The sequence below is a fragment of the Malania oleifera genome, chromosome 6 (genome assembly GCF_029873635.1).
Source record: "Malania oleifera isolate guangnan ecotype guangnan chromosome 6, ASM2987363v1, whole genome shotgun sequence".
NCBI lineage: Eukaryota > Viridiplantae > Streptophyta > Magnoliopsida > Santalales > Ximeniaceae > Malania > Malania oleifera.
In genome coordinates this window covers 37393971-37466059 of record NC_080422.1, presented here as the reverse complement: position 1 = coordinate 37466059, position 72089 = coordinate 37393971, and the positions used below count along the sequence as shown (strand labels likewise).

At 34.4% G+C, this 72089-nt stretch overlaps 1 protein-coding gene across 1 annotated transcript; it reads left to right on the top strand.

Moving 5' to 3' along the window:
- The first annotated feature begins 20385 nt into the window (after positions 1-20385).
- Positions 20386-37541, top strand: LOC131157055 (uncharacterized). The gene is made up of 2 exons (XM_058110911.1): positions 20386-20558; positions 36931-37541. Exon 2 carries the CDS (start codon positions 36961-36963, stop codon positions 37270-37272), a length of 312 nt encoding a protein of 103 aa, XP_057966894.1. The 5' UTR covers positions 20386-20558; positions 36931-36960; the 3' UTR covers positions 37273-37541.
- Positions 37542-72089: the final 34548 nt, after the last annotated feature.

Below are 72089 nucleotides of genomic sequence, written 5' to 3'. Positions count from 1 at the left end.
TTGACCTGGTAGAAGTTCGGTCGACCAAACATGTCAATTTTGGTATTTTTCGGTCCTTTTCATTTTAAAATGTTTTTCCTATTCATATGATGATTAACTTAGATTTTAATAGGGCACATTTTTATGAAGTATAGGGAGTCCTAAGTGCAGTCTAGGTCTTTTGAGCATATACCCTAAAAAATCTAACGTCGGTCGACCTTCGGTGATCCCTAAGGTTCTGTGGCTCCCTATGGTCAATTTAAGGCCTATCTAAGCATACAAGTACATATCATGCAGATGCATGCATTATTACAAACTAAGATATAAAAATTAAATGCATTTACAAAATAAAATGAACGTCTTCGTCTTTTGCTCTTCAGTCTTTATGGAATACGTTGAAAAATATGATCTTTATGTTCCTCTAGACTTCCATGTACTTTACCTCATGTGTGTACTGAATCATGAACCTATTGTAAAAACACTAAATGCACACATGAGATACTTGTGCTTTATCAGCATAAAAACAGTGATTGGACTCAAAAAGTCAATACCATACCAGAGTTCTACTGAATCTGTCATATGTGTACAATCGTCCATAAATGGACCCAAAAAGTAACCTAGGGTCATAACCCAAAAACCAATTTGACCCTAACTCGACTACTTACCCTTCTGACAGGGTAGCTCGGTCAACCTCTACTACTGCGGGCTTTATCCGCCCTTCTACTTGAATTTCCTGAAATGTTTGTAATGTTGGGGTGAGACACCTCTCAGTAAAGGAGATAAACTAACATCATGTGGCAACATGAGTATTCTTGTGATAAATATAAATAGTAGATAAATCATATCTGGTAAAAACCGTTTGTATGATTTCTGAATAAACATAATTAATCGTAACATAACATATCATACTGTATTTCTAAATCATGTAAATCATCTTATATAAGTGTACAACACTTGAAATAATACCCAGGATTGATAGCTAGCTGATGTCATGTCTTACCCCCCACATGACAAGGTTGTGCGACCCGTAGGTGGGACCTAGAAATTGTTGGCCGACCAAGCTAAGTCAACATAAGTTTTTAAGTACGATGGGCTTGCCCCACCTGGCCCAAACTACCAGTGGGACACTTGCACTACCATGAAGCCATATCAATTGCCATCTCCCACACTCTATCTAAGATGTGTAGTAGCACTAACATAAACATAATCTTGAACATATAGCTACGGTACCGTACTTTGTGAAACTAAACTAAACCATCCGGGTTCTGATAACATATAATACATTTCATAATTCTGATACATAATTGTATCATATTTCATAGAAATATCTGACATGATTATATTTTCATGAATTCTAACATAACGTGCATATTTACGGCATTTATGCCAACATAAATCACGGCATCTACGCGACATATCATAACATGTAAATCACGGCATCTGCGCTGGCATATCATATTGTATAAATCATCGCATCTGCGCCGACATATCATATCATATAAATCACGACATCTGTGCCGGCATATAACATAATATAATATATTGAATCTTCATATTTCTGCACTGTTAACGTATTATCTAAAAATCATAATTCCTGTACTGTATTTATAATTTTTCTAAAAACTGTTATAACAAGCTTAGTTTGGGAAATCATAATATTTCGGTATTACATAATTTACATGGAAAATCATACTCATGCTACACAAATGTGAATATTATTTTGAATATAAAATCTGAACTAAAACCATGTTTTCTGCTAATATGTATAAAATCCATTTCCTTATTCAACAACAGTATTCCCAAACACAATATTATATCATACGTAATTTCTGAAAGTAAATGTTGTATAATAATAAATAATTTCATGAAAATGCTGACTTAATTTATCCTCTTACCTGACTTACTGAGAAGCCCACAATCTAACCCAAAACTATGCTTGTAATATTCCCAGCTCAACACCCTAAAATTTACATTTTTCCCAACATAACTTCAGTATTATTCCATCTACTACATTTTACTCTGTCTAGAAATACCAAATACCTTATAAAACTTAAAATACCCAACTTACCTAGATTTTGGGATGGTGCCCAAGTTGGCTTAACCAACGATCTACTCTAGGAGACTTGTAGAGAATCTTCCCAGGAGTAACGTGGCGGCTTCTGATCATCGAACCAGCGAAGAACGAAACTGAAAATCTAGAGAGAAGGTGGAAGAGACAAATTCTAGTGAGAGAGAGAGAGAGAGTGAGAGAGAGAGAGAAGAGAGAGAGAGAGAGTTTTGCATGAAAATTTCTCGCTGAAAACCCGAGGTTGGTATATTTATACACCTGGATTTGTTGACGATACACATCACCTCATCGACGAGTCCAAGAAGGGAGTTCGTTGATGAGCTCATAACATTCGTCGATGAACTTCAGGCCTGAAATCACCACTCTTGGTATACTTTTGTCGATGAGACACGTGGCATACGACAAACCAGTGAGGGAGTTCATCGACGAAACCAGACGGTTCGTCAACAAACCAGAGGGTTCGTCGACAAACCCTGCTTTGTCCCCTTTTTGAATTTCTTTTCCTTCCACCTATTTTCTCTCTCTTTATTATTCAATGGCTATAAATTTCGGGTCTCTACATCCCCAAATTAATCAAATAAATTCCCAGAAAAAATTCTCATTTAGCTCTTCCTAGGTTCCGAATACTTCAAATAACCCATTAAACCCTAAAATACTTCACTTACCCTGATTTTGGGATGGTGCCCAAGAACTCCAAACCAACAATCCGCTTTGGCTAAGTTGTAGAGAATCTCCCCACGAACCTCGTGACGGTTCCTGATTGTCAAAACGGGCTTTAACGAAGTCGAAATCAAAGAAAGAGAGAAGGAAAATCGTAGGGTAGAGAGAGAGAGAGAGAGAATGAGAGGAGAGAGAGATTTACGGTGAAAATGAGGGTTTTCCTATTTATAGGTCGGCGTTCATTGACGAGTTAAAGTGATTCGTCGACGAGCCCACAAAGGCAGTTCATCGACGAGGAGGCTGGTTCGTTAACGAACCTGAAGTTCCTTGAAATTATCTGACTCTCGGTATCTTCTCATTGACGAGATACGTGTACTTCATCAACAAGACCTAGAGGGACATTCGTCGACGAAGACCATTGGTTCGTCAACGAACCCCTGTTGATCCTTTTTTTTCCTTTTTCTTTCTCTTTCATTTCTTTTCTTTTATTCTTTTCTTTAATTAAATTTTTTGGGTCTCTACAATTATCAAACACACAAAAGTGCGTTTACAGTTAAGGATGAATTTCATTTCAAAAGCATTCATCATATGTTCATCCTCCATAATAAAACTTAGCGTGCAAGAGGTTTTTAAACATTTAACATATAAGCATGATATTTTGCATTTCATTCAGCATATGATAGCCATTAGGGCTATACTCAAATAATCATGCAATAGCTACTCTGTTGGGGTTCAATAAGAAGATAACACAACTCAAAATACTCAATGAGTGTGTGACAAGTAAAGACATTCCCAATGTCGTGCAAATTCCCTAGTTTGTGGACCATCATCATAATATGTGATTTTGAATTTAAACCATATGATGATTAACCATTTAGGTCCTGAGTGAAGTTTAGTATCCAAAAAGGTTAGACCAAATGGTGTCCATGAACCTAGACTTTCCTAAGAGCATAGAATGTGTATATGATGTAGAGCATCCTAGGAAAAATTCAAAGAGTTTTAGCACTACAATGATTATACATAAGACTTCTAAGGATGTTCATTTATGTTCTAGAAAGCTTATGTAATGTTGTGTGCGTTGGTAGGCGTCCTTGTTTGTTGACCTTATTTGTAACGACCCAAAAAATAATGGTATTTAAATATTAAGAGAGAGCGAAATGGAAACACAAACATAAGGAGGCAGTCGTTCGTCGACGACATTGCACATTGGAGATAATAACCCAGAATTCTTACATAGGGCCTCGTCGACGAACACAGGGAATTCGTCGACGAGTGCACAAGGGGACCTCGTCGACGAAGCTATGACTCGTCGACGAGAAGATACGAAGAAGGGTTTTTGGGAAAGACTGAAATTCATCGACGAGGGAGGAAGTTCGTCGATGAAATTATTGAAGAACTTGTTGACGAGGTGACGTGTCTTGTCGACGAATCTGGTTCTATAAATAGTGAAAATTTGGATTTTTGATGAAAAATTAGCGCAAAAAATTCCTTCTCTCTCTCTAAAACGTTTTCCACCCCTTCTCTCTTCGATTCCGGGCCCGTTTTACGCCGAATCGACGATCTGAAGCCACCACGACGCTCCTGGTAAAGTTCTCTGCAAGTCTCCTGGAGCTAATCGTTGGTGGAGTTGGTTTGGATTTCGTCCCAATCTTAGGGTAAGACATTTTATTCAGTATTTTCCTTTCCCTCAATTATAAGAAATACAATACACGAAGAAATACTAATGTTTTGTTATGAGGGATTTGATTTTCAGGGTGTTGAGTGGAGAACTCTGCGGGTATAGGGCCAGAATTTAGTTGGTGCTTTTCAGAGCTAAGGTAAGGGAAATATGCTATGCTAGGAATTTTTATAATGTTATCAAAGATTTTACACATATGTGCATACTAGTTTATTATCTAGTTTTACATCATATGAGTTATAAATACTCGTGTGGCCTGAGTAGATATTTATGTGATGAAATACTTATATAGTTTTTACAGTATATCATATTATACCGATTACACAGATATAGACAGTATATTACAAATATTTTATCCAGAACAGTATACTACAGTTTTACTCAGATCAGTATGTTATAGTTTTATACAGATTAGTATATCACAGATATTTATCCAAATTAGTATATTACAGCTTTACTCATATCAGTATATATTATAGCTTTATATAGAATAGTATATACAGTGTTTATAGTATGCCATGTTTCCTATTACCATAACATATAGAGTATACAGACAGAGTATATAGACAGAGTATACAGATAGATATACAAAGATAGCATCAAGATGCTACGAATACAGTATACAGAGATTACAGTATTTACAGTACAGAAAGATAGCGTTATGGTAATTTTGGAAACATGATGAAAATAGTAAAAGAGTATATATATAGTATCAAATCCCTGAGGAAAGAATACAGACAAATACAGATAAATAATACAGAGCACGGTACTGTTGCTATATACAGATGTGGGTACCGTCGACCGTGTTCGGAGAGTATGCAGCTCCCTACTTTAGTGGGTGGAGGGGGCCGGTTTGACGAGGTAGTAGCCAGTCCCGAGCCTAGGAGTTGATGCAGTTTGGCTGGACTGAGGTAGTGTAGAGTATATTGACTTATCTGGAGGGCCGACCAGATTATGTCCCGCCTACGGGCCGCACAACCCTGTCATGAGGGGTTAAATCATGACATACAGAGTTCTAGGGATAAAACATAGTTATGTATATGTATACAGCTTTACAGTATAGAATGAGTATAGTATGATATTAGCAGTATGAAAAGTAGAAAACACAGATGATATAGTTTTATTTTAAATTGTGAAAAGAAAGATATGCTTTATAGATTTATTATTGTATTACAATTCAATTGTTATTTAGAAAGTATTCTTAACTTAGTTGTCACACACTAGTAATAGCATATTTTCACTTACCGAGCGTCGACTCACCCTATGACTTTAACATTTTTCAGGTAAGCCAGCTGAACGAGCAGATCAGGCTCGTGGATAGAGGGTATATTGATTACCCTGGTTTAGAGGGTAAGTTTGTATAGGGTTTTGTATTTTGGGACAGGTATTTTGGAGAGAGATGTATTATATAGTTATGGTATAGAAGTTCAGATTTTTGGTATTGTATGATGTGTATGGATGTATGGATTACATTTTCGCTACATAGGTATAATTTTATATTCAGATTCACCCTAGTGCCTTTTGAGGCTCGAGTTCCATAGCAGGGGGTATCAGAACAGTTAATATATAAATGACAAATACTCTTGGTATTTGATGTCTGTCAAGTTTGTGTGCAGACTTATATTAGCAGGATCATTTGATGACACGTGAAGACTTGAAAACTAAAGACCCAGAAGATTTATTTTGTGTTGTAATTCATATCATGTTTAATTTGGGTCTATAATAGTAAAGTAGGATTGATCTGTAATAATTGATGTGCATCATTCATGTAAGAACTTATAAGCTCAATACCATAGACAGACCTTAGGGATCACCCTTAGGTCGACTGACGCTGGATTTTTGGGACCATTTCAAAATGACCTTAGATGGACCTTAGGTTGCCACACTTAAGTGCACAAAGCCCTAACATAGTTCTCATATTATTAGGGAAAAATTAGTGCAAAGAAAATGACCTTAGGTAAAAATCAAAAGGCATTCGGGTGACCGAACCTAGCAGTTCAAACTGCCTCGGTTGACCGAACCGTGGACAGGTCAAAATGTTGACCTAAGTTCAGCAAACCAAACCAAAATGTACACACCGTCCACGGGCGACTGAACCGCTGAGGTGATCGTTATCACCAACTCAGCCAACCGAATATTCACGTTCAAAATAGCCCCGGGAAACCGAACACTTGAGTTCGGTTAACCGAATTATAGACCAGCCGATCGAATCACGGACCTTTTGGAAATTTCCTCAATTCAGCAAACCGAACATACACCCAGGCACCTGAACATCCAAAAGTGACTTTTTCTACTGAGTCTGTTCGGGCGACCGAACCGTGGTTCAACCACCCGAAAACTCTCGGGTTGTTTATTTTTTATCGAAGTTAATATTGGTTAAATGAGGTTATTTTTTCTAAATGACTTTTAAACAATTCTAATAATGCCCTATGAGTCCTTAATGGTTATAATTTCCACCTTGTCTATATATAGTGTTTCATTTGCGAAGATTAAGGAGAGATTAAGAAATTGATTATCTCAAAAACTCTCTGAAATTTTCCAAGCCTATATTATTCATACTACTTCAAAATACTCTCCTACTCCACATTCCTTAATCATTCAAGCCTAGTAAGAGTATTTAGATTGTTTGTGCTTCATTCTAAAAAGCACACAACTCTTATTTGAAATATTGCTTGATTTTTATCTTGAGAGTAAGGCTAGAGAATTTCCCATTGATTTGAATAAATAAATCTTGTGTGGGAAAACTCATGGGCTTTGGGTTCTTTGCATTATTATTGCGAGATACCTTAAGCATTATTTTTGGTGTGCAAAAATATTTTACAAAGCTTGATTTCAAACAACTCTTGTGCTTGTCATATTTGAGAAAACCCTTCTAAGTTTGTTTGAATATTATTGCTAACATCTTTGAAACATTAATCTGATATTGAGATTTGATATACTTGGTTTTCAAAGAATAGCTTGTTTGAACACTCTTGTGCATATTTGAGGTTACACATTACACTGAGTGTTGCTTGCACATATACACCCTTGAGCTTACAATTCCTACATTATTGGTGTGCATTGATTATATTGTGTGTAGTGATACATATCTGCTTGTGTAAGAAGCATTTCCGTGTACGTAAGTTTTTATACATTTGTCGTATTCCAGGTGTGAGCCTAAAGAGGGAGACTAGTCCTGTGGAATAGTCTCGGATTGGCTTAGACCCGGTAAGGAAAGCTAGGTGCACCATCCTGGTAAGGTGTAGGTTGAGTTCAGTCCCGCTAATTGACCTGGTTATAACCAGTGCCGCTCCACCCGTTAAGTGAGTATTAGTGGAATCCTTAGTCTTGCGAGTTAGAGGCGAGAGCGTAGGTACAGTTGGGCGAACCCTGATAACATATCGTGTGTGCACTTTACTTTTCTGTAATTTATTTTCTATGCGTGTATGTTATTTTATAAATGTTGCGCATGATTTAATTTCCGTACATTTTATTTATTTGTGCATTTGGGTTTATGAGTATATAGACAGACCCTAGGTTGAATATTACTGCTGCTAACTTGAACATACCAAGGAAGAAATTTTAAATACCCAATTCATCCCCCCTCTTGGGAATACACCAAGGCTAACAATGTTTTCAATCTAGCATATAACATTTTGGATTCAACATGCAACAAATACTTATTCAATTATTTTGCATGAAATTTCCATAATATTCATTAAAGTCCAAACATCATGCAATAATTTTCAAAACATAATCATTTATCATGCAAAGGCTTACATTTACTATTAAATTCATCATGCAAATGATCTTTTTATCATGCAACAGTTATAATCGTTCAATAACGACAATGTGCATGAAACAATGTAAGTGACCACTTAAAATAAAAACACTAAGCTGAATATGGTCACTATTTTAATAATACATAAGACTTGTACAACCATTTAGAATTTAACAAAAATAAGTCTTATGGAATTATGATTTCAGTTTACTATATGGCATATATGTTTATATATGATCACTCAAAACAACATGCAAAACCTAGTCAACTACCAGCATGCATTTCAGAAATCTGCATCAGCCATGCAGATGGCGTTCCAGTTCAATTCAGCATGCAATTTAGTATAACTTAAACAAGTCATGCCAAAATATGAATCATCCATCAAATATAATTAAACTTTAAGCGAAGAATGGATAGTGAGCGTTCAGTTCAATTTAGCTTGCAGTTCTCCTAAATTTACTTCCAACATGCAAACTAGTACAATCAATTAATTCAGTACAGCCCAAACCTGTTCATGCATAGAAAGACAATTAACTATTCATCAAACATATTTAAACTTTTAACAAGTAATGGAAAGTAGCATTCAACTCACACAAAAACTGTGATGACCCAAAAATATATATATGATTAAAGTACAATAATAATAAAATAATAAAAATAGTCATTAAGTTAATATCAATACAGAAGTGTTTTTCTGTAGGATCCTTGATTCCATGTTTGATGCCTAAGAAAGACCTTGTCTTAGCGAGTGCTCAGAGACCATTGCGGCTCAGTCGCTCCCTGGAGGTCGGCCTGGTCAAAATGGAATTTCATAGGATAAACAGGATAGACACTATTTGTACACGTAAATAAGTATATATACATAAAATAGTGTTTTGACAGACATAATTTGTCGAAATACATAATAAGATAATAATAATATAGGTATCATATGTGGGGCCCACAAGACTATGTGGGGTCCACATGAGTCCCGGAACCACAAGACACTGTTTATATACATAAATAAGTACATAAAATAATGTTTTAACTGATATAATTTGTAGAAATATATGATAAAATAATAATAATATAGGTATCCTATAAGGGGCCCACAAGACTGTATGGGGCCCACATGAGTCCCGAAACCGTATGTAGGTTTACACGAGTCTCGAAACTATTTAGGATGCATAAAATCGTATAAGAATTATTCGAGTTACGTAGGATCCATTCGGGTCTCGAAGTTGTGTGGGCCCCACACAAGACCATGTGGGGCCCACATGAGTTTTCAAAATTCAATTAAATTCTTGTTCAAAAATAAATAATAAAATAAATAAATACTAAAAATAGTTTAAAAGTAATAACAATGATAATAATGATTAAGAAAAATAATAAAATAATAAAATAATTAATTAACTAATTGATTAATTAATTAGGTAAGTAATTAATTAAGAATTTATTTAATGGGAATGGTGGCAAGCACTCCCACATGGCCTCCATCCCCATCCCATACTCAACCCATACCCTGCCCATCCTTTGCCCATTCTTTAATTTTTAAAATTTTAATTTCACCCATCTCCCCACACTTTTACAAATTCCATTTCTTCCCCAAAATTTTCCTATAAATAGGGAGCTCTCAACCTTCATTTTTCACAACAATTTTCCAAGGAAGAGAAGGATTAGTGAGTGAAAGAATTTGTGGTGGAGAGAGAATTTTTTGAATAAATTCTCAATCACCCACTTTTTCCGATCTCATTTCTTAAAGATAATTATTGTGTTCGTAGCACACGGTAAAAGAAGAAGGTAAGTAAATTTTGATTATGTTAGTTTCTTTTTATTTTAAATTCATACCCGAGCTTATTTTGTACGTAAATTTTAATTATGTCAATTAGTTCCACAAAATTTTCATGAGTTTATTTTCACCGCATATTTAATTATACCAGTTCTATCTTTAATATACTTGCATCTATTTTTGGGTTAAGAAATGTTCCAATCCCCTCGGGTAAATTTTCAGCATTTCTTTCTATTCAAAAATAAAATTATATATATATTTTTAACACAAAAATTGTGGTGGCATGAGTTTATTTCTACGTTTACATTTTTTTATGTAAATATGAGTAAAGATGAGATTTTCCACGATATTATTTTAAATTGCATAAATGATAATAAGATGATTTTCAAACCCCTTATGGCAACGAAAGTTCAAAGTTACAGATGCTCGGTACCCGCAGCTTAAGTTTTATACGGATCAGAGTGCACCCACACTGTTTACAGAGTGGTTATTTATGTTAGTGGATTTCTCCTGAGTGCACACCTGGTTTAAGGTCCAGGACTTAATAAGGAAAATCTCACTTAAAAGTTTACGTACGTTGATTTAGTTTGGTCGGCCAACCAGCTAAGTCCAGTCCTTCGGACCGCACAAAACCCAGTCATGGGGGTAAACATGACTTACGGCACACAGGCCTAAGGGTGGTTTTTACAATATATGTTTATACATATTTAATTACGTGTACAAAGTTACTGATAATTTGAAGGAAAAGTGTAAGTTTACGTGAAAAGGATCATTTGGTGCTTATATGACGATCTAAGGAAAACGTATAAGGAAAAGTATATGTATGTTTATCATTAAATATTTTTACAGTTTTAAAGTTAAAAGTTTAATTTAGCAGTTATAGTATATGATTTAAAAATTTACTGTTGAAATTGATGACAAAAGTTTTATGCAGAAATTGTTAAATTTATGTTTATTCTAAAAGCAAATCTTGAAGTTATAGTATTCATTATTATTTTACGAAATTCTTTAAAAACTCATTTTGGCCACACACTAATAATAATCTTATTTACTTACTGAGCGTCGTCTCACCCCAATCATATTTTATTTCAGATAACTCTGAAGGACATGTCAGAAATCAGGCTTAACAAGCATGCGGGTGGGGATTAGAAAAATAAAGATTGATTAGAAATATTAGTATGGTTTCAGATATTTATGTTTGTGTAATTTTTCTTCTTTTGAAATAAATGATTGTAATATGGAATATTAGTGCTCTGGTTTAATAAAAATTTAGTTTATTTTGCTTCCGCTGTAATGAGTAGTAAAAAGTTAATATCCTAGACCCCTCGGGGTCGGGGTGTTACAAAAACATGCAATATAAATGAAGAGTAAGATATGTCTAAAATAAGCACGATTCAATAAAGTGTTTATTGGATGAAATTTAAAGAGCTCAATATAAATTTTATGTTATAAATTATCCATCCATAATATAAACATTTAGCAACGATGGATATTTAGAGTTCGGTGCAGATAACACAAAGGCATAAAATATAACCATAGTAAAATGGTGTTTTGACTAATAAGCACATTCCCATAAGTGTTAAACAAATTAAATTTTGAAATTGTTACTCCCCCTCAGTTAATGCAGCTTAATCATTTACAATCATTAAGTTCTTAATTTTCATCTTTTTATGCTTCAAATACTTAGCCAAGGCTTTAAATTTTCAATAGATTAACTTTGGCTTTGAAACTTAGGCTTATCGGACTATTTTACATAGGCCGGTCAACTGGGGACATAGGTTTGGTCGACTGGGGAGCATACATAAAGCTTTATTTAGGCAAACAGAGGATGTTGGTCGACTGGTGTTGATGTACCGGTTGACTGGGGCTCTAAATTGAACTAGCCCAGAAGGATCCGGTCGACTAGACAATACGGTCCGGTCGACTGGGCTTCACTAAATTTGAAATTTAAGCCCCTTTTCAACCCCATTTTGCATTTAACCCCTTAGCCAAAGATACTATATATTGTATTAATTTCATTTGGCTTTCTTAAACTAGATTTAACTAAAAATTTCTACCCAGGGGATGAGTTTATGAATTTCCTCAAATTTGATTAAGCATTGAGGCTCCATGATGAGATTAGGGTCATATGATATATATTTTTATGATAACTTCCCTAAAGCTTAAACATGTATGATGGACAATATATGCTATATTTAAAATATTTAAACTTAAGAATATATATATAGCATTAAGAATTAATCAACTAATAAAACATCTTTGTCCATTTAAGGTAGATTTACTTAAACATGCTATAGCCAATATACTCATGCATTAGCCAATCATAATGATAAATACACATTAAGCGAATAGATTGGATATTATCACTTGAAATCTTATATTGGCTCGCTTATTTATAATTCTTAATATGCTAACAGAGTTTACTAAGATTTGAACCTTTTTAGTATAAACCATTATCTAAGCATTTAAATATTAAACTCCTTTTATAATAAATACTAACATCTCATGAATATAAAGAATTTCATTTTTAAGCTCCTCATAAGATAACATGCTATTATTATCGGATTCATCATATGATTCGCAAATAGATTTAACACAAGATATACAACATATGAATCATTACATGAATCATCCAACAAAGTAGAAGGAGAAAGAGATATATCTTTTCATTTTACTTCTTAATCGTTTAAGCTCGAAATCCTTGGAGTGGCGTTCTCCTCTCTCTTGGTTTTTCATACCTCTTATTGTTCCTAAATATCTTTAGTACTATTACAAGACATAATCTTTGTAAAAGCATTAGTATTTAAGGCACAATATAACGTATGCATGACACTAAAATTTATATGCATTAAATCTATGTCATGCTTATTCAAACCATTTTCATGTTTGGGAAACTCAACATTTTAAATCATTTTAATTGGGATAAAATTTCCTTTGAGAAATGCTTTCCAAAACCTCAAATCAATTGATTTTGCAAAAATTGTCTTTTTCAATTTTCAAACGGTAAAATCTACACAATTAAATTAGTGGAGGATTTGCAAATGATTGACCCTCTCAAAATAAGGATAGACTGAACTGAGCCATTGCAATCTTTATGTAAACACAGTTAAGATTATTGCAACAAGGCTCTGATACTAATTGAGGGCAACGGTGTGATCCCAAAAGGGGGGGGGGTGTATTGGGTTTTAAAAACTTTTGCTAAAATAAACCTCACCGATTCACCGAATCAATATCCCAATAAACATATAAATGTGTGTATGAAAAAAAATTATAGTAATGAATGCAAACATACACGTGCAGAAATTAAAGTGCGAAAAATTTATACGAGAGAGAGAGAGAGAGAGAGAGAGAGAGAGAGAGAGAGAGAGAGAGAGAGAGAGAGAGAGAGAGAGCGACATAAGGATTTTAACGAGGTTCGGCCACTCTTGCCATGTCCTCGCCTTGGGCAAATCCCCCAAGGATTTCACTAAACCTGCTCACTTAATCGAGTGGAGCAAAGCCATTTACAAATCTCCTTACAAGGTGGAGTCCTCCTCTTCAAGTGATATCACACGCCTGACACACTCCTTACACGATGGAGCCTTCGTCTTTAAATGATACCCCACATCTGGTACACTCCTTTAAATAGGGTGGAGCCCCCCTCTTTGTGCAATGTACCCTCCCCCAAACCACTCCTTTAAAAGGGTGGAGCCACCCTCTCAAAGTGATGTACCCTCACTTGGCCCACGATTCAAACCCGAACAGGGAAGGGTTGTTTCGAAAAACAATTTCGTACAATTTTAAATGTTTCTTAAAACAAGTAGATTTGTACACATTTAAAACCTAAATGCACTCTCAAATGATTTGTAAAATGAAGCTCTGTAGAGTATGGTTTTCCTCTCAAAATATTTTTCAAGTAGAACAATGAGAGCATGGAAAATGATTTTCTCTTTAAAACAATAACCTTTAAAAATAATTAAGACGCCTTCAAAGCAAATATATATATGATTGAATATATACTTAAGGCTTTTCTCAAGTAGCTTTTCAAGCAAGTGTATATGAATTAATACGTGCTCAAAGCTTACTTGAATACCCTAAAATATTCTCCAAAAATATTTTTGAAATAAAAGAATGGGAGAAGCTAGGGTTTTTCAAAATGATTGACCTTTGTAAATAAAATTGAGAAGCCTCTCAAGCAAGTATATATAGATGAATATATGCTCAAGGTTCTCTTAAATAACTCACAAATATTTTTTCTCCAAAAAGAATTTTCAAGAAGAAAGAAAGGAGAAATTTGATCCTTGGATAACATTTGAAAAACAAGGCAATCAAGCAATACACACACACACACACACACACACACACACACACACACACATATATATATATATATATATATGAAGGATGATATATGCTTAAGCCTTTTCAAACAAAACCCCAAAAAGTTTTTCTCCAAAAATAATATTTAGGAAGAGGAGGAGAAAAAAAAAATTAAAGCATAAAGGGGTATAAAAATGTGGGAGAATCAATAAATATTTGACTAAACTTCCCAAATGATTATCCAACCTTCTCCAAGTGTTTTGGGTCCATATTTATAGGCAAAAACAAAATTTAGCCGTTAACTGACCGTTGGACATTAGAATATTATTTTAATTTTAATTTTCTAACCGTTAGATGCCCAGAATTTTGAAATCCTGAGAGGTTCGGTCGACTAGTCCTAGGGCGATTTCCATTTTACTGAGTTTCGATTTGTCAGGCTCAAGATCCGGTCGACTGGGCTTAAGGCCGGTCGATTGGGCATTCAACGTTCAAATTGGCATCGGTCAGGTGGGCCTTCTAATTCTAGCATTTTCGCATGCTCTAGTCAACTGTGCTTAAAAGACCTAGAGTGGTCAGTCGGCTGGGCCATGTAAATTACATTTTTGGCCTTCTACACACACCGGTCGACTGACCTCAAAAGGCTTTTAAAGTGTCGGTTGGCTGGGTTTGCAATCTTGGCCATTTTATTTTGGCCAGTCGACTGGGGCTTATAAGGCTTTCAAGAGCCGGTCGACTGGCCCATTTAAGATTGCCCATTATGCACATGCCGGTCGAGTGTAGCTTAACAGCCAGTCGACCAAGACCTTTGAAAAACTAAAGTTTTGCCTTTATTTAGGTTCAAAACCCCTTCAAACCTTTTATATGTTTATTATTTTACGTAAAAAACTAAGGTGTAGTCCAAAGAGGGGGGTGAATTGGGTTATTAAAATTTTCTTTTAATTCTTTTTAAGAATCTTAACCTCTTATTACTTTAGCAATCACACAACAAAAACTTAATTGAATAATCAATCCAAAAACCACTATTCAGTCAATCAAAGAACCAATCAACCACAAAATATCAAATCAAGATATGATATGTAACTCTTTGGCAATTTTCAACTATTGCAAGAACTCAAGATATTTGTTTGTAGCCCTTTGTATATGAATAAATTTTGCTTGCTCTCTCAACTAAGATTTTCACAAATGATTAAACAGCGTACTTCCTTTTGGGTTTCCGCAAAAGTTTAATCAAACATACTTTCTTAAGTTAAGAGTCTTCTTAATCTTGGTTTTTGATTTTCAGTAACCAGCACTTGTTTTTTCTTTTTTTTTTTTAAGATTTTTATTTTAAAAAATATTTTCTTTTGGGACCTTTATAATTTATAACTTTGAAAATTATATTTCAATGTCTTTTTAAAAAATGGTTTCTAGGATTTTAATTGTCCCTAAAGAGCTTCAATGCATTTATATTGATTTTTATTTGAAGTACTTACATAGAACTTCCTTAAGACTCTAAATCTTTCAATTCTTGAAGTCTTCATGTATGTCCTTGCTTTGAGTCTATCTTGTCTTGAGCTTCAACATTCTTTGAGCTTCCATGATATTTGTCAAACTTTGAGCTTTGTAACACTTTGATCTGAGCTTTACTTGAATCACTTGTTTGTATGTTTTCATTATACTCTTGTGATTACTTGATCTTGAGCTTTACTTAAACTTAAACTTGAGCTTTAAATACCTGTTACTTGAAGATTAATACTCACAACTCAAACATGTTAGGCCTACAATCTCCCCCTTTTATGAGTAAGCCTTAAAAAGACTCTCCCTTACAATTAAGCATCAACTTAACAATATTTGCAATATTAATATCAATTTCAATATTAATTTCAATATCATGCTTAATTGTTTTTTTACCCAAAACTTCTCCTCCTTTTGACATCAACGATAAGTAATTAGGTGAACTAACCATATCTAAGAAAATAACAAGTTAGTGGCGACTCCATCGAACCATCAATATTATTATCATCCTTTGCCATTCCAAATCCTTTTTCTAGGACGTTGTGGTAATAATATCTATTTTAACATTCTCTTCTCTCGATTAAGAGGTGATTGCTATTTCTCATCAACGACATATGATGAAATGATCCCACATGTAAAGGGGATGAAGTAGGAGAGTGCGCACACAACCCCAAGTTTATCATCAGCGTCGTCATCAACGAGTACTTCTTATGCCACGACACCTGTGGCAACACCTTCTTGAATATCACTAGGGTGTTGGCGAGCAGGAAGCTCACCAATATTGATAGTGGCCCACAATCTTCAATCTTGCTCGATGGGCTTGTTGAGCATGTTGAGGCGGTGCAGTGGGGAGCTCGGGAGTAGGAAGTGGGGATAGAGGAACAGGCTCTTGCAATAAGTGATATATGGATTTTGATCCCAACTTCCTCCTTGTGTTCTATTTTTGGATTTTTTTTTTCAAAGGGGACTTGAAAAGTTGAAGTGTAGGAAATTGTTGTTTGAAATATGTGGGTTAGTGTGGATGAGGATCTATACTAGAAATGGATTTGAGAAATGTATGTGTGTGAAACACTCATATCTTATTTTGGATGCAATGTATCTCGACAGTTTCACTATATTTCTTCTTAGAGTTTAACTTTGCCTATGTATGGTTGTTCCAAGTGTATTGTCTACCACACAAAATTTTGATTTTGTGTTATATGAGTTATGTTTTATAGAAAATTTATAAAATAAATAATATTTTGAAATTATCACATAGAATTAAATTTTAATATAATTTTTGCTACCAAGAAAAATATTTGAATTAAAAAAATCTATAATTGTCAATCTATATTTATGCTAACATGTTAAATCATGATGGTGTTTTTGTATGAGAATATAAACATTAAATCCTAATTTCTCATAATTCTCTATTTTAGAAAAATGTATCTAATAAATTTTTTTTAATAAATTATTTAATAATTAATTAATTAGTATTAGTGACAATAAAAAAAAAATACTATTGACAATTATGGAAACTATCAATTCAATTATTCTTATGCCATGTTTGATTTATGAAATGGGATAGGTTAGGGATGGAATGACGTAGGAATGCAGGGTAATTTTGAATGGAGAAAATGAAGAAATCAAATGATAAATTCGATTCCATTTCTTGTGATTCCATTCAATTCCTAATTGCCAAACATATAGTTAGAGGTTACAGAAAATTTTAATTCAATTATTAATAATGTTTTTTTATTTAAAGGTTACAAAAAGTTTTAATTCTATTACTATTATTGGCTGATTAAATCATAATTTTTTGATTGGTTGATTTCTAATGTTTTTAATTCTTAGTGGTTAACCCTTTGACTAAAATATTGTCAACTAAATAATTCTTAATAGCACTAACAATAGCAAGAAGCTTAATCTCTGTTTTACATCATATTTCACTCTCATAACTCAAATTTATTTAATATTATTAGCTATTATATTTTTTATGTACAATATTTTGCGTAATTAATATAATTTCAAAGAATCTAGGAAAAATGTATTTTTTTTATTGATCCTATAATTTATAATTTTTTTAAAAATAATAATTTTAATTTGTACTATCTGACTATTAAGTTAAAAATGGTATTAAACAAATTTGAATGCAATAAGTTATCCTTAAATTCATTTTGACTTTATTTTGAATGAAAATAATTACTAATCACAAGATTCTGCAATGCATTTGTCAAATTAGGAAACTAAAATAATGTTGACCCTAAGGTATTAATAAGAATGATAAAAATAAAATTTATGGATATTATACAAAGATTTAAATTTGTTTCCAAGTATAAAATTTCTCAACTCCGCCTGTGATGCACTTAATATCCTAATTTTTTCACACACAATGAAAATGTTTTAAAATTTATATATGATGTTAAGAACATAAATTTTTTTATATCATTAAAATATTTTCTAAGCATGTTGATGGTCTTTACATACATTATAGTATTAAATATTCTCAATTTTTTTTTTGTAATTTTTTGTTAATTTTGATAGAAATAAATTTATTAAATTTACACAAAATTACTCTACAAAAAATAATTATCTCTTAAAACATGTAAAACAACAATACTCTTGGATAACAAACTTTATGATTTAAGCATGAAAATATCGTTTTAAAAACTCAAGGTTCATGATTGCATTTATAACTTTATTATACAAAGTTATTATGCAAAGCATGACAATTTAAAATTATCATTCAAAGTATTCTACTAAGAAAATTTAAATTTATATTAAAAATATTATGTAAGAGTATATTATTTTTTAAGGATTTAATTATGAAACATTTTATTTTAAAATCCCAATGAAATATAAAAGGGCTTTAATCACAAGACTCACGAGTCCACGAGCATGCTTCATGGTAGAGATATTTTAAGAATTTAGGTTTAAACTTATTTATTTTACTTTCTTGTTTTTAGAAAAGATGTGTTAGGACCAGAGGAGCCTACGGGTGGACTTAATACATATGGGTGAGCACCAACTTGACCAAAAAACTTAAGCCTATTAGATCTTGGGTCCAACCATGTATACAAACACCTATCATCCACTCTAATTTTCCAATGTGGAACAAGCTCACAAGTAAAATTCTCAACAATCTCTCCCTCACTTGTGAGTTCCAGCTGCTCCCCCTTGAACGGAAACAGTCTCCCTTTTGGGACAATTTTCTAACAGTTGTTCAAGTGGGTCTTACCACTGGCGCCTTACGTGCGTCGGATTGTATTCCACGTGCCTCCAAACCAATCCTACCTCCCATGTCTCTACCCTATTCGAATCTATCCGCATCCTAAATGATCCTTATTGGCCTCAGCCACACACTTGGTCCTCCAATTGTTAGCACGTCAGGTGAATTAGCTTCACATCTCGACTTTTTTACGATGTCGCTTATCTAGAGTTATGAACCATTGGCTCTGATACCACTTGTTAGAACCAGAGGAAACTATGGGTAAACTTGATACACATGAGTGAACACCAACTTGACCCAAAAGTTTAAGCCTATTCGGTCTTGGACCCAACCATATATATAAGTACCCATCATCTATTCTAATTTTCCAATGTGGGACAAACTCACAAGTAGAATTTTCAACAAGATGAGAAATGATAGAGATGTTAAATGATTTTACCTAAAAATAAAGTCGTAATATATTTAAAACGATGGATATTTCGTTAATATAATTTTATATATTTATTCTTATTTTGATGTGTTATTATTTGCAATTTTTTTTTTGTTTTAAAATGTCTATAATTGGCTGTAAGCATTTCATATTTTATAAAGTTCAAAAACATCTTACATTCAAAATGTGTAATACAAATTGGAATTGAAAATTGGTAAAATTGCTAAAATTGAAAAATACACGAAATTTGATACAAATTTAACACAAACAGTGAAATTTACAAAATAATTCAGCAATTAAGTATTCAAATGGACATGAAATTGAATGAAAGTCCTAACCTAAAAAATTTAAGGTTCTAGGGATGACTCCTAATCACCGAATATGCTTCAAAATCACCAAATTTAGAGTGCAACAAAATAATTTGCACTTCCGACTAACAACAATTTTAATTAAGATTTGTAAATGTAACATGAAATTGGGAAAGAAATTAGGGTTTCAAATGAATGCAAAGTGGGGGAAAAATAATACCTAGCTTAAATGATAATCTCCCAATCTCCCTAAACATTCATAACGTCGCTTCGTGTTCACTAGCTATCTGACTCACCAAGGTCATCTGCTATGCTCTTGCTACTCGCTCGTGCTTTGCTCTTCCCCTTCTCTTTGCGCATCTAGATGTAGGAGGAGAACAAACATAAGTCAGACAAAACTTTCTAATTCATCTATCGAGATCCTATTAAAACTTATCAAACCAACTATCAAATTTTAATTGCCTGATCATCAAATTCATCCCATATACGCAGACGGAAATCATTCAAAACTCGTTGGACTATCAACGAGATTTTATAAAATGTTACTAGACCATCTAACGAAATTTAATTAAAACTCATGGGATGATGCAACAGATTTATCTATACATCAATTTAGGAAAGATAATTAGTCAGAATATTTTTAAATAATTTATAATAAATAATATTAATTTTGGCAAAAACTTCTATCCTATTTCACCCTATTGTATATTTAATTTATTGTGTGAATGTGATTGTGGCGTGGACGATCCTGGCGGCACGAGAGAGAGAGAGAGAGATGGATATATATTAATTTTATAGTGACATAAATCTAAAAGAGACACAGAAAGCGAAGCTTTAACGCAGTTTGCCCTCTTTCATCCCGTATCTTTGATCTTGATCGTTGGTGACCTTCCATTTTCTTCAACTGTAAGTCTCTGGTTCTTCTCTGTTCCTGTTTTCTAATTTAATGTTGTGTTCTTTGGCTTAACTTTGACGATTTTCTTTAGATCTCAGCTGTTAGGCTTGCTTTTACGAATTGAACATCCGTTGTTTCCTTTCTGAGAAAATGCAGGAAGAATTGGGACTTTAATTCTGAAAATTTTTCATTTAATGAGATTCAGGAACTCGAAAGCCTTTCACGTAATTGGCTTAAATTAGTAATTTAACTTCGTATTAATTTTTTGCGTTTCTTTGAATGCATCTATCTTTTGTTTTCCTGCGGAAAACGTTGATTCTTATGCATTTTCTGGTATAATTCTTTTTTGATTGTGACGGTTTTGTGTATCTGGATTGACGGGCATTAGAATGCGATTCTGGTAGAATCTGCTGATAATGGTGGGTGTGGACGTCGTGATTGGTTAGGGATATTTTCTTGTAGATCTTAAATGAAAATAAAAATTATGAACATTGGGGGATTTTTTTTTTTTTTCCTTTTGTAATAAAGAAAATGTATTAAAAAAAATGGAAAGGATAAAGAATATAAAGGAAGGGACATATCTATGTCGCTGTTGATGGTTTTTGGCACGTGATGGTAGATATTTTGATGCTAAGACTTCGATAACTTATATGAATGCCAGTATTTTCCAGATATGGATCTTAATTATTCAGGCTGTTGTGTTCATCTGCACATCAATAACTTTTGATGGTAAGCTTCCGCACTGGCAGATGAATCTCAGCTTGCTATGTTGTAAAGCTATTGCCCATGCCACACTTATGAGTTACGTAGTTCCCATTCCAGCTTTGCAATTAACAGTCATTGATTGCTGAATCTAAGCATGTTTTTCCTTGGGGAGGAAGAGGGTTGGGATCTTTATGACAATGGATTGAAAACTATAATTTTTGCTAATTTTGCTGAAGTGGTATCAGAATTCATGTCAAAGCATCTTACCACAATGGATTCAAAGCTATAATTTTTCCTAATTAAGCTCAAGCGGCATATGGGAGTTTGTGGTGGAATTAATGATCGTTTAAGATGCTTTCTCAATTATTCAGGGTTTCATGTAAAGTGTGCACATATAGAGCTACACGAATCATGATTTAGTTTTGAGCGTATGGGCTTGTTGCCTCTATCCAAGTTTTTAAATTTTTATCCATGTTTGCTCATGGAGTAGTGGAAGAGTTGTCGCATTTTTCTGCATTCATTTTGGTATTGTGAAGACTACTTAAAGTCATTGTACTTTTTTTAAAGCTTTCAAAACCTTCTTGGGCTTAGAGTGGGCAGATTCATTTTGTGAACATGTTATTAGAAAATTTTCTTTCATACCCTTACTTGAATCTAAAATGTCAACAAAGGAAAGTTAAATTTGTGATGTTGTTCCAAAAAAAAAAAAAAAATGTTCCTCCATATTATTGTATAAAGATAGCTTTATAAGGTTTCCTCTTTGGAGCCATTTTCTCTTGGACAGGGCTATGCTCAATATTGAATAATCCATTCCAGTTTTCCATACTTTTCTTTTTAAGGATTTTCTTTGAATTACGTTATCTATAGGAATATTTCGAAGGATTTTTTATTATCAAGTTTAAGGTGAAACAAATTTTAGATTAAATACGAACCATGTTATCCATAAGTAAGGATTCCAAATTCTATTATTCTTTTTGTTTTTTTCTTTTTTCTGGGTCTGATTTTGTGCTTTCATCATATCTTGTTCGGAAAAATCAATAGCACTAGTAGATTTTGATACCTTGGATCTATCATGCAAGTTGAAGGAGAAATTGAAGAAGATTTAATGCATAAAGTTAAAGTAGATTGGATAAAATGAAGAATTGCTTTGAGTGTGCTGCGTGATTGTAGAATACCCTTAAAATTAAAAATTGAAATTTTATAGAACAGTTGTAAGACTAGTTATGCTATATGGATCAAAATTTTGGGTGACTAAGAGACACATATTGCTGTAAGTTATGCTAGAAGATAAGATAAGGGAAGGACGACTTAGATGGTTTAGACACTTGCAACATAGGCACGTAGTGTGCCAATGAGGAAGAGTGAGTTAGTTACTGTGAGGGGCAGTAAAAGGGATAAGGGTAGACCTAAATTAACTTGGAATGAGATAGTAAGGATTTAATAACCCTGAATTTGTTGAAGGAAATTGTCCATGATTGCATAAATTGGCGGAAAATGATTCATGTAGTTGACCCCACCTTGCGGGGACTAAAGGCTTGGTTTGTTTGTTGTTGTATCAAATCTTTTTCAGAGATTAATATGGGGACAATTAAGAGGATCTTTGACAGGATTATCTTCCTTCTGAATAGTCTCTTCCTTGTCCGTTTCATCTTTCTTGGCCCAAAAGTAGCCATGTTGTAAACCACCTGTTTCACTCTACTGGCTTAATATCTTGGAATTTCAAGTTATTAGAAATTTAAATCATGGGGACATCCACGATGTTTCCTTCTTCTGTATAAAGGCCTGCCCCCACTTCATGATGAATAAAAACCTTTTGCAGTGCCAGCCACGTAGGTGACTGGGCCAGGTCGAATGAGAGACTTATTGGGAAGAACTAAGGGCTCTGCTCAGTTCACCTGGTTCTGCCACTGCAGGGTTCAATCACACCTTGCAGATTGAATTTTTTTCGATGTTTGGAAAGTAATGGCTCTTTGCCTTGTAAATACTTTTCTTTCTTTCTTTCTAAGAACTGCATTTTTTTCATCCAATCAAGTTGTTTGGGAATGATCAACTTCCATAAAAGTGAAAGTGTTGGCTTGGTCAGCCATTTGCATGAAGATGAAAACCAATATGAAGTTAGAATGCCTAGTAAAGCTACTATCTTGAGTGGGTTGATTCTTGGGAAAAATTAGTGGTGAATTGGTTGGCCATCATCATCAAGAACGGCTGTGCTCTATAGGCATGCATGATCTTTGGTCCTTTTATTTGTCTTTTTGAAATTTATATAACAACTGAGGTTCCATGTGCTATTTTGCGTTCTCTTGTCCTTGTTGTTTTACTGGAAGCAGAAACGAATAAAAGGTAATGCTTTTTTATCACCGGTGTGTGCGTGTCTGTGTGTGCTTTCTAAGTTACAGTAAATTGGAAATTTTGGGATAAACTGAATATCATTTGCAAAATTGTCTTCATTTATTCTTATCATTGATGTTGGATTTTTTATACATTCTTTTAGTTGGGTGCAAAAAAGATGTAGGGATACACAATCTGTTCCACAACTTCATTCCAATGGGTTGGTGAGGTTTGATTTCCTTTGTGATACAATACAAGTATATATTATTTTTTGTGTCTTTTGGAGTGCAGAGGGACTATTCTTTTTCCACAAATTTACTCCATTGTTTTTACCCCACTGGTTTTGTAGGCCACTGATTTCCTATGCATGACTAGGAGATTGTCATTTGTAGGATTGAGGTTTGTGGTGGCTGCTTCATGCCAGGAGCAGTTATTCTCCTTTTTTTGGGATTGGGTCTAGTGTGCGACCAAGAAAAGTTATTGTCCTATTGATCTTTCATTCCTACGAAGGTTGTAGCCCAGACATGAGGACATCTATCCAAAGAACAAAATTTGCTTGTCTTTGGTCTATAAAAAATAATTTTTTTCCTGAGACTGAGGTCCAGAGAAAAAAATTGTAGCTAGGCTGAGGAGTTGGATAACCTCTGAGGTCATAAAACAGCTACAGGTTTATATGTGAGTTTGGAATGAGTTTTTTGTGCCTCAAGCATTTAAACAATGTCTAGATAATTGTATGCTTCATGAGTGATTATTCTTTTGCTGTTGCTGCACTAGACAATTTCCTACATAATATAATTTGGTTGTTAGCAATTAGGGCCATTTGCATTACTAATTTCATGGTTTTTGCTTGTGTGATGTAATTTTGTTGTCTATGAAACTGATGCAAAAGTTGTTGTCTGTGAAGTGTTAAACATCTGTTTTGTTGAAGGAATTTTTGGGGTATCAAACAGGAAATGGATGTTAACATGTAAGAGACTGATTATACATATGAAACATGGAATATAAGGGCCTGTTTGGTTAAGTATTTGGATACAATTTTTTGTTCTTAGAACAAGGGAGAAATACAAAAAGGGGTTTGATTAGTCATTATTTCAATTTTTTTTTAGGATGGTATCTTGAAAACACCCCCTTTTAGGACTCTATAAAATATGTTTTTGAGAATCTGGATAAAACCCAAAACGCTGAACCATTTCTCGTCCCATCTCTCACATGTTCTACCATCGGATCACCCACCGCCACCAACCACCACCACACTCCACTGCGCATTACCACCACGCACTTTCAGTTCATACACTTGCTAATCTTGAGTGCTGCATCTAGAATTTGCCTTCTTCTGCTCTTTGATTAAAATCATTTTATGTCTTGGACATGTTGTTAGGTCTTATCATATCCATTTTGCAAATCTAATCTAGCTGCTCCTTTTTTTCTAGAGTTGACATGCTTGCTAGTCTCAAGCACTGCATCTAGAGTTTGCCTTCTTGGAATAAAAGCATTTTATGTCTTGGACACTAGCTTCTCGATGCCTCTTTCAGCCTTGTTGCTAAAACATTCATAATCAATTTATCAATACTCGCAATCAAACTGATATAATCAATTCGGTTTCAGTCTTTGAAAATGTAAATTTTTGGTTTCGGTTTCCAAAATATAACCAAACCGAAAAACTGATTTAAATTTAAATTATATATATTAATATAATTACTTAATTAGTATGTTAATAGGTGATTGGTCCATTTAATATTTAGAAATCAAATTGCCCAATAGATTCTCAACAACCTTTGTGAAAAGCAATTGTTGGATATTTAGAAAATCGGTTAAAAACCGAAAAAACCGTAACCGAACTGCAGAATGTTCGGTACTCCAGAGGATAATAAATTCAGTTCGGTTTTAGTTTCGATTTGGGAGTACTAAAAACCGCAAGGTTCGGTTCGGTTTCGGTTTGGCCCATAATTGAACGGTAATAAACTGATTATTCCCCTAGTGTCACTAGCTGAGTATTCACACCTTGTGAAGGGTCGTGCAACATTAGTTAAAGCACTCTTGCTTAATTAGTCAGCAAAGATTACTGCAGTGTACCAACATTCACAACAGTTGAATGAAATGTAAGCGGAAGTACTAAGCAATTCATAAGAGTTAATGGCAAGCAAACTATGAACATTGAAGCAATGTGTGGTTACAAAAGCTAAAGATGAAACTGTCCGACGAGTCATACTATCATTTTACACTAGGCTATAAATACACTCAAATCAATAAAACCTATACTAGTATTTACATAATAGTAACCCATCCCATGCACATTGGGCAAGCAGTCATAGACAAGCATAATGCCCCAAACAAGCTTGGCTTGTGAAACTCCCCTACTTATGCGGTTGATGACCTTATAAACTTTGATGCTAGGCACTCTTCAACTTGGGCTATGAACAATTGCATGTATTCTGCTGAAATCGTATCAATTTCTTTTTCTCCAAGGCCTTTCCACTTCACTAAGAACTCGTGCTGCTTCTTTATTGATGATTTGAACTTTCTACGTGCAAGGATGACTTCTACTACTCTTCTGTTAGGTTGCACTATCTTCAGTGGTACTTTGGTTGACTAACTTCTGCTTGGATCTTTGGTGTCAGTGTTGAATGGCTTGAGGTAGCTGACATGAAACATAGGATGCACTTTCATCCAAGCCGGAGGATCATTCTTGTAAGAGGTCTTCCTGACTTTAGCCAAGATGGGGACTGATTTTTCATATTTGCGAAGTAGTCTCCTATCTTGACCTCGTAGTGACTTGATCTGTTCAGGATTGAGCTTAATAAGCGCCAAGTCACCCATGTCGAAGTGCGACGGTCTTTTTCCTTGATTTGCCCACTTCTTCATTCACTTGGAAGCTTTTTCTAGATAGGCTCGTGCAATCGCTGCATTTTGTCTCCATTCTTTGGTGAAGATGTATGCTCTTGGCTTTCCTTTGTACGACTCGTTCATTGAGTGAGGTAACAATGACTGTTGGCTTGTAATGAGCTCAAAAGGACTTTTGGTGGTTGCTGAGCTCTTTTAGGCGTTGGACTAGAGTAGAGACGTATCAAGTACTTGCACCCAATTCTTCTGATTGTCAGTGACAAAATAACGCAAGTAATTTTCTAGTAGCCCATTGAATCTCTTCGTCTGTCCATCTGTTTGCAAGTGGTAACTCGAAGAGATGTCAAACTGTGAACCAAGGATTTTGAAAAGTAATGTTTAGAAGTTGCCAGTGAATCTTAAGTCTTAGTCATTAAAAATATCTTGGGGAACACCCAATACTTCACACTATGTTCAAAAAACTATTGTGTTGTCTCCTCTGTCAAACAGTACTTCGGTGTGGGTATAAAAGTAGTGTACTCTGAATTCGGCATCTCCCACTCCGGGTAGGTTGGTGATGAAGTCCAATGAGATACTCCCATGGTTTGGGTTGGTATTGGTAAAGGCTTTAGAAACCTTGCAATCTTCTTTTGCTCTACCTTGTCTTATTGGTAGGTGAGACAAGTTTGGGTATACTTGACCACATCATCACGTATTTGTGGCTAGTAATACCTCTACTTTAGCAATGTCATCCTAGATGACTTGCTCATGATTGTAAAGCAATATGACGAGGAAAGTAATAGCGAAGGCAAACAAGACAATCCTTTCCCTAATTAAATCAATAGATGAAGTGCAATCTCGAAAAATAAGAGCAATTGTCTCTAGCTAAATGACCCATAAAACAGCAAAAACTTGAGACCAGAGACACCTCCCTAAACACCTAAAAGAAATCAACACAAAAGCCTCCAAAGAACTAGGGCACACCTAACACTCTCCAAAAAAACCAGAAAGCATGTTCCATAAATTCTAGGCAATAGAGCAACGAAGAAAGATATGAGGATTAGTTGTACAACTCGCAAACGCATAGGAGACAGAGCTGTACAATGTCTTATAATCTGCAACAAGTTGTTTGTGTTAACTCTACTAAGGATGGCCACCCATGCAAAAGCCTCGACCTTTGAAGGACTCTTTGCTTTCCACAAATGATTAAGAAGAGGAAAAGTTGAGACGAGTAAACCAAATGAGAATAAAAGATTTACTAGAGAATGCACCAGAAGCATCCAAACTCCCAACCCTGAAATCGATATAATATAGCTGTAAAGAAAGAACTCTGACAAACTGAGAAGCAAATGAAGCTCCTTAGCCTCCCTATCAATAAAATTCTTTAAAAAAGGAAACCCCAGGAGACATAATTTCTATCAAAAACAAAGAAATGATGTAAAGTAAGATGAGAAAAAAAGAAAAAAAGAAAAGAAAAGGAAAAACAGCAGAAAAAAACAATGCCTCCCAAGGGGCCTTTCCTTCATAATTGTTGGGGCCTGCCAACCTACTGATTTCCCTTTCTCTTCTCTTCATGACTGTTCCTTCCATTTCTATCTTCCCCACTCTTAATATTTATCCATTTTTTTTCCCCACATTAAATAGTAAAATCCATGATTTCCCCTTTGAAGCCAGCCACGGACTCCAGAATTTCCCAAAGCTTATCAACCTTCAGCTTACTCACCTCGAAGCTTCACGCAAATGACATTCGGATCCTTCTTCCCTTAAACTAATAACAGACATGCTGATTTTGCAGGGTGGATGAATGCTGTTTCCCTGCCTTAATCTTCAAAAACACCATCCTTGCTATTGCTGGACTCCTCCACAGCAAGTTCCCATCTGCTTCCTGCAATGATGTTCATCTAATTGAAACATCTGCCTCCACTGAAATTCCCTGTATTCTGAATTCTCAACACTTCATAGACTCTGAAATTGTTTGCTCTAGCCACCTTTTTCTCCTTATTGTCCTACCACCACTTCTTTTGTGCCCCAAATTCACTATTGAAGGTTTTTTGGCCCCATGTCTGGCCCATTGATGCTAGCAAGTTTCCACATTTTTCTTATTTGGTTTGGGCTTATCAAAAGGGCGTGAAGGCCTTTCAGAAATAAGATCCATTGGATCTTTTCCTCCTTCAGACAACAGGGGTTCTATCCCAAATATATTTTTCTTTCTTGGCTTTCTCTTTTCTGCCTCCTGGGCCTCTATAGCTTTTCAAGCCAAAAATTTTAGTGGCTTGCCTTTCCTTTCCTCGCCCATTTGAAATTCAAATTTAAGGCCTGCTTTTTAGAGCATCCACATGCTTCTCTCTATTAATCCAATCTCATCTCTTTCGTTCCCGTACTCCCTATTTCTCATGCATTATCTTTCCCGTATCTGCAGTTTCTTCATTCTTTGAGCTCTTCATCATAGGCGCTGGTCCACAACGGAGGTTTAACCATGATGAACTACCATGACTTTCCACTGAATCTAGTAATCTGGTGTTTTGCATCCTCACAGGAATGCTAGTCCAGTGTTGATATTAGCTTCTTCTTGTCTTATCAATCATCTGTAAATATCTCTCACACAAATTGTCAATGTAATTTTTTTTTATCAGAAAAAAGAAAATATATTAGCAAGGCATCAAAGGGATGCCAACCCGTGGTACAGTACAACAACCACTCTGAAGAGTGTTGCGAACATCAAGTATTACAAAATGATCATTTATAACTTTCCGACTAAGCCAGCTGGAGACAGCAACAATCCATTGGTCTTTGCAGGCTTGAATCGAAGTACATGAATCTTTGAAGGCTTTCTTATTTTCACACCAAAAGATGGTGAGAGGGATGAGGTTCAAAGCCTTTCACTTCTCCTTTGTGGCTTTGATGCATTTTCAATCCCAAATCTCCCCTCCAACTGAATTTGCTGTAACCCGCTGCTACCCAGTGAAGGAAATAGCCAGATTCCACAAGTTCCTGGTCTAGGGGCCGTGGAGAAGAATCTGGTTGACAGATTTTGCGTCAGCCATACAGAGAAAACACTAATTTGTGACTGTAAGCCCTCTTTTTTGCAGATAGTCACGGGTTAAAATATTTCCATGTACAGAATTTTAAGCAAAAAAGGCAACCTTTGAGGGGGCTGCTGTCCTCCAAATGTGAATCCAAGGGGAGTTATTGCAATTTGTTCCGCCAAAGTCCATTTTGGCTTGTTGGGGATGTCTTGGTGATGGAATTTGTAGAGAAATCTATAGAAGTAAGAGCGTGTGAAGTTCTCAATCTGCCACATTCCTTGTAAAAGAATGTCCTAGAAAATTCCTTGATCAGTGATTTGGAGATGACGACTGAGAAGGGCGTTTCTATGACAAGCCAAGCTGTGGATGGAAGGAAATGCAGCTCTAAGATTATGATTCTCACGCCACATCATGCTAAAAATAAACATTGGTCCCATTACCCACTTGAAATGTCACAAATTGGAAAAAATCATCCCATCCTTTGTTGATGAATTTCCATACTCCCACTCCATAGGGACCTCTTCTATTGTGTGTTGTCCAATCATTGTGCTCGGCCCAAATTTAAAAACAGTAATATCCCACCAGAGGTGGTCTTTCTCCTTCATGAACCTCCATAACCATTTCTCGAGTAGGGCTTTATTGAGAGTGAGGAGGGATTTCAACCCCACCTCCCAAACAAATGGGTTTTTTGACCACTCCCCATCTAACAAGTTGATACTTAAACTTCTTTCCTAGGCTTCCCCAAAGAAATATTCTCTGAATTCCTTCCATTCTCCTAGCAAAATGCGATGGAGTTCGAGGATATGAAGGGGGTCATCTTCACAATAAATAATAGTATCATTTGCGATAAGAAGATGAGAAACTTCTGTAAGCCTTCCATTTATGCAGACCTTGAGACCTTTAAATATTTCTCCTTAAGTAGCTTTCATCAGCATGAAGCTAAGCACCTCCATGACCAAAATAAACAAAAAAGGGACAAAGGATCTCCTTGTCTCCAGCCTCTTGAGGAGTGAAAGGAATCAAAAGGGCTGAGAAGCTTGGGATTTTGATGCATTGGGCAATCCAACTACACCATAGCTCCCCAAAGTCCATTTTCTTGAGGTGATAAAGAAGGAAGTTCCACTTGACATGATTGAATGCTTTTCACTATATCTGGTTTGCGCACTATTCCCCTTTTTCCCTCCTTTAGATGGGCATCCACCACTTCATTAGCAATAAGAGAAGGATCCATAATTTGCCTTCTAGTCACAAGCATGCTGGTAATGAATTTCGGAATTGCTTTTTTGAACCTCCCAACTGGTACTTTGGCAATGATTTTATAAATGCTTCCCACCAAGTTGATATGGTGAAAATCCTTGATGTTAGCAGCCCCAACTTTTTTTAGAACAAGAGTGACAAAGGTGGTGTTTATGCAACTGATGAATTTTCCGGATCTATGAAACTCCTCGAACGTGTTTAACAAGTCATGTTTGAGGAGGCTCCAATTAGCCTGAAAGAAAGCCAAGAAGAAACCATCCAGTCCAGGTGCTTTATACCCATTGCAATTTTTAATAGCTTGGAGGACTTCTGCTTCTTCAAATGGTCTCTTAAGCCACCCTGTAGTAGAAGAACTGAGAGATCTAAAATTGATGCCATCCATTGTAGTTCTCTAAGCCTCGGGTTCAGTGCAGAGGTCTTTCTAAAAATCACGAATATCTTGCCTAAAATCCTCTTCCCTAGTTAAGGTGATTTCCCAATTTCAATGCTGAATAAGGTGTTACTTCTATGGCGAGCGTTTGCTGTCCAATGAAAGAATTTTGTATTATGCCCCCCTTCTTTGAACCATAAAGCTCTAGATTTCTGCTTCCAAGATATCTTTTCTAGATTCTTAACCTCGTTTAATTCCTTCTTAGCATTGGCTCTCTGTTCATTATCAAGACTCTAGATTTATTCTTGCTCATCAATCTCTTTGATGCCATTAAGGATAACAATCTTCTTCTCTTGGACATTCCCAAAGGTGTTTTTGTTCCATATCTTTAGCTTTTTTTTTATTTATTTCAACTTTGAGACAAGCACAAAACTGGCCTTCTCTATAACTAGAATAGAAGACTACCAAGTTTTCACTAACTCCCTGAAGTCATCGTGTTTTAACCACATATTCTTAAAGCGAAAGGGGGTTAGCCCCCATTTAATTCCCCTCGTGTCAAGGGAGACAGAGAAATGATTTGAGATGGGCCTAGGAAGTAGACTCGGAATCACGTGAGGAAAATGAAGTTCCAATTCAACCATCTTAGGAACCTATCTATCCTTGAAAAGGAAGGTGGCTCCTTGGAGTTGGACCAAGTGAAATTGCCACCAATGAGAGGGAGATCATTAAGGGCATTCACATTGAAAAAGTCAGGGAATTCTCTTAAGCTGCTAGTCTCAAGGCTACCCCCACTTCTTTCATATGGATACACAATCATATTGAAATCACCTCCAATAACCCAAGGAGCATCCCATCTGCTCCTAATCTCGAAGAGTTCATTCCAAAAAAGAGAGGTAGCCTTGTGAAAATCCATACACCCTTGTGAAAATCCATTGAATGTTATCATTCATGCTTTTGAACAAGCAAGAGGCTGAGAAGGAGTTTATGGAGTGGTCCAACAATTCCACAACACTAGGCTTCAACAAGACTAGTATACCCCCTTAGCTACCTACTGCTCCAAGGAATATTCAATAACAGGTATCTTGGTCTCAAAGGCCATTGATCAAGAGCTGCTCCATCGCCTCTGCCTTAGTTTCTTGCAAGCATACCACAGCACCCCTCCGATCCTTAAGAAGGGACTTGATTACACTCCTCTTGGATTTGTCGTTGAGACCCCTCACATTCCTGGAAATGATTTTTCTTACATGATTTACCATGAAAGGCTTCGGCTACTGCATGCCTCTTCTATTTCTGAGCATCCTCCTATTTTTCCATAGTTCACTGTACATTCTAAGAGCTTTAAATTTTATTCGTATCCAACTTTCTAATACTGCCTGCAGGTTTTTCCGTGATTGCTTTCCATTTCCTCTCTTCTCTTTCTTTTAGTATCCTCAAACAATTGTAAAGCTGTGTCTTCAAATCCTTTGAAGGACATGCCTTTGGTTTTTGCTTATCGATTTCAGCTTCTGAAGAACCCAAATAGAAATCTGATTCTTGAATTGTGCACTATTTGAGTCCAAGTCATTCAAAGTCTCAAAATTGGCCCTATCAATCAAATCCTCAAAGTTGGGATTGGTACACAAGTGTCGTAGCCAGCACTAGGGGCTGGGACAAGGGCTAGTCTTAATGTATCATTTGGGGAATTAGGGGTTCCTGCTCCAAAACCGTCTCCTCCTGAGTCTCAGCTGCCTGTGAGGGGAGGTCTTGAGGGGGACAGCCTTCACAAAGTGGGCTAACTTTTTGGCAGCTTCAAAAGGACTGTCATGTAGCTTAAAGGGAGAAGGGATTGGACTTTGAGTGGTCAAGTGAGATTGCAAGGCCGAAAATATCCTCTTATCTGTAGCTCCAAGGCCCAAGATAAGGTCCACATTGACATCCTCAAATGAGACAAAGGCTTTGGAATTGCCTTTGTCTTGCTTAAGGAAATCCAAAGAGTCGCCTGCAGCACTGCTCTTCTCCCCCACAACATTTGCAAAGGATCGTTTATGCTTACTCGTCTTCCCCACCACATGTGGGTTGGATGTCAAGCCGCCACTCAGCAGTAGACTCAAAGACTTGCCACAATGAGGGCAAGGGCAGAATGAAGCTGATCTGTTGAGAATTGGGTTCGAATCCATTGGGGAGGCTGTCGACTTCTTCTCCACCTGCTGAATGACTGAAGATGTTGGGCCTCTCTGTCGGAGGAAAAACACTGCAGGCCAGCTTGGCTGCTGAGGAGGAGATCTTCATCCATCCCTTGGATTCAAACCTCTCCAAAAATGCAAGGGTTCTCCAACCACTGCTGTTGGTCTCCGTAAGGGCAAGGTAGTTCCCAAACTTTTTTGAGTTCAGTTCCAAAGTGAGGGTTCTATCCTTGTTCCTTGTTCAATGAAACCAAGAATTTGCCTGGGTATGGATTTTTTTTGAGCCCAAAATTCTTCCCAAGATTCTAGAAACCAACACCTTAAACTGATTGAGGCCAAGCTCCAACCCTGTGGACTTCTGCTACTTTAGACCACCAATTGAGCTGGAATATGTGATACCTTCTGGTCCATCTTCGCCTGTTCTAAAATGAGTATTGCTTCCTTTTTGAGGGGAACTGAAATGGTAGCAAATTTTCAAGCATTTTCTCACCAACCTCAGTTGGAATTTTCCATTCCCTGTTTGTCCAATCTGTCACTTCATTTGCTGTTGGAGGTTGCCCAGGGTCTCCAACAAACCTTCCAACTAGAGCACTGCTAGGGTGCTCGATTCTAGAAGTGCGGGACTCCAATTATAGGTGAATCAGGTTCCTCCCTTAAGCTTGTCATTTGGCCTATCAGTTCCCACAAACTCCTTGTACTGTTTTGTCCTGTCATGTGTATTTGGTTGTTTTCCTTCTCTGACAATACCCCTAAAAACTTGCTCCGCTGTCTTCACAGCCATCATTGTGTCCTGCTGTGGTATCCTATGGCCTGCCTCCATTAGTTTCCACTACTTTCAAGAGCTGCCTTCGTTTATTTTTTGCAAAGGCCCCATTGTTCTTCTTCCCATTTGTAACTTCCATTCCATCTCTGTAATTTCTTGACACAAGCTTTTCTGAACAGTCCAAAATCCACAACAGATTCCTTCTGTCAATCAAGGCCTGTCATAGATAGCTTGCTCCTCTTTTCATTAGCAAAAGCCTTGGTTGCTGAATGCCGTTTTTATTGATCAGATAAAAGGGTTGCCATTTGACCTCCACGACAAGCCTCTCACACTTCTTCATATAAACCTTGGAGAACTGATAGACAAGGCAGCGTTCTGTAATTCTTTGGAATATGGAAAATGGAAAGTTGAAAATGAATCAGTTTTGCGGCCCTATGTTTTGACCACTGTTTGGGATTCCTTCTACTTGCGTTCCATTTATACTATGGTATGAAAGCACCTGAAACTTCATCAAATGACACCAGATCTCCTGTTTTAGGTATCTTTTTGATAGAAAAAGAAGATGCATTCCTTATAGAGGAAAGAATGTACAAAAAGGAGAAGACGATCCTCCTACAAAAAAGTAGAAACCAAAATAGGCTAGACAACAATCAAAATAAAACCGCCTTCAAATCTTTCTGAGATCTGAGAAAGGCACCTCTTTAAAATAGCCAGCTGCAAAAGATCAAGAGAGAAGCCAAGTACTCAATCCTAACCCAAAGCTAAGTACCAGAATTCCTCTTCCCTGAAAAGATTTTTCATTTTCATTCAAATTCCCCAGATAACTGCAAAGATGTGACCAGTTGACGAGACTGAACCATCACCACTCTTTCTGAAACATGCTGTTTTTAGATATTTATAAACAATAATTAAGTTGGTTAGTCTGTTGTTCGAGATGCACGCATGGCTTCTCCAGCTACTTGGTGTAATAGTGACCCAAGTTAGCATAATACTTCATCTGATTTACAATCATTTCTGTTAGGCAGCTAATTTCTGTTAGGCAGCTAAGCATGGAGGTTTTTGACAGCTGTTTCAGTTTTTCCTTTTTGATGCTTTTGCTCCATATATCTTGAGGTCATGTAATACCTGCTCAGATGCTTGGCACTTGCGAATGTTTATTTAGGTTACTCTGAATTCTGTGGTGTTTTTATTTATTTGTTTATTAATTTTTGGCCAGGCCTATGCTTTAAATTGTCATTGCCAATCTTTCCTTTTTATATGAACATATTGTGAAGCTTGGTGCTTTGAGGAATTACAGGAGTGTTTGCCTTCTCTTGCATCTAATGATGCTTAAAATGACCCAAACAATCTCTTTTGAACTGTTTTTGCAAATTGGTGCTGAACATTCATTGTTAGTGGGTAATTAGGCTGCTTCAAAATTTCATTATTTATGTAGGATGCAATGAGTTACTGCCACCATGCTATCGCCCTTGTGATTTTAATTAGCAAAAAACTAATGCACTTTTTTGTGACTTTATTGTTGGTTTGCTTGTCACAAGTAAAATAGTTTGGTTATCATTTAAGGTGGTATTTGATAATTGGAAATCAACTCCAGAAATTGGAATCAGAATGATTGATTTTCATTCCTAACGTTTGTTTTACAGTAATCTTATTCCGATTCCCATTCCATGGATTCCTTCTTTTACTTACATTTTGATTATTGACTTTTACTCCGGAATCAAATCCTAATTCTTGGAAACACATTATTTATCATAATATGATAATTTATATAATATAATATAATACATTACATAAATTCTAAAAAATAATATTAATATTATGATATCATTATTAATATTTAAAATATTATTATATATTTTAATATTAATATTAATCCATCATTATTAATATTTTTTATTATATATAATAACATTATAATATATAAAAATTAATAGAAAAATATTAGATGTTAAAATATTATGATATACTTATGGTATGATTATTGATTTATTATATTTTTATTTATAATCTTAAAAATAAAATAAAACAAAATAAAATATTTATTATTATCATCAATTAAAAATATATAATAATATAGCTTAATGATGATATAGAATTGAAAAAAAATATAATACTATTGCATACTAAATATTCGCAGGCACATGTATAATGTAATATTATATATAATATAATAAAATATATTATATAAATTTGAAAAATAATATTAATATAATACTCTATAAAATATAATATAATATATATTACGTAAATCTAAAAAATAATATTAATATTAGGACACCATTAATTATAAATATATAATAATATATTATATATTATAATATAAAATATTTTAACCATTATTATTAATATTTAAATTATATATAATAATATTATAACACATAAAATAATAATATAGTTAAAACAAAATAATAATAATAATAATAAATAAGATAAAATATAATACACAAATTATAGTCAAGTACATGATTATTATAATGAGTTTATTGTAAAAAATTATTTATTATATGGCTTAATAAAATAATATTATATAATAATTATATTTATAATATTATTATTTCATATTAAATTAATTGTATAAATTTTTTATACTAACTAAACTCATTTCTGATTGTTATTTCTATATATATCAAACACTGCAATATAATTTCGATCCCTATTCTGTGTCAAACCAAATATGAGAGATGAGTGACATTCCGTTTCTAATTCTAGTGAATTCCGATTCCAACTGTGAACCAAACGCTGCCTAAGACCTAAGTGCCTGTTTTTTAGTCCTCATTTGTAGGAGCAATTTGGTCAATGCAAATCATCTACTGTTTCTTGATGAATAACTAAGTAAGTATGCAACTTTGACCATTTCATGAACCAAAAGCCTTTACTATTTTTGTTTGAAGTTTTGACTGAACTAAGCCCATGTACTCCTCACCTCGAATGCAAATGGGTGCAAATATTCAGGTGTAGCTGAGACAGATCATTGTAGGAGCCATGGTACTTGACAGCGTGATATCTTCTCCTCATCGAAGATCACAGAATCAGAGTGTCTTTTCTTCACCAACAATTAGGAAACAATTCCAAGCACGGGATGAATTAGGGAGCTGGTCAACACTCTTCCAGAGGCACCGTTTCCTTCTAACAGCTCTTGTCCTCCTGGCTGTCCTCTGCACTGTTTATCTCTATTTCGCTGTCACTCTAGGGGCTACTGGGTCCTGTGCTGGGTTGACAGGTACTGAAAGAGATTTGTGTCGTTTGGAGCTCGAAAAATCTTCTGCTTCCAAGGGAAAATTAAAATTCTTTTGATAACTAGGTGATAAATTATAATCCATCAACAGCATTATCCTTTTTAGTAATTTCCCCCCTTTTTGTTTTCCTAGTTGGCCTGAGAAGAGGGTAGGGTTCAGGTTGGGTTTCATAATTTGGATATGTAGTTTCTCCTAGCAGGGCTGTATTGGTAAGGACATTTGTCCAGTTATATATGTGAAATTTCTCTAAGTTGTATAACCACAACAATTATATTTATTGCGAGGAAACAAAAAGAAAAAAAAATAAAAATCTGTAGCTTTGGAGAATTCATGTTTCATCATTGAGCACTTGCTTGCTGGATTCTCTCTCTCCGCAGGTTGGGCACTGACTGGGAAGTTCTATCAGCCTGTAATTAGTTGCATTTGTACGAACCCCCTTGGGGAAGCCCAGCTCTACGGTTTGTGCCTCAACTTTTTCCTTTTAGTTTTTGTTACTTTGTTTTGTTTGGTCATCTTTGAAGGCTGACTTATCCGTGCTGTGCTATGGAAATGCCAATGGCACTTAGAACGCAAGAGTAGAATGGAATGCATCTATATATTTTTACATATTGGTCAATTAATTTTTCATTCAACCCAAGCATTCCATTCCAGTACATTAGTGTTGATACTTGAGAATGAAATGAATAAAATAGAATTAGTCTTTATATTATAATGAATTGACAATGTCATTATAATAAATTATTGATAAAAGTGGTATTGTTATTGTGACGATATTATTTATTTTCTAACATTCTTAAAAGCTACTTTTGAACTTGTAACTAAAGAGGTGCCTGGTTCTAGTCACATTCTAGGATTTTGAGGAACGTCGTAGACTATTTGGTCCGGGGCATCATACAGTTGCCATTTTTGATTACACACGGATTAATTTCAAAGAGTGGTTTTAAATGCGTTTTCTAGCGCGCTAATAAAAATTTCAATGCGAAAAATAAAGCTTTTTGTCATCTGAGGTTTTTTCGCATTGCTCCTTTGTTCTACACCCTTTCATATTGTTGGTCGCTCAAGCAATTTTTATCATCATTTCTCGAGGAGGCGGATTTTCCCTCTTGATTTTTAGGTCCATCTTCACCATCGTCTTCCCATCTCATCATAAATAAATAAATAAAAAGGGATTTTCCTTTCATTGAACATTTTTAACACTAGTGAATTGTACACATTTTATGTACGAGTCCTATATGTATTAAATAATTGAAAAGACCTATTAGAGTATATATTTGAGAGTCACTCAAGGTCACTGTGTATTAGAGTAAGTAGACGTATACTTGGGATTGAGCAGAAAGGATAAAGAAAAAAAAAAAAAAAAAGAGTAACAATTCAATAAAGACATATATTTTGAAAAGAAATATGTACAACAATATAAGTCATGAAGACCATAGTTCAATATGCAATTCTTTCAAGAAAAAAATTCCTAAAAGTAGGTAAGAACGTGAGGATAGATGATTCTATTTCACATTCTTTGTGCTAAATATTTCTTAATGAAAATTGCGCAAGTGCTAATCATGTTTAATATTTTTGGAGTAGACCACACATCAAAAAATCATGAGGGGGAGAAAGGTAATGTTTTTCTTAAACAATAATCAATATATAGTTAATTTTAATTAGTTTTTATTACTGAATTTTTCTTCTTGTTTACCAAGTAGAGACCTATATTATGTGTACATATAATGCCTTTTTTCAAAGGAAGTTATTTTTCACATGCAAATGCCCAAGGTAAAAAAAAAAGAACCAAGAAAAAAAATGATAAAACAATAAAATAAAAAGTGCCTAAAAGTGTGATACTACTTGAAGTTAAAGAACTTATGAATAATTCCTGACCTCCCACCAAATTCCTCACCAAACTTATACCAAATTTCTTGATATACCCAACCTTGTCAATCACATAATTCAATAAAAGCAACATTAATATGTGTGCATGCATATGAGAGAGAGAGAATAATATTTCTCTTGAAACAACCTTACCTCGTGCATAATTGTCCGTCATTCTAAGAAGCTATATGTTGTGCAAAGATATCAACGTGTAGCAGAAACAAAAATCGATCGGATCATACAATGTAACAACCAACGATGAACAATACAGACACAATCAATCACACAGATAATAAAGGAAAGTAAATAATCAATGACATAAGAGATTACGTGGTTCGACAATGTGCCTACACCCACGAGAGCAAATGACTGAATTTTACTATCTCATCAAACAAATGTTACAATATTGTGTATATGCTAACCCTATGCGTACATAAGGCTTATAAAGTTCCTAAAATATCCTTATAGTAATCCCCAAAGGAAAATCCTCTGAAATTCCCAATCTAGTGATCTTCCCGATTCAAAATCTGTGATCAACACTGAATAAGATCGTCGACAGTTTTAGCATACGGTTTAATACTGAGCCTGAAAGACTATGACTAAAACCGTCAACGGTTATCTCTCGAGGCCTAACTGTTGACCAAACTGTCGATAATTTCCTCCTGCAGCCCAACTTCCTTGTTATTGCTTTACCATGCTTTCCTCGTGTATGTATTCCATTCAATATGAGCCGTACACTCCAACAATCTCCACCTTGACGAATATTCATCCCTTAGGAGAAATACAAAATCATAACACATAGCTCCACCTGGGTCAGTAGATTGGGATGCCTCCCATCTAGCACCTGGAGATGTTAAACAAGTCCAAGTAATGCTTGAACTTGTCCGTTGTAACAGGTTTTTTCAACATATCTACTGTATTCTTAGACGTGTGAACTTTGTCAAATAGTAATTCACTAGAAACAACCAGTTCTATGATCCTGTGAAACCGCACATCTATGTGCTTAGTCCTTCCATGATACACTTGGTTCCTCGCCAAATAGATGACACTTTGATTATCATAATGCAATTGAACTCCACCTTACCAGATACCTAGCTCCTTGACCAATCCTGGAAGACACAATGCTTCCTTGGCAGCATCAATCACTTCTATATATTCCGATTCAGTAATAGATAAAGCAACAAGTGACTACACCATGGATCTCCAACCAATAGACCCTCCCACAAGGGTGAACACGTATCCTATGGTAAACCTCTTGTTATCCAAGTCCCCTGCATAATCTACATCCACATAACCTACCACTAAAGGGTCACCCTGTTGTTTGCTGAACATAATGTCATAGCTTGTTGTACCCCTTAAGTATCTAAGAATCCACTTGACTGCATCCCAATGTTGTCGACTCATATTTGAAAAGAACTTGCTCACCATACTGACAACTTGTGCCAAGTCCGGCCTTGTACGTACCATGACATACATCATCCACTCCACTACACTGGTATAGGGGACTTGACATGTCATGAATGTCATCATCCGTCTTTGGGTATTGGGCGGTAGACAACCTAAAATGATTCTCTAACGATGTACTCATCGGTTTAGCATTAACAATGCTAAACCTCTCCAACACATTCTCTATATAATTGCCTTGAGATAACCACAGTCTCCTTGCAGCTCTGTTCTTGCGAATCTCCATCCCAAGAATATTTTTGGCCGCATCCAAATCTTTCATGTCAAACTCTTTACTCAACAAAGTCTTCAACTGATTTACCTCAGTCATATTCCTTGCAGCAATCAGCATGTTATCAACATAAAACAACAGAAATATGAGTGAATTGTCCTCAAGACTCTTCACATAGACGCAACAATCATACTCACACCTCTTGTAGCCAATCCAGATTATGTAGGAATCGAACCATTTGTATCACTGCCTCGAAGACTGCTTCAGCTCCTAAAGTGATTTCTTCAGTTTACAAACCAAGTGCTACTGTCCAAGTTGACTAAATCTTTCTGGTTGTACCATGTAAATCAGTTTCTCCAAATCACCATAGAGAAACGTTGTCTTTACGTCCATATGCTCCAAATACACGTCATAATGCACTAGTAGTCCCAACACTACCTCGATGGAAGTGTGTCTAGCCACATGAGATAAAATTTTATCATAATCAACTTTTTTCCTCTAAGTAACCCTTTGATACTAACCAAGCTTTGAACTTCTCTCTTTATTTTTTTTGACACCGCTTCTTTATTTTTATACACCCATTTGCATCCTATCGTCCTCTTCCCTGTTGGAAGCTCCACCAACTTTCACGTCTGGTTCTTATGCAAGGGCTCTATCTCTTCTACCATAGCGCCCATCCATATACTTTTTCCCTAGTTGTGCACCGCCTCCTAAAAGGTAGTAGGATCCCCGCAACTACTTACACGTGCATAAGACACCAGATCATCAAATTCGTGCCTAGGCGGTGACCTAATAGTGCATCTACGTCTATTTACGGCTATATTGCGCTACGGCTAGTCTCCTAAGCTAAAACTCTACCCGCACCACATGTTCATTGCTGCTGCAGTTTTTTGCACTTGTTTCTCTTCTTCTTTTTGAGTACGCTACAATATGACTTTCTTATCGAAAACCATATCTTTACTAATTACCAACTTGTTTGCCTTCGGATCCCATAACTTGAACCCTTTCACCCCTCTGATACCCCAAAAAGATGCATCGTCTAGATTTTGCATCAAGCTTCGATTTCTCCTCACTAGAAATGTGCACATAAACTAGACATCCAAATACTCTCAAACTGGAGTAGTCTACCTCGCTTTTTGTCCACACCTCTACAACTTTCTCATCTAGTGCTGCTCTTGGTGATTTGTTAATTTGGAAAACACCATATTTACTGCCTTTGCCTAGAAGTTCTTCACGAGCCTTGCATTCAACCTAAGACACCGAAACCTTTCTGTAATGATCCCAAATATATATATATATATATATATAAAATATAATATAATATAATATATAATATATACATACATATATAATAATAATAATAATAATAATAATAATAATAATAATAATTATAATCATGTAAAAAGGATATGGATGCATTCAAAGATCATATTGAATTTCAAAATTCAATCCGATCACATGTGGAGGTTAATGCAGCCCCCCCTGCGAGCCTCTTTCTTTTCGTTATCCGTCTCTCTCTCTCTCTCTCTCTCTCTCTCTCTCTCTCTCTCTCTTATTTTTTATTTTATTTTATTTCTTTTCTTAATCCTTAAGTAATTTATGAAATTATGAAAATACCCTTCCTCCAATTCCCGAGAGTTCTCAATTCATTTTTCATTGAAAATTTTAAAAAAGGAATTGAAAGAAAAGTGAGGAAAAAAAATGAGTGGTGGGTGGAGAATTTTTATGTACTTAAAATTCTCACTCTTCCACTCTTTCCTAACTCATTCTAGGGATTCATCTTTAAATCATATTAGAGAAGTAGATCAAGGTAAGTGAGCTTGCTTATGTCAAATTTTTATTAAATATATATCAAAGTTTATTTGTAAATGGGTTGGATTATGTTAGTCTTCTAATTTACTATATCTAATTTAAATTGACATACAGGAATTGGATTATATCCGTTTTAATTCAAATATACCTGATTTAAATTAACATACGGGGATTGGATTATATTCATTTTAATTTAAGTATAACTGATTTAAATTAAAGTACAAGAATTGGATTATATCCTTTTTAATATAAGTATACCCGATTTAAATTAAAGTAGAAGAATTGGATTATATCCATCTTTAATTAAATATACCTGATTTAAATTAACGTAAGGGGATTGGATTATATCCGTTTTAAATCAAATATACCCGATTTAAATTAACGTACGGGGATTTGATTATATCCGTTTTAATTCAAATATACTTGATTTAAATTAATGTACGAGAATTGAATTATATCCAGTTTAATTCAAATATAACTGATTTAAATTAACGTACGAAGATTAGATTATCTCCGTTTTATTTCAATTATACCTAATTTAAATTAAAGTACGGAGATAGGATTATGTCCTTTTTTGCTTAAATATACCCAATTTAAATTAAAATATGGGGATTGGATTATATCATTTTTTATTAAATATACTTGATTTAAATTAAAAGTACGAGAATTGGATTATGTTTGTTTTTATTAAATATACTTGATTTAAACTAAAAGTACGGGGAGTTCGTGGAATTGTTTTAAAGGAAGTATTTTAATCCACTGGGGGTAAATAACATTGTTATAATTAACAATAAATAATTAGCACGCAAATCGTGTAGCACGAGCTTATTTTAGTACATATTAAATAAATGAGCAATGATGGAACTTTTATGATGTTATATTACTTGTTTTATAATGAATAATGATGGAATTTTATTTCATGTTTTATATTGAAAAATGATAAGATTTTTTATGATACTATTGTATTGCATAAATTATAATGATATGTTTTAAGAACCCTGATGGCTTGACGATTATGATGCTCGGTACCTTAGCTTACAAATGATTTTACAGATTATGAGTGCACCCACTCTATTTACAGAGTAGTTTTATATGACAGTTGATTTCTCCTGAGTGTACACTTGGATCAGACCAGGACTTAATAGGAAAAATCACACTTAATGTTGATATTTGATTTAATTTGGTCGGCCAACCAGGTAAGTCAAGTTTTTGGATTGTACAACTCAGTCATGGAGGTAAACATGACATATAACTATAAGCCAAAAAGAGTTTTTTTTATACATATTTATATATTTATGTGATCAAGGCTATTTAATAGGCCTAAATGATTATTTGAAGAAAAAGTATGCATATACATATATATATACATGGGCACATTTAAGGGCCTACACGATAATTTACAGTAAAGAAAAATATATAGATATTTATATATGTGAACAGGGCCCCATTTAGTAGGGTTAAATGATGATTTACGGGAAAAGTAAAAAGGGAAATATATATATAGATATATGCATACGGTTATTTAGATGAAAATAATACAAAAATGATTTACAATTGTTCAAATGCAGTTTTTAATAGTTATAGTATTAAATATTAATTATTGAATGAATTTTTACACTCTAAAGCTCATCTTATCCACACACTGATAATAATCTTTCTTACTTACTGAGCATCTTCTCACCCCAATTATTATCATATATTATAAATACCTTGAGGAGCATACCAGAAAATCAGAGTGGCGTAACAAAAAATTGAGTGAGATTAGAAAGAGCTATTTAAGATAAATATTAAATTGATTATATTTTTAATGTTTTGGAATTTTTAAGAATGAATTTTGATATTGGAGATATTGTTATAATAAAGTTATTTAGTACTCTACTATAATTTGTATTTGAGGTTTTATTTACTTCTACTATTATAATAATTATAGAAAATAACACCTTAGACCTTACCGAATTCGGGACGTTACATTTTGTTATCAGAGCTTAGGACATAGGTTCTGTAGATTTTAGGAATAATTTTACCAAAGCATAGACGCAAACCATAATGAGAGTAGGAATGGGTAGGTTAGGATATTTTTAAATCTATCATTTTGTAACAATAGATTTTATTAAGAGTTATATTTAGCCCAGGAGACAGGTTTGGGGCATTACATTTTCGTATTAAATAATTTTATAGAGCATAAGCATAAACCATGATAAAGGTAGGAATGTGTAGGTTAGGATATTTTTAAATCTATTATTTTATAACAATAGATTTATATTTAAAGTTATATTTAGCAAAATTTTGAAGATGAAATTTTTATAAGGATGTGAGAATGTGATGAGCCCAAAAATATATATACATGATTAGTGTAATAATCATAAAAAATTAATTAATTAATTAATTAAAAATTAAATTATTAAATAATAATAATAATAATGTAAAAAGGATATGGATGCATTCAAAGATCAAATTGAATTTCAAAATTCAATGTGATCACATTGGCGGTTAATGCAGCCCCCCTACGAGCCTCTTTCTTTCCTTTGTCTCTCTCTCTCTCTCTCTCTCTCTCTGTTTCCTTTATTTTTTATTTTATTTTATTTCTTTTCTTAATTCTTAAGTAATATATATAATTACAAAAACATCCTTCCTCCAATTCTCTATAAATAGGAGAGTTCTCCTTTTGTTTTTCATAAAAAATTTCAAAGAATGAATTGAAAGAAAAGTGAGGAAAAAGATTTAGGGGTGAGTGGAGAATTTTTATATTCTTAAAATTTTCACTTTTCTACTTTTTCCCAACTCATTTTAGGAATTTATCTTTAAATCGTATTAGAAGAGTAGATCAAGGTAAGCGAGTTTGATTATGTCATATTTTTATTAAATATATATCCAAGTTTATTTGTAAGTGAGTTGCATTATGTCAGTATTTTTATTTAATATACATGATTTAAATTAACGTACAGAAATTGTATTATATCCATTTTAATTCATTTATACCTGATTTAAATTAACGTATGGGGATTGGATTATATTCGTTTTAATTTAAGTATACCTAATTTAAATTAAAGTATGAGAATTGGATTATATATGTTTTAATTTAAGTATACTTGATTTAAATTGAAGTACGGGAATTGGATTATATTTGTCCTTATTAAATATACCTAATTTAAATTAACGTACGGGGATTGAATTATATCTGTTTTAAATCAAATATACTTGATTTAAAATAACGTACGTGGATTGGATTATATTCGTTTTAATTCAAATATACCTAATTTAAATTAACGTACAGGGATTGGATTATACCCGTTTTAATTCAATTATACATGATTTAAATTAAAGTATGGAGATTGAATTATATGCTTTTTTACTTAAATATACCTGATTTAAATTAAAATACGAGGATTGGATTATATCCGTTTTTATGAAATATACCTGATTTAAACTAAAAGTGCCAGGACTACGTGGAATTGTTTAAAAGGAAGTATTTTAATTCACTCGGTAAATATCAACGTTATAATTAACAATAAATAATTAGCACGCAAATTGTGTGGCATGAGTTTATTTTAGTACATATTAAATAAATGAGCAACGATGAAATTTTTATAATGTTATATTACTTGTTTTAAAATGAATAATGATGAAATTTTATTACATGTTTTATATCGAGAAATGATGAGATTTTTATGATACTATTGTATTGCATAAATTATAATGGTATATTTTAAGAACCCTGATGGCTCGACGATTACGATACTCGGTACCTTAGCTTACAAATTATATTACAAATTATCTCAGTGGTACCCGGCACACTGTTTATGCACAGAGTAGTTTTATATAGCAATTGAATGTTCTCCTGAGTAGCATACTCGATCCAAAAGGCCCAACCAGTACTTAATAGGAAAAATCGCACTTAATGATGATGTTTTGTTAGGAACACAAAGGGAAATATATAATTTTTAAAAATTGCATTTTAACAATTTTAAATCATTTATAAATTATTTTCATCTAAATAACTGTATGCATATATATATATATATATATATATTTAATGCTATAATTGTTAAAAACTGCATTTTAACAATTTTAAAAGAATTTATAAATGATTTAAAATTATTAAAATGTAGTTTTTAACAATTATAGCATTAAATATTAATTATTGAATGAATTTTTACACTATAAAGCTCATCTTAGCCATACACTGATAATAATCTTTCTTACTTACTGAGTGTCGTCTCACCCCAATTATTATCATACATTACAGATACCTTGCGGAGCATATTGGAAAATCAGAGTGTCGTAGCAGTAGCGTGAGTGGGATTAGAAATAGCTATTTAGGATAAATATTAAATTGGTTATATTTTTAATGTTTTGAAATTTTTAAGGATGAATTTCGATATTGGAGATACTGTTGAAATAAATTTACTTAGTACTCTGGTAGAATTTCTATTTGAGGTTTTATTTACTTCCGCTATTATAATAATTATAGAAAATAACACCTTAGACCCTACTGGGTTTGGGGCGATACACTTTCAACTATGGTTTAGTTCATCCTTTCTGTCACACCATTTTATTGTGGTGTCTTGTGTACTATAAAATTTCTCCTTATGCCATGCTACTCGCACAACTCCATGAACCTCAAATCAGTGTATTCATTTCTATTATCTGACATGACTCATTTGATTTTTCTCCCAGTTTGGTTATCTACCTCAACTTTCCATAATTTAAACTTGGCAAATGTCTCTGACTCATGCCGCATGAAGTACACCCACACCTTTCATGAGTAATCATTGATAAAGCTTACGAAATACATATGCCTCCTTTGTGATGCTACTCTCATTGGCCTCCAAACATTTGAATGAATGTAGTTAAGAATTTCCTTCGTCTTGTGCGTGGCTCCCATGAATTGTACCCTATTTTGTTTTCCAAGCACATAATACATGTAGAATTTTAGCTTGCATGATTTGATCCCTTTCAAAAGATTTCTCTTATGAGGCTCGATCATTCAATGTTCTCCCATATGCCCTAATCACGTACATATGCCACAAGATGGTATTGTCTAATTCATACTATGTAGCTGCAACTCCATTGACAACTATGGTGCCTAACTGTGTATAAATATTCTGTGGTACTTTCTGCGCCTCTATCACGATTAGAACACCCTTACTCACCTTTAGTACCTCACCTTCAAACTTGCAACTAAACCCATTACAATTTAAAGTGCTTAATGAAATCAAATTCTTCCTTAACTCCGTTATATGCCTAACATCGCATAACGTCCTCACCACGCCATCATACATTTTGATTCTAATGTTCCCCATTCTGACAATTTTGCATGAAGTATCATTTCCTATTAGAACAGAAATAAAATTTACCAATTTGTAAGTGGTGAACCAGTCTTTGTTGGGAGTCATGTGATAAGAGCATACCGAATCTAAGATCCAAGAATATGAAAGACCATATGCACCGGATGAGACTGAAAGCATATCACCATCACCGTTCCTTGAGTCTCATTTTTCCACTACATAAACCTTATTTATTTTCTGCATTCCCCTTCTTCTTCTCTTGACAACTCGATTTTATGTGCCCATTTTTCCCACACTTAAAACGCTGTACGTCCTTCCTTTTCCTAAAATTGAACCGAGCCTTATTGTTACTCTATCCACCCCGGAACTTACTTCTCCCACGATCCTGATTACGTTTCACCACAAGTCATTCACCTTGAGAATTATAATCGCTAGATTTCTTCCTCTGATGAAAACCCAATAGGGTACTCAGGATATCCTTCAACTCCAGAGTTTCTTTTCCCTATGTTAGAGTTGTAACCAGATTCTCATATGTAGGAGACGTAGGTAGGAAATTCAGCAGCATCAATGTCTTGTCTTCGTTCTCAAACTTCACATCAACTCGCTTCAGCTCACTGATGATTTGAGTGAATACCTTGATGTGTTGATTCAGATCCGAACCCTCTGTCATCTTAAGCCTAATTATACGTCAAAGTTACGTAATTAGGTATTTAAAAAGCGTTAATTAAATAGTGCAATTTTGTTTAAATGCCTAATTATGTATAATATTTTAATATTGAGCTTAATTCATAATATTTGAATTTTTATCCTATACTTACCTTAAATTTATGAGTTTTTGTGTTTAATTATTGTAGGTTCTTTTTTTTGGAAATTTAAAAGAGGAAAAAAAAAAAGAAAAAAAAAGTGTGAAACTCATGCAATGTTAAAGGGGCCGTGCAGGCAACAAGGAGCAAAGCCATGCATAAAGATGAGATGGGCCGAGAAGAAGAACAGCAGCGGTTGCTGCTGTGTGGAAGAACACTCATGGCCATCTCTTCATCTCTCTCTCTTATCTTGTTTGAATTTAATATTTATTTGAATTATTTTTATTATTGAGTTTAGTTTATTTTTATTTAAATTTATTATTTTAATTAAATTTTATTTAAAATATTAGTGTGTTGAATTTATTTTAATGTTGAAGGATTCCCATTCTCTCTCTCTCTCTCTCTCTCTCTCTCTCTCTCTCTCTCTCTCTCTTTTGAATTTAATATTTGTTTGAGTTATTTTTATTGTTGAGTTTAGTTTGTTTCATTTAAAGTTATTATTGGAATTAAATTTTGTTTAAGATATTAGTGTGTTGAATTTATTTTAATGTTGAGGGATTCTCATTCTCTCTCTCTCTCTCTCTCTCTCTCTCTCTCTCTCTCTCTCTTGTTTCTTTATTTAATTATTTTGTTTAAACTTCAATGTAATTTTAATATTTATTGAAACTTATTGTTGTTGGATTGATTTTCATTTAAGCTCATTTTAATGTGGATTTATTTTGTTTAAGCATTTAGTTGAGTTTATTTTTGTTTAGGCTTTTGTTTAAGTTTAGTTTATTTTTGTTTAAGACATTGTGGAGTAAGTTTATTATTTTGCTTGTTTAATTTCATTATTGTTTATTTGAATGCTTGAATGAGTCATTGAATTGATTATATTAGTTATATTAGGTTGACATAGTTGTTTGATTTGTCTAATTTCATTATAGTTAATTTATTATTTATGCATGTTATGTTTTTAGTTTAGGTTTTGCTTTATTTTAATGTCGTTACAAACTCTAAAAAAATCCAAAAATATGAATCTGAACTGTGTTTAGTAAATGTTTTTTTTTTTATTTTCTCCTTATTGTTTTAACGCGAGTTTGAAATTAATCTACATTCCCTGAGGAGACGATCTGACATTTTGGGTTAATTATTACGCGATAGAACTCCTATACTTGGGATAGCCTTTGTGTTGCTCATTTTAGAGTAAGTCAAGTTTTTGGCGCCATTGCCAGGGAATTGTCAGATTCAATTTCAAACTAGTATTTTTTCTTTATTTTGATTTTTCTCATAATCTAAAAATAAAAAAATAAAAAATCACAGAGTAGCTTTATCTCTGTTGCATTTTTGTGTGTTTTCTACTAAATTTGGTGAATGACTGTGTTTGGATTAATGTTTGATGCCTTAGATCAGAGACATTTCAAATAGATTATACAAAATTTCACATAGTATTAGTAATGACACACACAACATAGAGTCAGATAGTTCTTCTATCTCTTTTACAAGTGAGGATACTGAAATTGATTTATACAATCCTTTTATGGAAAAGAGTTTTGAAGAAACTATGGCTGCACCTGCACCACGCACTCTTAAAGATTTTTTGCAGCCCACACGAACCACTACACTATCATGCGTTGCTTTACCTAATGATGCACCTAATTTCACAATTAAGCATGAGATGTTGTTAGTGATACCTCAGTTCCACGGGATGGATTTTGAGAGTCCTTACTAACATTTGACAGACTTTGAGTTGGCTTGCATTACTTTCATTATTAGAGCTGACACTGATGAGTTTATTAAGTTTCATTTATTTTCTTTCTCTTTAAAGGATAAAGCAAAGATTTGGTTTAGTTCTTTGAGGCCTAACTCTATTTCTAGTTGGATTGATATATAACATGAATTCTTACATAAATTTTTTCCTTTTCAAAGAACCTAATTTTTGTAAGAGCAAATCAGACACTTTATGTAGAAAGGTAATGAGACTTTTCAAGTTTGTTGGGAACGATTTAAGGATTTGATAAACATTTGTCCACATCATGGGTTTGAGTCTTGGAGGTTAGTCAATTTTTTACACACAACTCTCACTCCTGAATGCAAACAGTTTGTTCAGACCATGTGCAATGGTGAACTCTTTTGCAAGGACTCGGATCAAGCACTCTTATTTTTTGATTACTTAGCTGAAAGTGCCCAATAATGGAATACATGATCTGATCAGGCACCATTGGCAGTACAACCTCTTAAAGCAATTGGTGGTGGAGGTAAATATGAAATCAAATCGGAAACTAATGTCCAGGCTCATATTGCTGCTTTGACTAGGAGGGTAGAGGTTATGGGATTAGAGAAGGTGAAAACTACAAAACTAGTTGAGGTGTGTTCTCTATGTGCCAATTCTAGTCATAAAAATCAGGATTGTCCGATTATGCCAGTATTATAAGAGAGTGGGTTTGATCAGATACAATCAGCGAATTGGGTTAACAGAGCACCAAATCAGCTTTTCTCTAACACTTATAATCCAAGATGGAAGAGTCATTTGAATTTTTCATGGAGGAATGATCAGATTAGTCAATCTTCTTCACAATTTCAACAACCTTATCAGTCTTATGCACCACTTTCTCAGCCGACGTGTCATCCGATTGCTCCTCAGCATCAATATTAGCCACATCAAATTTCTTAGAACTATCCACCCTCAGGATTCCAATACAATGCACCCGCTCCACTAAAGAAGTCTCTTGATGATAGCATGACATAGATAGCTAATACACTTAAACAATTTATGCAGATTCAGGTCACAACTAACAGTTAGAACACTCAGGCCATAAATGAATTGCGGGGCACCATTAATATGATGAGCACAACATCGAGTACCTTAGAGAAAGGGAAATTTTCGACACAACCCTAGCCTAATCCTCAAATATACCAGAAACAACAGCAATAGATACATAATGTCTCAGGGGATTCTATTGAGATAGTGAAGGCTATTATTAATTTGAGAAGTGGAAAAGAAGTTTCCTAACCTAAGAGACAAATAGTTGTCCTGGCACCTGAAATTGCAACTGAGACAGATGAAGCCAAAGAGAAATCAGAGGAAGCAAGCCCAAAATTGAAGAAGTTAGTTAATGTGGAGGCCGAGACTAGCAAGGAGTGCCGACCTGTAGTATCCTATCTTCAGAGGTTGACAGCTGGCTAGAAGAACAAATATCACAATGAGATTCAAGAAATATTCAAGAAAGTAAAGATTAATATTCCGCTTTTAGATGTCATACAACAGGTTCTTTCGTATGCAAAATTTTTAATGGATTTGTGCATAGTGAAGACGAAACTAAATGCAAAGAAGAAAACTTTCTTGGCAGAGCAAGTCAGCGCATTGATATTGAGTGAAACTCCTTAAAAGCTTAGGGATCCTGGTTCTCCCACTATTTCCATTATGATCCGTGAATCTCGCATTGGGAGAGCTCTACTTGATTTGGGGAGTAGTGTGAACTTGCTACCATTCTCAATATATGAGCAGTTGGGGTTAGGTGAGCTGAAGAAGACCTCCATCGTGCTACAATTGGCTGACAAATTAGTCAAGGTACCACGAGGTATTATTGAAGATGTGTTGGTTTAGGTGGACAAATTTTATCATCCAATGGACTTTGTAGTTTTGGATATGCAACAGCCAATCTCCACCATTTACTAGGCACCTATCATTCTTGGATGTTCGTTCCTTGCTACCTCCACTGCATTGATTAATTGTCGGAGTGGAGTACTGAAGCTCACATTCGTGAATATGACATAGGAGATGAACATGTTTAATGCCTGCAAGATGCTGAGTGGTTGTGATGACTGAGAGGTACATGCAATTGATTTGATAGATGACTTTGATATTTCATATTTGTTATCGGTACTTGATTCTGTTAGTGCATTTGAGGATGACTCTTCTGAGCAGCCTGATGTTTTTGATGAGACAGTTATTTTGTGTAGAGAGTTGACAGAGTCAGAGGGGCAGTGCATAGAGATAGATGGTTCCCCTCATTTATTAGATGCGAGTTACACGAGTAGTTGGTGTAAGCTAACTTTTGAAGTTCTTGACTTATCGGAAGTTATGAAGTCATCGGATGAAGAAGTTCCTACACTTGAGTTGAAGCCACTACCCGAGGACTTGAAGTATATATGTTTTTCTAGCCTGGTTAAAGGCATGCTTTCGGTGGTCATTTCCTCTCATCTCATTTCGAAGTAGGAAACCGAGTTATTATAGGTACTAAGACAACATCAAGGAACAATAGGATGGACTATTGCAAACATCAAGGGTATTGACCCTTCAATCTATACCCACAACATTTTTCTGGAAGGAGACGTGAGATCAGTTCATGATGCACAGTGGAGATTAAATCCCACCATGAAGGAGGTGGTGAAGAAAGGGGTGTTGAAATTGTTAGCTGCAGACATCATTTATCCTATCTCCAACAGTAAGTGGGTAAGCCCAACACAGGTAGTTCCTTAAAAATCTGGTTTTAACTGTTATTGAAAATGCTAGTGAAGAGTTAATCCCATCTAGGAAGGTAACATGTCGGAGAATGTGTATCAATTACTGTAAGCTGAATTTGGTTAGCCGAAAAAATCATTTCCCGTTACCTTTCTTGGATCAGATACTCGTTCCTAAAAAATCTGGTTTTAACTGTTATTGAAAATGCTAGTGGAGAGTTAATCCCATCTAGGAAGGTAACGGGTTGGAGAATGTGTATCTATTACTGTAAGCTGAATTCGATTAGCCGAAAAAATCATTTCCCGTTACCTTTCTTGGATCAGATACTCGAGAAAGTAGTTGGTAATGCTTTTTATTATTTTCTGGATGGTTTTCTGGATATTATCAAATTGTTGTAGCACTAGAGGATCAAGAGAAGACCACATTCACTTGTCCATTTGGTACTTATGCTTTTCATAAAATGCCATTTGGTTTATGTAATGCACCTGCTACTTTTCAGTACTGTATGCTGAGCATCTTTTCAGACATGTTAGATGATATGTGTGAAATTTTTATGGATGATTTTTTTGTGTTTGGTAAATCTTTTGATGTTTGTTTGAAAAATATAACTGTTGCCTTAAAAAGATGTGTAAAGAAGAATTTGTTGTTGAATTAGGAGAAATGCTAGTTTATGGTCAATAGTGGTTTGGTGCTTGGTCATCTAGTTTCTAAGCGTGGTATAGAGGTCGTCACAGTAAGGTAGAGCTGATTTCTCAGTTAGCTGTCCCTAGGATAGTGAGGGATATCCAATCTTTCCTTGATCATGCTGGCTTTTATAGGCGTTTCATTCAAGGTTTTAGTAGTATTTATAAACCAGTGTGTGCTTTATTACAAAATGATACTGATTTCTTATGGACTGATGAGTGCCAGCATGTCTTTGAGGCCCTGAAAAAACACTTGACAATTGTACATATTATACAACATCCTTGATGGGACTTGCCTTTTAAAATTATGATTGATGCCAATGATTTTGCTCTTGGTGCCATTCTTGGTCAAAGAGTTGATAACAAGCCTTCTGTTATTTATTATGCAAACCGAGAAAAATATTTGAACACATTGTGCTATTTTAGTGGTGTTTATTTCATATATATAGGTTGGAATTGGATTGAAATAGTGGTATCTTGAATTGGTAGATTAAGGTGGTTGCAAGTATTTGTTTGAAAGTGACTATGAATAGTACCTACCATGATTTTACACTTATGATCATTATGAGAACTTTCAAGATTTATATCATTGTACATGAATGGTATGTTTGTGTCACTAGTGGATAGAGACTTTGGTATGTATACTGGTTTGCGATGTACTAGGTTCCTTTTTATTTATTTATATATTTATTTATTTTGTGATGTTTTAAAAACCAATTGAAATAAATGAAAAAAATCATAATTTCTTCCAAATAATACTTGATAAAAATAAGTTCATATTCCAACATTCTGTATAACTGTCTAACAATTTTATATAGTTTCACCACTAGGTGATCAAATGTAGCATATTTATTAGCATATAATTATATAATGAAATTTACTATTATAAAATTTATTATTTTACAGTCCATAAATTCTATATATTATTATTATTATTATTATTATTATTATTATTATAACATCATTCCAAGAAATTTTTATGTTGAATTCATAAATAGTAGTCATAAATTAAACCATATAATAACCATAAATTCAAGAATATAATCCTTAAAACTCAACCATTTACTTACTATAAATGCTTTCTTGGGCTACAATTTGCAACTACAAATGTAGCTATAAATATCTTTACAGTTAAAGAGAAAATAAAACTTTTGGAAAATTAGTATATGTTGATATGAAATAAAATAAATGATAAAAAATGATGCTTGACTCATATGTTCTACCTCATTTTGTTCATGAAGTTTCTTTAGCACTTCAATTTGCATTTGACAGATGAGTTATGGACAAACTTTTAATAAATACAACTTTCAAGATTAGCATACACAAAGCTTTTTCAATATTAATATACATGAGATTTGTGTGTGTGTGTGTGTGTGTGTGTGTGTGTGTGTTCTATTATAGTAATATTTACTATCTAAATTCGTCAAAAAGATGGGCTTTCTATTAATTTGAGTTTAGGTTCCATTATTGATTTGCCAATTGAAATAACATTCTTTTTTATTATCCATGGACACTACATATATAAAATAAACTACAAAATGCCTCATAAGTATAATTGTCAAATATGCAAAAAAAAAAAAAAACATTAAGTATATGGTTGTATTTTGAATGTTGAATTTCTCAAACCCAAATTTTTGCAACAAAGAGCACCAATATGCCTTAAAAATTAAAATTTTATAACCAACTCTTTTTTGTTAAATTAATGTTCTACATAGAAGCAACTTTGAATAGGAAGGTATTTACAATACATATGATTAAATGGTTTTATTCAAGTTAAGAAAAATTATGAGATAATTAAAATTTTTGAAAATGAAATATAGCAAAGTTTTCCTTATTGGACAACAGATAATATTAAATTTTTCTCTAAAAAAATGCTTTAATTGTCGTTACATCAAATCAAAATAGGGAAATGACATGAAATTTTTATTAAGAAATTAAAGAATTGGAATATGATATCATAATCTTAGGTTTGTTAGGTATCACTATTAAAACTTATGAAAATGAAAACCCAAAACCTAAAACAAAAACATAAACTAAAAATCATAAACCAACAACTTGTCTATTTAATATTTGTAAAACTAAAAAAAATTTAAAATTTATTTAAAAGGAGCTCAATTTTATTTTTAAATCAAATACTATTATCAAAATAATAAAAATTGAAAAATAAAACACATTTAAAAATGCTATAATAAAAATAAAAATATTATAACTATTTGAATTAATTGTTATGCTTTCAAATTTTACTTTACAACAAAAAATTCATTGTACACGACAATTTAAAAATAGTAAAAATATTTTGTAATTGGCTTTATTATTATTTTTAATTATACATATTTTTATTTTAGTTATATTAAAATTCATATCACTATTTTTTTAATTTTAATTTAATAATGTATAAAAATGAATGATTTAATCCTAAAAAACTATTCTGGATATTTAAAAAAAAAAAAATTCTACTAACAATTTGCCAGAACAATTGAAAACCAAAATCAATTTTTTTTCGCAGACGAACTAAAAATAGACAACATAAATTGAAAAGTAACAACATAACAGACGTATTTTTATAAGTTATTTTTTCAATATGTAGAAATAGAAACAGAAAATAGAAAACAACAACATTACCAAGTGGGTCTTTAATTTGTGATGAATTCCAAATCAAATTGTGAAAAGTTATGCACCATATTTTTAATATCTTATGTGAAGTCTAAGTAGAGATCAAGCTTGCATTTCAATTGTCGCATCATCAAAAATAGGGTTGTATCTTAGACATGGGACAACTAAAAAAGTTACAATTAATAAAAGACCAAGTTTTAGACTAAAATTTAGTATCACTTGGTAGTAATCCTAGATATAATATAGATTAGTACCAAGACAAAAATAATAAATTAAGACCCTAGCTTTTCATAGATGATGTTTGGAATTGGATTAATATCCTAAATAGTACTAGGAATAGTGACAAACACTTAACAACTGAAAACACAAGCCTCTGATGAAGTTTCACCATTTATTCTCTCTATATGTACTTGCCATACAATATAATGAATTTTTCCTAGATATTTGTAATGATTTAATTTGGAGTATTTAAAAAATCAAGATGAAGATTGAATGATTTGAAGGTTTATCATACCATAAATGCAATTTCACCATTTTTGTTTCTAAAATCCACCAAAATAAAATATCCAAAAAAATAATGTGGAAAAAGAAAAGACATCAAAGATAGATTTTCAACAATCTACATAAGACATTTTTTGTTTAACCTCTCAAAAAAATATAAAAACATGCATCCATCCTAACAAATTTCCAAACAAGTGTTGAAGCAACATATAGTTGATTTAAAAGACAACATAATTATGTGTTGTATGTATAAGGCTGAGAGGAAAACTTGGAACTACTTAATAATGAAATTAATTTGAATTTTTTATGTTAGAGTTACAACATAAAGTTTTAAAAAATTAAAAAGAAAAAGAATAGAAAAAAAATAGCCAAAAGGCCATCACAACATTGATAAGAGGAGACATATATACAAAAAATAAAATAAACAAAGCACAGCGAGAAAAATGTTACCATAATATAATTATTATGTGAGATTGTTTATAAAGATCATTGGTGCACGTACCCAATTCTCATACTCCTTCACAATCATACAATAGTTATTAAAAAAAAAAAAAAGAATGAAACATTTGCAAATGTATTCATATGCAATATTATAATAATCAATGGGTGTGTTTATAAATCAAAATATACTTTCACAAATAATGTGAAACTTCTTATTGAAGTGAGTAGTTCAAAGTTGTGTTTCTTATTTCATCCACCCAATAAGCTTTTTTTTTTTCTTTAAAAAAATGGTGGCATAGTAAAAGAGTGTGTGTATGTGTGTATCTGTGGTGTGTGTGTGTGTGTGTGTGTGTGTGTGTGTGTGTGAGAGAGAGAGAGAGAGAGAGAGAGAGAGAGAGAGAGAGAGAGAGAGAGAGAGAGAGAGAGAGAGAGTACATAATAAATCCAGAAGGAAAAAACATGAACCTTACTATACATCAACTTTAACATTCTTGAAATCTCTATGTTATTACTTAGACTCATGACTTCATTGGTTTGAAACACCACAAACTTTAAAAAAAGTATTCCTTGATGTTGGAATTGGTGTATTCCCAAGAGGGAGGGTGAATTGGAATTTTAAACTTCTTCCTAGGATTAACCAAATATTAACAATATTTCACAACTTGGGGTCTTTCTAAATGCAATCCCAAATGTGTAGATAAATATAATGTGCGGGAATTAAATCATGCGCAACATTCACAATCTATTGAAAATAAAATACTTGTGCAGTAAATAAATTGAGAAAATATAAAGTGTACACACGGTATGTTATCGGAGTTTGGCCAATACTGCCTACGTCCTCGCCTCAGCTCGCAAGCCTGAAAATTTCACCAATGCTCGCTTAATGGGTGGAGCTGCATCAGTTACAACCAGATCAAATTACCAGGGCTGACCTCAACCTTTACACACTCTCCTTACGGGGCGGAGAAGACCCTAACAACTGATCCTTGTAGGCTAGATCAACACCCCCTTAAGCCACACCTGGAATACAACAATGAATATAAAATTTGCAAACAAATAAAGATGCTTCTAATACAAGCATATTTGTACAGATATGCATAAGAAATAGCCAATGCACTTCAATATGATAGGAAATATAAGTTCAGTGAAGATATGTGAATCTACTCTCAATATTGTGTCAATATGCAATCAAAGTGTGAGAGTGTGTTAGCAAAGTTTCTTTGAAACAATCTATATAAATATATCAACCACAAATAATGTTTCAAAGATTTCAAGTGTATAATCAAATATTTCAAAATAATTTCCAGAAACTTAAGCACAAGATATATTTAGAAAAGCACGCTTGTCCAAAAATATTTTCTTCAAAAACACAAGACAAGCTCAAGAGTCTTGCAATAAAAATGCAAAGACTCACAAGCTTAAAAAGTCTTCCCCAAATAGATTATATTGATTAAATCACTGGGAAAAAACTTTGGGCTTAACTCTCTCTAAAATCAACAATTAATATGAGAGTATAAGCTAGTGGAAACAATGTAGGATCTCTCAAAGCACTCTCACCAAATTTGTTTTAGCAAAGAAATAGGAATGGGTGGAGTATATAGGCTTGTTTGGAAATGAAAAGCTTAAGGAGATTCAGAGAGAAATTTTGTTAATTAAGGCACTAATCTCCCCTTGGTTTTTCCAAATAAAAATATAGCCTTCAATAAAAATATGACTGTTAGGATATAAAGGAAATTATTAAAATTATTTAATAAGCCTTTAATCCAATTTACCTTTAATTAACCACAGTTGTCGCGGTTAAAAAATATGACAACCCAAGAGTTTTGGTCACCCTAACACTTACAATTGGAAAAGTTGAATTTTTAATTTCAGGTACCCAAGAACAGGTTCGGCTAGCTGAACCAAGGCAATTTTCCAAACGCTCGAGGTTTGGTCTAGTTCGGTTTGCCGAACTTTATGATTTGGTCACTCGAGGTAAAATTGAACTTAGTATTCGAGCACCTAGGGATGGTAGAAAGTGTCAGCCTTTACATTCGATGGACCGAGAACAGTATGTTCAATTTAAGTTTGGTCGCCTGGGTCTTAGTCAACATGTTGACTTTCTACCAGTTCGGTCGACTGAGGCATTTTCAATGCGCTAGGTTTGGTCACCCAAAGCCCTTTCAAACTTAAACCTAGGTCCTGTTTTTGAGCATAAGTTTCCCTTGTTTGCATACTTATGATTTATAAGATAGAGGAGATTTTTCCAAGTGACATGTAGGGACCTAGGTTCATTTTAAAGTCTAGGCTTTTTAATTTAGCCTAAAAAACCTGGCATCAATCCACTGAAATCTTTTCTATGGTCATTGATTTCCCTATGGTAATTTGAGCTTATAGTCCTACATGCATGCGATGCATTAATTATTATAGACCTTTGATTATTACAGACCCAAAATGAAAAATATAATGCACTACAATACAACTTGAAAAAAAATAAAAATAAAAATTTCATGTTCTACTCCTCAACAAATTCATAGATTGCACTTAATGGTGTGCGCATTTAAGTGCTTTTCAGCTTCCATTGCTCATCTATCATCCGTGCTTAGAAAAAAAAAAAAAAAACCTGTTCAAACACTCACACAGATCAGATACTATGGTTTGTCATAATCAAAACAAGGATCGAACTCAAAAGTTCAACACTTGATTAAGGAAATACCACTCATTGTTGAATATGTGCGAATTTTCTCCCTTGTCTTTCGATGAATTTGGGCTACTTGAAGTCAACCTATTAGTGACACGATCCACAATGCCACTTCCCTCTATATAGGGTTCACTTCTAAACTGACATAGTATTATTCCGTTCATCAAGATCTTGATAGAAATACAAAATCAGAATGAACAAACCATGACATTGAGCCTTACCCCCCCCCCCCCTCTGAAAGAGGATGATACATGTAGAACCTTTTGCTCCCTCTCTCAATTTTCTAAAAAGATCACCTTAAAAGCAATCATCCACCAAGTCAATTGACCATAAATCAGGATGCTTGGAATTTCAATGGTGAAACTTAAACTACCACTCATAATTATGGGATTCAACTAAATAGTTGTGGGAGGTCATCAATAATTGGAAAAGAAGACAAATAGCTAGAGAGGAAGACAAAGAGTCGAAAAAGATGGACATACTTTATAGAATTCAGGACATGAATGAAATTTTAATTTTGTTTGAATTAAACATGGAGGGTAAATTTGGTATTTTGATTTTTGTCACCTAGGACTACCAAAGTTTGGCCTTTGTGCTTTTAGAAGTACAAAGGCCAAATCTAGTATTTTGAATTTTCAAAGGTTTAATCATACCAAAGTTGCATTTCATTATTTTTGTTTCTAAAGTCCACCAAAATAAAATATCCAAAAAAAATATGGAAAAAGAAAAGACATCAAAATGGATTTTCAACAGACCTAACTAAGACATTTTCTGTTTAACCTCTCAAAACGAGATAAAAACATAGACCCATTGTAGTGACCAGGGGAATTATGGTATTTAAATAATGGAAGAAGGAGAAAAGGAAATTGTATTTGAAATACTTAAATAGGGTCTCGTCGACGAACATAGGGAGTTCGTTGATGAGTACACATGAGGGACTCGTCGACGGGGATGTGTCTCGTCGACGAGAGACTATTTTCCCATCTCTGAATTTCGTCAACGAGGAATATCATTCGTCGACGAACTTCCTTCATGACCTCATCGACAAAGTGACGTGGCTCGTTGATGAAAGCCAGTGTATAAATAGCCCTAAACTCAATTTTTTAGCATAATTTCATCGCAGAATACCCTTCTCTCTCTCTCTCTCTCTCTCTCTCTCTCTCTCTCTCTCTCTCTCTCTCTCCTTTCGCTTTTCCCTTCTCCTCTCCAAGATATCGGGCTAATCTCTTGCTGGTTCGATGATCTGAGGCCACCACGACACTCCTGGGAGAGTTCTCTTCAAATTTGTTGGAGTGGGTCGTTGGTGGGACTGATTTGAACTTCATCCCAAATTCAAGGTAAGGCCTTTTTTATTCAATATTTGACTTTCCTGCAGTTGAAAAAAAAGTAGTAGTCGAAGAAATACTGAATTTCTGTTATGGGAGATGTTGTTTTCAGGGTGTTGAACGAGGAACCTTGCGGGTGCAAGACTGGTTGTTGCAAGGGCTCTTCAGGAATCAAGTAAGTGGATAAACTAAGCTAGTTGTTTTATGAAAATATATGTATAGTTTTACAACATTTAATTTTAGGAAAATAAATATTTATATATTAACATTATGTTTGAGAAAATACTGCTATAAATGATGATATGTTTAAATATGTGAAATACCCATCTTGGGTGGCATGAGTAGAATTTATTATAATTTACTGTTTTCTGGGAAAATGTTAAGTGATACAGAGTTTTATATGATATACCGGTGTATGGGCCGAGAGTTTTTATATGACATACCGGCATACGGGGCGAGAGTTTTTATATGATATATCGGCGTACGGGTCGAGAGTTTTATACGATATACCAGCGTACGGGCCGAGCCTTTTATATAATATGCCGGTGTATGGGCTGAGCCTTCTATTTGATATGTGATATGGTGTATGGGCCGTGATTAATAAAACACGAAATGTGGACATAAAGGCCGAAGATTTTCATATTATGCTATGAAATGTGATATGACGATATTCACTTGGCAATTATTATTATAGAATAGCAATGTATCACAATTTGAAATATGTTATATGTTATCAGAACCTGGTTGGCTTGGTTTAGGCTTACACGAGCATGGTATCGTAGCTATGTGATCATCATCATCATGATGTTAGTGTTATCGCTGTCATACGGGGCAGCGTGAGGATGGATAGTCGATGTGATTTATTGAAGTGTTGGCACCCTTGGTGTACGGACCAGGTCTGGTAGACCCATCATACTTACAGACTTTGCTTTTGACTTGGCAGTGGTCGGCCAGCCATTGTCATGTCCCGCCTTTGGGTTACATAACCTAGTCATATGGGGGTAAGACATGACACCAGCTAGCTAACCTTCCAGGGTTGTTTTTGTATTATAATTATATAAGATGAATTATGCTTATGGAAATCCAGTATGTTCTGCCATGTTATGATTATATATGTTTTTCTCTGATATGATATAGATAGTTTCACTGAATATGTTTATGTATGGTTTTTTGTATAACACGGAAATACTCATGTTGTCACATACTGGTATTAGTTTATTTTCCCTTATTGAGACGTTTCTCACCTTAAATTATACAAAAATTTCAGGAGCCCCAGATAGAAGAGCGGATAAAGCTCCGCAGTATTAGAGTTTCAGTCGTTTCACCCTGTCTGAAGGGTAAGTTTGTTGCTAGGATCTGACAAATTTGTAGGCGGCGACCCTAGGTCACTTTTGAACATTTTTTAGTTATGTGCATTTTTTTGATGTATGTAGTAAACTCTGGTATTGTACTGATTTTGTGTTTTGGTATGTATATGATTTTACGTTTCCCGCTGCTTTGGTTTTCGTGTTGTAATTTTGATGTATCCTTAGTACCACGGGTTTAGGTTGATTATGATCTGCTAGGTTTATTATATCAATTTTTATTATTATGAAAAAAAAAAATGCTAAAAAAAGCAGGTCGTTACAGTTTGGTATTAAAGCCTAGGTTGCTAAGTTCTATAGACTTTAGAGTGCAGCGAAAACAATACCAGAATATAGGAAAATGATTAAAAGTTTTGTTCTATAGTCTAGAGGCAGGACTTCTGTGGTGGTTTCTGTGTTTTTCCTGGGGTGACGATTTCAAGAAAACTATAGTAAACTATTGTCGGGTTGTGTTCCTAGAATGTAGGACTGGAGTTAGGAATGAGTTAAGGAAGTTAAGATAAGGAACTATGTTAGGTGTGTAAATTATAAGTGTAGGGTTCCTAAGTTACGTTTATTGTTTTTCAGGATGGATCCAAGAGAAGGTAGTGCCAATACGAGTGGCAGTGATGGAGCAGGGCCCTCGAGTGCAGGAGGGACTGATTTTGATGCAGCATTACACAGCTTGGCTCAGCAGGTTATGGCTGAGATCCTCCCTCATGAGAAGCTCCAAGGAGCAGGGAGGTCCATCTGCAGGACATGGGTGCATTATAGAGAAGTTTACCAAGATGAATCCTCCCGCATTTTCAGGAGGAGTTGATATTGTAGCCGTTGAGAATTGGATGCGATCAAGAAAGTCTTGACTGTATTGCAGTGTACGGAAGAATAGAGGGTCCTCTTCACCACCTATAAACTATTAGGGGAGGCTAAGAGGTGGTGGACTGCTATGAGACTTCTGGAGCAGCAGAGGACGACGCCGATAGTTATGACGTGGGAGCGATTTAAAGAGTTATTCTTTGATAGGTATTTCCTAGCGACTGTTAGAGAGGCTAAAGTAGAAGAGTTCCTAAGTCTGAAGCAGGGACAGTTGTCGGTCCAGCAGTATGTGACATGGTTTATAGAGCTCTCCCGCTTCGCTTCGTATATTGTTCTTGATGAGATAAAGAAGGTGAGAAAGTTTGAAAGAGGATTGAGGAAAGGCATATACAAATAGGTGGTGGTACTAAAGATTCAGGATTTTGCTGAGTTAGTCGATAGAGCAGCCTTGGTAGAGGTTGGTGAGTGTATGGATGTAGAGGAACAAGGACAAAAGAAGAGATCTACATCTTCAGGCTACCAGCAGGGGGATAGGTAGGGTCAGTGGAGGAGAGGAAACTATGGCAGAGGGCTGAGATAGGAAACTAGGGATCGTGAGGTTTAGATAGTGCAGAATCTTCCTGCTTGTCAGACTTGTGGGAGGAGACACTAGGGAGAATGTCAAGTGAGATGAACTGTCTACTATCGCTGTGGTAGACAGGGACATATGGTGCGAGACTGCCCTTTACCACTAGATATTACTCCTACTCCTAGACCGTATCGGGGAGGCTATCAGGCGCCACGTGAAAACCAACATAGAAATATGGCTCAAGCCAGAGTTTTTTGTTTGATGTCGGTTGATGTTGAGATAGCCGGCGATGTGGTGATAGGTATGGTTAGCATGTTTTCCTTTAAAGTTATTGTATTATTTGATTCAAGAGACACATACTCGTTTGTGTCTCTAGATTGTACTAGACGATGTGGGATAGGAACACAGTTATTAGAAACTGAACTGTTGGTATCTACATCAACCGGGTCAGCAGTGAGGTGTAGTAGGGTGCTTCGGGGTTGTTAAGTTGATATTCAAGGGAAAATTTTGTATGCCGATCTGATAGTACTAGATATGCATGGATTTGATGTAATATTCAGTATGGATTGGTTGGTAGCCAATTATGCCAGTATAGATTGTCATGTAAAGGAAGTGATATTCAGACCTCCGGGAAGAGTAGAATTCAAGTTTATAAGGGCGTGAGTGCAATCCCCGCCTCTATTAGTTTGAGTTAATCAGGTGAGGAGACTACTGTTGAGTGGTTGTCAGGGATTTGTGACTTTTGTGAAGGAAATGTCAAGGAATGAATCGAAACTCGCTAGTATGCCAATAGTAAAGGAGTTTATAGATATTTTTCCAGATGAGTTACTAGGCTTGCCACCTGATCATGAGGTGGCTTTTCCTATTGATCCACTTTCAGGTACAACGCCGATTTCTAAAGTACCTTACCGAATGGCTCCATCAGAGTTGGTAGAATTGAAGAATTAGTTGCAAGATTTGCTTGATAAGGGCTTTATATGGCCTAGTGTATTTCCGTGGGGAGCTCCAATTCTGTTTGTGAATAAGAAATACAGGGACTATGAGGATGTGTATAGATTATAGGGAGACAAACGAAGTGACGATCAAAAACAAGTATCCTCTACCCCGTATAGATGATTTGTTTGACTAGCTCCATGGTACATGGGTGTATTCTAAGATTGACCTCAGATCAAGCTATCATAAGGTGAAAGTGAAAGCAGTGGATGTATCAAAGACAACCTTCCGGACCAGATATGAGCATTATGAATTTCTCGTTATGCTGTTTGGTCAGACGAATGCTCCTGCGGTATTTATGGATTTGATGAATAGAGTTTTTCACCAGTATTTAGACCAGTTTGTTGTTATTTTTATTGATGATGTACTATTTTATTCGAGGAGCTATGAGGAGCGTAAGAAGCATTTGAGGCAGGTTTGTATGCTAAGTTTAGTAAATGTGAATTCTGGCTTGAAAAGGTTGTGTTTTTGGAGCATGTCATTTCAGGAGATGGTATTTCAATGGATCTTAGTAAAATTGAGGCGGTAGTGAATTGGGCTAGATCGAGAAACGTCTAGGAGATTAGGAGTTTCTTGGGGTTAGCTGGGTATTACCATCATTTTGTTGAGGGGTTATCAACATTATTAGGGCCTCTAACACGAGTGACTAGGAAAAATGTTAGGTTTGTGTGGGACGATAGTTGTGAGCAGAGTTTTTAGAAATTGAATCAAAGACTTGTCACGACACCATTATTAATCATTTCGACAGGGGGTAAGGGTTATGTTATCTACAGTGATGCGTCCTTAAAGAGACTTGACTGTGTACTGATACAACATGGCAAAGTGGTAGTGCATGCTTCCCAGAAATTGAAAGAGTATGAAAAGAACTACCCTACCCATGATCTTGAATTGGCTGCAGTAGTACACGCATTGAAAATTTGGAGGCATTATCTGTATGGTGAACGATGTGAAATCTTCTCCAACCACAAGAGTTTAAAGTGTTTTTCATTCAGAAGGAACTGAATATGAGGCAGAGAAGATGGTTGGAGCTTATTAAAGATTTTGATTACACTATCAGTTACCACCTAGGAAAGCCGAACGTGGTAGCTGATGCTTTGAGCAGGAAGTCTGTGGGACCAGCATTGGCAGCTGTGAAAATTCAATATTTGATCGTGATGGATCTGGAAAGATTCAGTGTAGAGTTGGTCGAGAGTGGTTCTCAAGCTTGTATTGCTAGTTTAGTGGTGTAGCCACTTTTTATTTCAGAGTGGAAATGGGATCACATATTTATGGACTTTATTTCTGGGCTACCGTCGGTGTTGAATGGATAGAATGCGATTTGGGTGATTGTAAACTGTTTGACTAAGACAGCTCATTTCCTTCCTATCAAGATCAGCTACTCTTTTGATTGCCTGGTAGAGATTTATATTCAGGAGATAGTTCGTTCACATGGGGTACCAATGTCTATAGTGCCAGAAAGAGACCTACGTTTCATGTCATGATTTTGGAGGAGCTTGTAGAAGGCTTTAGGGTCTCAGTTATCTTTTAGCACGATGTTCCATCCTCAGTCAAATGGGCAGACTGAGAGGATGATTCAGCTATTAGAAGATATGCTTCGAGCGTGTGTGCTAGATTTTGGGGGTAGTTGGACTCAATTTATGCCATTGGTGGAATTTACATACAATAACAGTTATCGGGCCAACATTGACATGGCATCGTTTGAGGCACTTAACGGTAGGAGATGTCATTCTCCTTTATTTTGGGATGAAATGGGTGAGCGGCGAGTTGTGGGACCAGAGCTTGTTCAGCAAGTGCGTGATAAAGTTTGCCTTATCAGAGATAGAATCAGTGTAGCTCAGAGCCGAAAGAAGAGTTACGATGATACCCGTCGCAGGAAATTGGAGTTTGATGTTGGTAATCATGTATTTTTGAAAATAGATCCGTTAAAAGGGGTTATGTGATTTAGGAAGAAAGATAAACTTAACCCTAGGTTCATTGGTCTGTTCGAGATTCTAGAGAAAGTGGGGCCAGTTGCCTACAGGCTAGCTTTGCCACCTATGTTGTCCAGGATTCACAACGTATTCCATGTCTCCATGTTAAGGAAATACATCCCAAACCTTTCTCATATGATCAGTTATGGTGAATTAGAGTTCAGTGATTCACTAGTTTATAAGGAGGTGCCAGTATAGATTCTGGATAGGAAAGAACAAGAATTATGTAATAATAAGATTCCTCTGGTGAAAGTCTTGTGGAGAAATCATGAAATAGAAGAAGTTTCTTGGGAGCTCGAGGAACAGATAAGGCAGAGATATCTATAATTATTCAGGAAAGTGTAATAATAGGTAAGGATTCTTTTGCAGGTTAGTTAATGTATGTATTAGTTTAGTTAGTAAGTAGTATTTTAGTTTTAGGAGAATTTTATTTTATGTATGTAATCTCCCAGGACTTGGAATGTAACCATGGTATTCCTCCATCATAAGTGAGGGTAAGTAATAAAATAAGTAGACCGTTTTGCCTTTAAGGGATGATGAATCATATGAAAATCAAATTTCAAGGACAAAATTTTATAAGGAGGGGAGAATGTAGTGAGGGGAATTATGGTATTTAAATAATGGAAGAAGGAGAAAATGAAATTGTATTTGAAATACTTAAACAGGGCCTCGTCAATGAACACATGGAGTTCGTCGATGAGTACACGTGAGGGACTCGTCGACGGGGACATGTCTTGTCAATGAGAAGATACCGAGAGGCTATTTTCCCATCTCTGAATTTTGCCGACAAGGAATATCATTTGTTGACGAACTTCCTTCATGACCTTGTTGACGAAGTGACATGACTTATTGACGAAGGCCAATGTATAAATAGCCCTAAACTCGATTTTTCATCAGAATTTCACACAGAATACCCTTTTATCTCTCTCCTTTCGGTTTTCCCGTCTTCTCTCCAAGATATCAGGCCGATCTCTTGCCGATTCGACAATCCGAGGCTACCACGATACTCCTGGGAGAGTTCTCTTCAAATTTGCTGGAGTGGATCATTGGTGGGACTGATTTGAACTTCATCCCAAAGTCAGGGTAAGACCTTTTATTCAATATTTGACTTTCCTACAGTTGTTGAAAATGTAGTAGTCGAAGAAATACTGAATGTCTGTTCTAGGAGATGTTGTTTTTCAAGGTATTGAATGAGAAACCTTGTAGGTACAGGACTGGTTGTTGTAGGGGTTTTTCAGGAATCAAATAAGGGAATAAACTAAGTTAGTTGTTTTATGAAAATATATGTACAGTTTTACAGCATTTAATTTTAGGAAAATAAATATTTTTATATTAACATTATGTTTGGGAAAATACTGCTGTAAATGATGATATGTTTAAATATATGAAATACCTATCTTGTGTGGCATGAGTAGAATTTATTATGATTTACTGTTTTCTGGGAAAATGTTAAATGATACAGAGTTTTATATGATATGCCAGCGTACGGGCCGAGAGTTTTTATATGACATACCAACGTACGGTCCGAGAGTTTTTATATGATATATAGGCGTATGGGTCGAGAGTTATATATGATATACCAGAGTATGGGCCGAGGATGTTCTCATATGATATGCCGACATACAGGCCGAGCCTTTTATATGATATGCCGATGTATGGGCCAAGCTTTTTATTTGATATGTGATACAGCATACGAGCCGTGATTAATAAAATACGAAATGCTGGCATAAGGGCTGAAGATTTTCATATTATGCTATGAAATGTGATATGATAATATTGATTTGAAAATTATTATTATGGAATAGCAATGTATCACATTTTGAAATATGTTATATGTTATTAGAACCTGGTTGGCTTGGTTTAGGCTTATATGAGCACGGTACTGTAACTATGTGATCATGATCATCATGATGTTAGTGTTATCGTTGTCATACGGGGCAGCGTGAGGATGGATAGTCGATGTGGTTTATTGAAGTGTTGGCGCCCCTGGTGTATGGACTAGGTTTGGCTGACCCATCATACTTATAAACTTTGCTTTTGACTTGGCAATGGTCGACCAGCCATTGTCAGGTCCCACCTTCGGGCCACATAATCCAGTCATGTAGGGGTAAGACATGACACTAGCCAGCTAACCTTCTAGGGTTGTTTTTATATTATTATTATATAAGATGAATTATGCTTATGGAAATCCTGTATGTTCTGCCATGTTATGATTATATATGTTTTTCCCTGATATAATACAGATAGTTTCACTTAATATGTTTATGTATGGTTTTATGTATAACACGGAAATACTCATGTTGCCACATACTGGTATTAGTTTATTTTCCTTTACTGAGAGGTGTCTCACCCCAAATTATACAAACATTTTAGGAGCCCTAGATAGGAGAACGGATAATGCTCCGCAGCATTAGAGTTTCAGTCATTTCACCTTGTCTAAAGGGTAAGTCTGTTGTTAGGATCTGATGGATTTGTAGGTGGTGACCCTAGGTCATTTTCGGACATTTTTGAGTTACGTTTATTTTTGTGATGTATGCAGTAAACTCTGGTATTGTACTGGTTTTGTGTTTTGGTATGTTATGATTTTACGTTTCCTGCTGCTTAGGCTTCTGTGTTGTAATTATGATGTATCCTTGGTACCACGGGTTCAGGTTGATTATGATCTACTAGGTTTATTATATCGGTTTTTATTATTATGTAAAAAAATGGTAAAATAAGCAGGTCGTTGCACCCATGCTAATAAATTTCCAAAAAAATACCGAAGCAACATGCATTTGATTTGAAAGACAATACAAATATGTGTTGTATATATAAGACTTAGAGGCAAACTTGGAACTACTTAATAATGAAATTAATTTGAATTTTTTATGTTGAGCTTACAATAGATATTTTTAAAAAATAAAAAATGGAAAAAAGCAACCAAAAGGCCATACAACATTGATAGAAGTTAGAGGAGAAAAATGTTACCATTAAAGAAAAACTAAAACATGAAGAACCAATAATATTTTTATTGTAATAACTGAATCGTGAACACTAAGTGCTTAAGGAGAATACAAACAGGGGTACTTTTTAACCTTAGTGGCTAAAGTATCCCAATCTAGTATGGTTTGATGATAACAACCCATTTGTGATCCTCAGGTTAACTAATCTTTGTACATCATGTTTAGTATAGGACAACAGGACAATACTAGAGCAAGCACAAGGATCAGATGAACTTTGATGAAGCAATAATCAAAAGCTTATTCAAGAAATAACCAAACAAAACCAATTGAAGCTATGAAAAGTCTTACATGTATAATGGGTTGTGTGTGAGGTAGGAATACTTTGTGCAACTCTTGTGTTATGATCTTAGTAAGGATATCTAGCAAGAGTTTGAGCAAGCGCATATGCATATTAGTATATAGGATGTAATAACCCAGAAAATTTTTTTTTTTTAAAAAATAAAATATTAATTAATTAATTAAAATTATTAATCAATTAATTAGTTAAACATCATTAAATTATTGTATGAAATAAATAGATAAAAATAAATAGTATAAAAAAAATTAGGACTAATTATTAATTAAATATTATTAAATCAATTAATTAAATAAACAAATAAAAGAATAGTGTGGAAAAAAAATTGAAATAAAGATATATAAATATATATATATATAAGGTTATTATATAATATAAGTTAAAGTAGATATATATATATATATATATATATAAAATATTAAAATAATATATATAAAATGTAATAAAATGGATTGGATTTCAATTTGAAATCCAATCCCATCCTATCGTTCAACCGTCTGCATCTCTCTGTTCTCTCTCTGTCTCCGTTTCACTCCTTCATCCTCCTCATCTCTCTCTTCGATTTTGTCAATCTAATGAGCCTCGATTGGAAAATGGAAGGTACCATTAGATTCCTAACTCCGCCATCGACATTTCTACTAGAGCAGATTTGTTGTGGGAGCGGCATAGGTACCATTCTTTTGGTAAGGTAACTTTTCCCTAATTTCTCAGTTTCTTGTTAAATCTGCTATTAAATCGATGATCAAGTACCACCACGGGGTCGTAGTCGTGATCGTCATCATTTTGGAGTAGGTAATTTTCCAATTGGGGTTTTCTAGACCCCTCCAAAGTGAGAGTGAGATTTGAAAAATTTGGTAATTTGACTATATTTAAGGGTATAATTATTTATTTAGAATTTATGGGTCTAGAAAATATTAAAATGATATTTTATTTAAGATTAATTTAATGGAATTAGGATTTTTGATTCAGGGTCTGGGTGAGCACCGCAAGTATTTTTCGGGGTCCTTGTTGGCGTAGTTCAAGAAACCAGGTAAGGGGAAATTATATATTAAATCATAATTTATGAAATTAAAGCCAATAATTTACGTTATATTATATGTATGTTTTGGTGTGAATTATGAAAATGCCAACCATGTAAAACTATGATTTCTGAGTCTAGAACCACTTGCTTAGTTATGTATTTGTGGAAATGAACTGAAGAAAGTGGAAGGAATTTTCTGGATAATTATGTAAGAAATGGAAATTATATTTTCAGTAATTAAATGTTAAATGTGGGTTGACCTATTTTACAGGAATATATATGAATTTTTACTATTAAATTGTGTGGCATGAGATTTTGTGCAAATATATGTTAAATGTATGAGATGCAGACTAAGTAAGTAAGACATTATGAATAAAATGTGATATGAACAATGTTGTCTGTGTATGTTAAATGCAACCATATAAATGTAAGACAGCTGAAAGACAGCCATGTTAGTAAATCTAGCTCATTTCTACGTGGACTAATTGATGACAGCTAAAAGGAGTTGTGTTAGCAGATTCTAGCGCATTTCTATGTGGACTAACTGATGATGGCTAAAGATCAGCTGTAGTACGAAGGAATGAAATGAAAACGTTATGCAATGAAATGACAATGGAATGACAATGCAATGAAATGAAATGTGAAACGTGAATGATACAAATGGGAAAGAGTCATTTAAAGTGAAATGCAATGCAATGTTAAGTTATGAATATGAACGGATGTGTATGATTGAATAATG

Bases quoted from the DNA above. Each gene is read 5' to 3' on its own strand.
- LOC131157055 (XM_058110911.1), top strand. From the start codon at position 36,961: ATGGTACTTGACAGCGTGATATCTTCTCCTCATCGAAGATCACAGAAT.